This window comes from Phragmites australis, chromosome 8 (assembly GCF_958298935.1).
Source record: "Phragmites australis chromosome 8, lpPhrAust1.1, whole genome shotgun sequence".
NCBI classification, from domain to species: domain Eukaryota; kingdom Viridiplantae; phylum Streptophyta; class Magnoliopsida; order Poales; family Poaceae; genus Phragmites; species Phragmites australis.
The window spans coordinates 13740854-13812727 of record NC_084928.1 but is presented as its reverse complement, the minus strand read 5'-3'; the positions used below and the strand labels follow the sequence as shown (position 1 = coordinate 13812727).

Below are 71874 nucleotides of genomic sequence, written 5' to 3'. Positions count from 1 at the left end.
TAGCGTGGTTTAGCGCTTGGGCACCTTTGTGTACTATGTGTTGCCTTGAGCGTTTTCCTTGTGACCTCTCTTTCCCATGATGACTACTACCCCCTATTTATAGGGTGCTACGTAGCTTAGTGTAGAAGTCATCACAATGTACAAATATCTAGGACCTGACCGAATTACTAGGTCTTATCCTAAATAACTACTTTTTACCCTGCATAGAGGATAAATATCTACTATAGTAACTATTGTGGTGCCTGCACCCTGAGGAGTGAGCCGGTCATCAGATGGGGCCCGGCGCCGCGCTATCAGGGGTGTTAGGATAACCTCCATTGTACTGGGGTGTCAGGGCGGCATCCACTAACCTAGGTATTTAATGTCGATCACTTCCTTGCAGGCAAAGGATAACCAGTGTTCCCCTTCTGATTGATTTTTCTTGAGGCTTGATGACTCACCCGGTAGTCTTTGGAAAGTCTGCCGGAGCCCCAGAGATGGGGGCTCCGAGAGATGGAGGTTTCGGGAGGCATGACTTTGGAAGATGGAGACTTCGGGAGATATGGCTCTAGAAGATGGGGTTTCGTGAGGCATGTCTCCCTAGGTATGGGCTAGCTGAGCTATAGGACCATCGGGGTCCTTAAGACTGAACCTAATGGGTTCCCGTCCCAGGCCTCATTCCCTTCGCAATGGGAAAACGACTGAGATGGGAACGGGAGATGACGCCCAACGGCATCCCTTCCCGACGCGACACGGGACGGGAAAGGAGAGAGGCTCCCTCGATCGTGGGAACCTCTCTCCGTTCCCTTCACGCAGAAGGAGAGAAGGGAAGGATTGGGCTGTTGGCGTCGCACGCTGGTGCGGAAGACGCGGAGAGGAGAAGTGGAGGCGGCGCGAGCAGGGAGGACGGCGGCGCAAGGGTGGGCGTGAGTTGGAGTCGGGGCAGGTGGCCAGTTCGAGCGCGCGGGGAGGGCAGCGTCGACATCGCAGGAAGCGGCCAGCGGGCAAAGAGTGGAATCGACGGAAGGTACAACCGATTTGCCCTCTGCTTCCTCTGCATCCGGGGTTGGGGAGGTCGAAGAATGGATGTGGTGAATGGATAGGGTACGGCGTCGATTAGGTCACAAGGGCCCTTGGTTTCTCCTCCGGGGAGGGAAGGTAGGGGGCCTCGGGGAACCAGCACAGCGGTGGGGAGGCGGTGGTGTCAGTCGATTGACTGCGGTGTAGTCACCAAGGTGCGTCGTCGGACTTGGGGGAAGGGGCGACGGGGTAGCGGGCAAGGGGTGCGATGATGGTGGCGTCGCAGGGGTTGGGGGGTACTGTGCAGCGGCCTACGGCGGAGGACGTGGTGGCAGGGTGCGTGGGGTACGGGCCCGAGGTGACCTTGCGTTGCCGACGAGGATGGGTTCTCATCAGGCTCATAGGATTCCCATGGTGCATGTTGTAGATGGACGCGGCAGCTCTGGTGGCACTAGTCTCCGTGATGCAAGACCATGTCCAGGAGGCGACTAACGCTTTGAAGAAGTTGGCGAACGACAACTTGAGCCCAGAGAGCACACCAGCGGCCGTCGACTTGAACATGGCACTGTTAGAGGTGGATGCCATTACCAGCGATTTGGGTCAGCTCGTCTTCCAGGTGGAGGATGCACTGCGCCGGTCCTCTCTGTCCTTGTCTACTGATGAGGTGGACAGGAGTAGCGTGGGGGAGGAAGAAGACCCATGGCCGTCCATGAACAACGACGGCGATGACATGGAGCATTCGGAATGGAGCATGGATGAGGTGCTTTGTTCCAGTACTGAGGATGGTGGGTCCGTTGAGTCCGATAGATCATGGCGCCTGTAATCTGTTGGCCTGTTAGGTTTGAAAGGTATGAGGGTAGTGTCCTCCATTTGTGTGATATGCGCCTGCTGCTATGAGTTGCTTTGATACCTTTCAAATTAGCTTTGTTGTCGGCTTCAGCTGTGTAATGCCACTGAATTGGAATCATGTATGAATGGTGGTGTCCTGTGTGGCCATTTGAATGATGGAGTTCCTGTCTGGCCATTTCTGTTTGTGCACAATAGTTCAACTGTTTTGGAAGATTGTTGTCCCCATTTGGTGGAAAATGGTATGACTATACTCTTCTATGCATAGTTTGCCGAAGCAGTGGGTGGGGGGGGGGTGGGTTTGTTTATAGTACATGGCCATGTATTTCATTGTAGCTTTGGGGTGTTTGAGATAAGGCAGTACGTATTGGTAAATGGTCCTGAATACAACTACATTTTGTTTCTAAGGGCATGCCATGGGTTTTTTATTGATGCTTAAGGATGGTTGCAATATGGCAGTGCAGATAGGTAAATGGTGCTGAATGCACATACATTAGGTTTGAAAGGGCATGGTATGCCTATATTCTTGTTTCACTAGGTTCCAGATGCTGCTTGGTGGTGTTGTTAGCCAAGGGTCATGGGTTTGAGAGTGTTAGTTCTAAATGGTTCAGATAGGGCATTACATGGTGGGTAATTGGACCTGTATGCACATATGTAAGGTTTGAAAGGGCATGGTATGCCTATATTCTTGTTTGAATTGCTAGCAGGAACCTTTTGTGGTGGTTATAGTGTAGGACAATGTTTTCTGATTGTTGGTTAATGGCTATTTGAGACATGGCAGTACATATAGGGACATGGTTCTCGCACTTCAGTATGCAGTATTGTTATGTTTCAATTTTGTGCAAAATGGTTCATAAACTAATGTGTTGTGCAATGTGGTACTTCAGTATCAGTGGGGCAGTAGATTCGGTTGAATACCTGTAGTCCTCATGCATTTCTTGTGCGCCTATGCTTACACTTACTTCTAAGATTGTGCCCATATTCAGTGTTTGCGTTGTCATAAATTATGTACCTTAACTTATTTGAAGGGGCGGTATGGATCCTTTTTACGAGAATATCCTTTAGGACGGTTTCGACCACATGACTTGGGGGGGTGCGGAGATAGGGACCCAGGGGGGTCCTCTGACGTTCCCGATGTAGACTTCTCGCAGTTCTCACAGGTTGCGAATCCTGGTGGACATTCGGATGTTGGGCAGTTTAGTCTCGGAAGCGATGAGAAGGGTAGGAAGAAGGTTACCTCGAAGAAGAAGAAGAAGAAGAAGGTGGACGCGAAAACTGATAGAACCAAGTGGACTGACGAGGAAGATGAGTTGTTGGTGTCGGCATGGCTTAATGTGAGCCAAGATCCGGTTGTGGGCACAGATTAGTCGAAAGAGACCTATTGGGGCCGTATCGCAAAGTACTTCAACACATATAGGAAGCAAAGCATGATGCCTAGGACCGACAAAGCGCTGATAAACCATATGAAGCTCATCACTAATGCCGTAACGCAATTTACAGTGCATTACAGGAAGGTAGAGCAATTGAATCCGAGTGGTACCAATGAGCGTGACAAGGTAACAATTATTGCGGCAACGTTTTGCAATGGTATTGTCCCATGATTTGGAATCATACCCGACTGACTTCTATGTTTTTTTCAGATGGCTCGAGCTTGCACCGCATATAAGGCACTTGAGGGCAAACCATTCGCGTACACCCACTGTTGGGTGCTGGTTGCCGACCACCCTAAGTGGCACGCACACGAATCGGCAAAGGCGCAGAAGGTCTAGGATGTTGTGGATGCCTAGTGTAGCCAAGCTGCGGGCAACGACGTCCCAAATGATGCAGCTTTGAACGCGTTGATGGACCTTCCCTGTCCTATTGGCCGTGACCAAGCGAAAGCTGCCCGTGCGCGCAAGTCACCGTCCACCTCGTCACTTCCCACCGTTTCCGGAGGTATGTATGAACGACATCTGCAGGACCTCAGCGAAACGAAGAAGGTGATGGTCGAGCTAAAGAAGGAACAGCTCGAGGTGATGCAGCTCCAAGCCACGGTCCGAGTGAATGACCAAGACGAACATATTATGAAGGTTGACTTGGACAGTGTTACCGGCCCCCTACGCGAGTACTATAGGAAGCGCCAGGAAGACATATTGGCGCGGTGGAAGCTCCTAGAGGACCATTCGTAGCTTGGTTGCAGTGCTGCCGGACGTGTAGTTTTAGTTACAGTATCGAAACTATTAATCAACATTTATGTCTTTATTTGGATTGTAATAATTATCTGGGAGAAGTATTTCTTCTGTCTGTGTGGAACCGTGAAACATTAGCACTGCTGCTACTTGCTGGTTTTATGCATACAACTTTCCTTTGTAATATTGATCAGACACAAGTGGTTGTTCGCTGCATATATGCATTGAACTTGGTACATTCAGTTCTGCTTTTATGCATTGAACTTGGTACATTCAGGATGTTGTGTTGCATTGAACTTGGTACATTCAGTTCTTCTTGATGTCACTACCACACATGCCGACCATCTCGGTTTGCACTAGCTAAGCATGATGCACGATGCATGCTAAGGGCACAGAACTGCCCAAACATTAAGTACCATGGGAGATAAAAACCGAACTACATGCAACTACCTAAATTATGGAATACATAGTTGGGATCGGTCTACTGTGCACCATGAATACTCCAGAGGTGCTCAACACGGTCGTCACGCAATTGGTGGTGCATTGCACGGTTCCTGATAGCTTGAGTCGCTTCGACGTAATGCAGCACGCCATCATCAGCATTTCGATGGACTCGAGTTGGTTCCCCCATGTAGTCGAACACCTGCACTGTGGATGCGCTTCCACGCTCGTCCTCAATTATCATGTTGTGCATAATGATACATGCGGTCATTATATTATGCAATGTGGATTGATCCCATACTCTAGCTGGTCCGCGTACAATAGCAAACCTAGATTGCAAGACACCAAATGCACGTTCGACATCCTTGTGCATAGATGCTTGCATGGCGGAGAAATGGATGCTCTTGTTGCCTCTTGGTGCAGGAATTGCCCTCACTATGATCGCCCATTCGAGGTATATGCCGTCGTCGAGGTAGTAGCCCATGTCGTACCTGTTACCATTGATAGTGTATGACACGGTTGGGGCAGTCCCATCGGTAAGCCTGATAAATAAGTTAGACCGGTGCAAAATATTTATATCGTTGAGACTCCTAGGCATCCCAAAGAAAGCATGCCAAATCCATAAGTCATACGACGCAACCGCCTCCAAAACTATTGAAGGCTTGCGAGTATGGCCTGTATATGCGCCATGCCACGCTTTGGAACAGTTCTTCCATACCCAATGCATGCAGTCGATGCTCCCTAGCATCCCGGGGAACTCACACCGCTCACCTTCTGCCAAGAGGCGAGCGGTGTCAGCTTCAGTGGGAGCACGCAGATATTCATCTCCGAACAGCTCCACAATAGCCTGCACAAATTTCCGCAATGCCAGCATCGCCGTGCTCGCCCCTATCCGCACATACTCGTCAACTGCATCGGAACTGACGCCGTATGCTAGTTGCCGGATCGCCGTTGTCATTTTTTGCAACGGGCTAAGGCCGAGCTTCCCCGTTGCATCCCTTCCCTACCGAAACCAGGTGTCATGCTGCTCCACAGCGGCCGCAATACACAAGAACAAACGTCGCGTCATATGAAACCTAGTTCTAAAAACATTTGTTACTCAATGTACACAATGTTGCTTACGTCCTGCATTACGAATAAAAACTTACCTCCGCCGAAACAGGACATCACCGTACACAGGGTTGTCGGCAAAGTAGTCGTTGTAGAGCCTAGCAGCACCTTCGCGGTGATGACGGTCTATGACCGCATGGCCCGACACGGACCCACGCTAACGACTATGACACACCGCTGCTGCTTGTTTCTCCTCGATGGCGAGAAGCAAAAGCAGCTCCTCCTCTTCGTCACTCGAATCCGAGGAGAACATCAGCATTTCCTCCGAATCTGAAGAGTTCATTCTGTATTTGCAATATGTCGAACAAGTGTGAGTCCCCTTTGAAGAGGCCGGCCCTTTTATAGTGCTACGAATCTTCCCTGCGAAGCCAAACGTGAATAGCTTCCTTTGCAAGCCGCTCGAAAAGTCCAAAGTTTCCTTCCACGGGAAGCCTTGTACACATTCAACACTCTCACCCGTACTACATACGCCCATAAATGCACCATATATACGCATAACTCGTGAAAATACGGTTTCAGTTACAAAAGTTATATAATATTGGAAGTTTGTTGAGGAAAGTAACGGGGAAGGGAATATTGTTGGAGTGCAGGATTCTGAAGGGAATGAATATGGTAAGAGAATCCTGCTGAGAAGGGATTTTGAAGTGGGAAGGAAAGGAAACGGTTGGGATTGGTCTAACAACGACCCCCAACAGCTATCGATAGGGATCTTATCGGTAGGTGACAAGCCGACAGAATACTAATTTGATAATTTTTTAAAAACACATACTATTTTTTGCATTTTTTCATTCAATTGGTATTATTAAAAAAATCTGGAGGTTTTCTAGAGGAAGTAGGTAGGATGGAACAGGTGAGAACCAGAAAACCTGAAAGGAAATGCTACTCTTTTTTCTTGAGGGTTTAGAGAGTCAAACAAACATGGTAGATAATGGACCAGATGCAAGGACTTTTTATAGCCGCTGTGTAAATTCTAATTGGTCTCCTCTGATTGATCAACGCCTTAGATTTTTTAGTTATCAAACGGTTTTTCCTCCAAGAAGCTTCAATTTGTTCTACTATTTCGACGAGTAGAACACGCTAGGAATGTCAAAATAAATTGCTATCAGGAGCTGAAAAAGTTTTTACCAGAAACGATACCATTCTAAGCAGTTGATTGTCACCATAACTAGAGCATCAGGAAACCCTAAAATTATATTACAAACAAGAAACCAACAGCAGCATGTGACCAATAAAAAACAGCGGCACTTCGAGCCGACGCAATGCAGCCCGCCTCGTCATCACGGGTGGATGGAAGAGAAACGAACCGCACCAAGCGTCTCCAGTTCCGTCCCCCGCCGCGTTCACTCCACCACCCAACCACCCTTCGACGCGTCTGACCAAAGCGGTCGTGTGCACTGCCCGGTGCCACCCACCGTTTACCCCCGCCTAGGTGCGTGCAGGACAAGCGCCGGGGAATTAATACCGCTACGCACACACACGCGAGTGCACCTCTGCCAGACAACCACCCACCATTACCACTGGTCCACCGCACCGAGGCAGGGGGGCAGACGCCGCGAGAGGCAGAGGCACCGACGCCGCGAGCCCCAAAAATAACTAGGCGTCCCCACAAATCGCCCCACCTTGCACTCCCCGCTTCGCTCCCCCGAGATCCACTCCCACGCATCCCACCCGCACCCTATCGGCCGGCCTTGCTCGTCTCCGCCGGCGACGCTGCCTCGTGATCTCGGCGCGGGCTGGCTGCTCTTGTCCTGGTTTCGCCGTTCGAGGGAGGAGGAGGAAGGGAGATAAGGCGTGCGCGGTGCTTGAGGTGTGGGCGGCGGCTGCCGGATTCGGGGAAGAAGGAGTGCGTTGGGAGCGGCGGCGAGGTGCTTTGTTGGAGCCTGGGAGGGGTGGCTCTCGTCGGAAAAGGTGGCGGTGTCTCGGGAGGTGGTGGAGCAAGAAAGGGGGAGCATTTGCTCGCTGCTGCATTGGGCGGAGGCGAGGCGGGTGCTACGAGGAGGCGGTGGATTTGAGGAGCTCTCGGCTTTGGGCCGGTCGCCGCCGCATAGATTTTTCGTTCTTGCCGCTCGGTTTGTCCATGGTCGATGGGGTGGAAGGTGGCGTCAGGGGGTAAGGCGGCGGCTGGCATCGGCGGCGAGAAGCTCAGGTTCCCTCCGTCGTCAGCCGCCGCGCGGTCGCGGATGAAGCTCTGGGTGGTGCGCGCCACCACCACGGTGCTGCTCTGGACCTGCGTCGTTCAGCTCACCGCCGTCGGGAACACCTGGGGCCCGCGCGTTCTCAAGGGCTGGCCGTCCTGCCTCACGGCGGCGGAGGAGGCGGCCGCCGGCGCCGCGCGACCGCAGCCCGTCGTCGAGAAGGCCGCGCTTCTGCCCAAAAGTGGGTGACTTGACCTGCTCTGGTTGCTTCCTCGCTTTCGTTCGCCCTGTTTCGAATTGTCATGTGCCTGGACAATGCGGTTCCCAGCTGGACATCGACAGTCGGTCTGCATTTCGGTAGATCCTTCCGAAGTTCCCGTGTACATTTCCCTGGGCTTGTGTGAAAATGACTGGTGGTTGGTGAGGATTTCAGTCATTTTCGGATGCTTCAATTGGCAAGCCTGCGTAATTTAGATAGCCTCATGCGGATTTCGTTCTGTGGTAATCTCACCTGTCGTGCTTTGCTCAGAGTTTTATAATGTGGTCATGCTTTTCATCTTTTCGACACTGTTGAATCAGTTCGTTCTGTGGTAATCTCACCTGTCGTACTTTGCGCAGAGTTTGATAATGTCATCATGCCTTTCATCTTTTTGACGCTGTTGAATCAGTATATTACGATCGAGTCTTGCATGCTGATCGCATTGCATTCATGTAGTATTGGGAAATGCAACACCTTCTTTCGGTTGGTAGGTCAACTGTTTTTGCCGGTCATTGTATCCTGACCATGATATTTGCGTTTTTTGGTATTTCCATGTTAGGATCATACTTTTTTGGTGGGTTACATTTGCATATGCTTGGTCTGGTGCCAATCATTCATGAAACTGATATTTTTGTCTTCCACAATTTCTTATTGTTTTTTTTTCGCATGGATGGCAAAGGACATGCCCAACAGCTCTTGGGTGGCTGCAGCAGGTTTCTTTGAATTTACTGTCTTGGGCCTTTTACTAGTAATTGCATTTGGTGAAACAACTCATGTTTTGGTCAATTAGGAGGTAACTTAGCTTTAAGACAGATTTCAACTAGATAAAGGAGAATCATGCTAATTTTCCATGTATACCAAAGACCTTAGTTGTTAAGACATGCTTGCACATTGCATTTGGATTGACAAGAGTATGCCCTTCTCTTCGTGAAAAATGGTATTTAAATGATGAGTGACTGGAAAAGTGTGCTCATGATTTGCCTGCTGCTGCTCTAGTACTCAATGTGCACCACTACTTTAGTTATGGTTTGTTTGTCAATAGTAAAGCTTTGCCTAGAATACGTAACGGGTGTTCTAGTGTTTGCTTTTACTGATGGTTTGTTGTCATTCCCTTCCAGGAATATATAGGAACAATGGCTATTTGATGGTTTCATGCAATGGTGGGCTCAACCAAATGCGAGCTGCAGTAAGCAATCAGAAAACCATTATTCATATTCATTCAACAGTTTACAATTATTGACTCTTAACACTGGCTTCTGCTCCCCTCTACATTTCATCAGATCTGTGACATGGTTGTAATAGCGAGATATTTGAATGTCACCTTGGTTGTGCCAGAGTTGGATAAGACTTCATTTTGGAATGATCCAAGGTGTGGTTTGGTGCTTTAATATTAATTCCCTTTACATTAGTTTTTTTCTTGAACTATTACTGGGGTTCTCTGTTTATGTTTTGGAAGTTGACTTCAGCAATCCATTTTATTTTGCAGTGAGTTTCAAGATATATTTGATGTTGAACACTTCATAACCTCTTTACGAGATGAAGTTCGCATCCTGAGAGAACTACCCCCTAGGGTAAAGAGAAGAGTTGAACTTGGGATGTTTTACTCAATGCCACCAATTAGTTGGTCTGACATCTCTTATTACCATAATCAGGTAAGCTGCATCATGCATATGTTAATACTGCTCTGTGCCGCAGAATTTATTAGGAAATAAGCTAACACTTGATTAAATTTGTATCAGATTCTTCCTTTGATACGGAGGTACAAGGTTCTCCATTTGAATAGAACTGATACCAGACTAGCAAACAATGGTTTGCCAATGGAGATTCAGAAATTGCGATGCCGAGTAAATTATGCCTCTCTCAGATTTACCTCACAAATTGAAGAGTTGGGCAAGCGAGTAATTAGAATACTTCGCCAAAATGGCCCTTTCTTGGTCCTTCATTTACGTTATGAAATGGATATGCTGGCTTTCTCTGGATGTACACAAGGCTGCAGTACTGAAGAGGCAGAAGAGCTCACAAGAATGAGGTGAAAATTTTGGAACTGTAACTTCATCCTGCAGTGACATATCGTATGTTACTTTTTATTTGTTGTTTGTCTCAGACATCTGTTGACTAGGCATGCTCAAACTACTCTTGGCTTCAGGTATGCTTATCCGTGGTGGAAAGAAAAAATCATTGACTCGGACTTGAAAAGAAAAGATGGCCTTTGCCCATTGACGCCAGAGGAGACTGCTCTTGTCCTCAGAGCACTGGACATTGATACAAGTATGCAAATATACATTGCTGCTGGAGAAATATATGGTGGAAAGCGCAGGATGGCTGCTCTCACTTCAGCATATCCAAATGTGGTATGGACACAACAGAATATGTTAGGCATCTATTGTATTGCTCTTGTATTATACAGTACTCTTCCACCTCTTTTCATTGCTGATGTTTTGCATTAATAACTATATGTGTAGGTGAGAAAGGAGACACTTTTGGAACCTTCTGATCTAATGTTCTTCCAGAACCATTCATCACAAATGGCAGCACTGGATTACTTGGTCTCTTTAGAAAGTGATATATTTGTTCCAACATACGATGGCAATATGGCTAAAGTTGTTGAGGGTCATCGGAGGTTTGTACTACTCCACTTGGCCATACAGCTTGTATTCTGTGTATTTAATATTCAACATACCAGGCTGCATGTTAATCTGATTAGCATCATTATTTTTCTTTTAAGTGGTGTTTTAATGCTGTCCTGAAAAGTGAAAAGAAAAGGTTTTAAAGCACATTGATGGTATGACATGCAACCACCCAATACTCCGCTACTAATAGTGTGGCTTCAAGATTTGTGCACTTAAGTTGTTGAGACAGCATAGCATAGTTGTCATGGAGTCGAGATGTCGCCATAATGCCGATATATTGGCATGGAGGAGAATGACGTCTCGCCACGGGGATGCCACGGCTTTGTGCATTGTGGTGGGCGCAATAGAGGGAGAGGGAGAGGAGTACCTGTATAATTGAGGCCGACTTGGTCCGGCATCCGCCTCTCATTTGGATCTTCGTCCGACATTCACCTCTCGTTTGGATCTTCGTTCGATGTTCGCCTCGGCCTCTCTCGCTTGGATCTCTCGAGCTGCCCGCCCCTGTTTGCCGCCCATGCGTGGTGCAGATCCGGTGGGTGGAAGGAAAAGGCGGTGGCACGCTCAGGGAGGCAGATGCGGAGGGAGCAGGGTGGTGTGGGGATGGGATGTGGAGGGAGCAGGCGGTGTGGGGAGGGCGAAGGGAGTAGGTGGATGCGGAGTGCAGGTTAGGGTAAGTAGAAGGGTGGCTGGGCTGGCTTACATGGGTCGAATTAGTGGGCTGGGTTGGCTGGCAACCCATTTTATTTGTATATTCTCCTTTTCTTTCTTTTTTTCTTTCCTTTTTATATATACTTCGAGAGATAATGTGTATTAGGAGAAAGTATGGAAATGTGTGTATTCGCCACGCTGATGTGTGTATGGTGTCGCCACGCCACGCGCCATAAGCGTTGTAAAGTTGTGAATGTGGTGGGTCGTTGCACCTCGCCACACTGCCGTAACAACTAATCAACTATGCAGCATAGAAGGCTCTGCTTTCTTTTCTTTTCCTCTTTTGACCCTGAATTGTGACATTATTATCTTCTTGGAAGTTTATTTATAATTATGAGATTTTATATATTATTTTTGCAATTTTATAAATAATGTGTTCATTGTCGGTAAAGTTGCAGCGAAATTTCATCATATGCTTTCTACTATATGCTGCAAAGCTGTGCACCTTTTGAGATGCAGTAATTACACGTCTTCTGTCTTTTGCTGTATGCAGATTCATTGGTTTCAAGAAGACAATCTTGTTAGATCGAAAACTTATTGTTGAGCTAGTAGACCGATATACCAATGGTTCTCTGCGATGGGATGAGTTCTCTTCGTTGCTCAAGGCTGCCCATGCTAAACGGATGGGATCAGCTTCAAAGAGGACAGTGATTCCTGACAGGCCCAAGGAAGAGGACTACTTCTATGCCAATCCCCAAGAATGCCTCCAGGATCGTGATCTTTTACGGACATCATGATATCCACTCATTCCTATTTTATTCACACTATACAATTCTTTCGCAAATACAATTTAATCTAAAGCTGGATTCATCCTTATTTCGAAATGAAAAAGGTGTCCCGGGTTCAGCATGAGCCATAATCAAGGTGGACTGTAAACTTCAGGAGAAGGGAGAAAGGGGGTGTTGGATGTAATTGGTAAATACACATTATAGAATGGAGGGGGGGATTTGTTCATTCCACCAAATAAAGAGATGATGTTGTATAGATGGTGATACTAGTTTACCACTAAGACGTAAGTAATTTAAGAGAGAACTGAGAGATGGTGGTTGATTCTCATCTCTGTTCCTGAGTTGTGTAACATAGCAATTGTTCTTGATAGCCGCCCCTATCCTCCCCAACAGCCAATTTTTGTCTATCAAGTTGTTGAAAAATATGCACACTGTTTATTGTACCGATACAGCCTGTATTATATGTCACTTGTGCAGAATGTTACTAGCACTTGCAGTTTTTATAGTGCTATTAATACATTGAGCTCCTACATGGCTACATGGAGGCTGTGGAGGGTGTTTGTTAACCTGTGAGTTCGTGATCCATGTACTGATGGATGATTATCATACAGGGAAAAAACACAGTGAAAGTAACTGTCGGTTCGGTTTCCATTTTTACTCCATGTTGACAATAAAAATACAGATTGCAATTTGACATGCTATAGTATTAACATGGTGTGGAGTTCATTTCGTTGATTACTGTTTGAACGTGTTTTATCGTTTTCCTTGTGTCCGTTGAGAGAATGCCTACTTTTAACAGCAGTACTGACGGCAGCTGCACAGGCTGAATGTATTTTTCAGCAATGTAGGATGTGTTTGGTTGTTAATATAGGTTGTTTAGAGATATAGTGTATATTCTAAACGAGTACAAGCAGACTAAATAGATGTAATAATCTTGCACCTAGTTGGTTATAGTATTGTAGCAGATGTATTATATCCACTGAGTCAAACTCAGAAGCTCAATTCGGATATATTCACTGGGTTAGACTTTAATTATATAATTACATATGTGAATACAATAAGAAAAACTATATATAAGACACCCAACTAACTTTTTTTAAAAAATATTCAGACGGACAGAATCATAGTATTCTGATGTAAGCAACCAAACACACTCTTAATATTTAGTTATACTTGTTAGTTATCGCATCCAGTTGCTCTTTTGAATATGTTGCTTGTTGCTTAGGATGGAAATCAAATGCAGGATTAGGAAACTTGGTACTGTACAAGTATTGGCCATTGCTGACTCTATCCATCGTTGCCTTTTTTTTTAAAAGAAGGGAGATTTTATCCGATCAAACGAAGTACCACCATAAGCTTAAAAAATAAGAAGCAATACAAAAACAGGTTCCGATCATCAACACTAAAGCTTCTTCGAATATCGCTGCTAAGCTGGATTGAAAGAGCCAACACCGATATTTTCATAACTGATGATGTAGGCCATTAAAAGCCATTAAATTTTTGAGCCACCATGAGCAACACAAAAGCACGATAATAATCATGAACGAACCGAAAAACCTCATCAAATGGAGTAGGATACAACTTATTTTAGAAATAAAAACAATGACACCATAAAAACCAACATGATAAGATTAGTAGATCAGAGAAAAAAAAACCTTAGGATTCCTCCTCATTAGAGAAACTATAGAGGAACAAACACAATAGTAGATCTAACACTAAATCTACCAGAAAAAATCTAAAATACTAACATAACAACTAAGCTATAGAGAATATACAGTACTAACCACGACTCCCAGGCCACCCTCCAGTACTAACCACGGCTCCCAGGCCACCCTCCTCCTCCTCTGACGCGTGAAGGCCGTAGAAGGCAAGGGGACGGACCAAATCAGCGGCGTGAAACTTTCCGCCCTCGAGTCGTCTCTTTCGCTGCCGCCTCTAGAACTTGCGAGAGCCTCGTAGACTGACTCTTGATTTTTGATGCTTTCCACCGTTGCCTTTCGAGCAGGTTTATCTGGGCATGGGTCGCGCGAACAATCTCGGACCGTGTACTGTTGATTAGCCTTGGCTTTCGTTCTTCCGCTCTCGCCTAAAGACTAGGCCAGATCGTGCTCCAGTGGGCCCGTCCGTCTTCGGACCCTGCCTCGCTGCCTTTCGCTTTCGCTTTGCTGCCATGGTGGGCTTGCGGTTTTGGTTGCACAGAGACTGACTGACACGGGCGCTTTTTCCATTCGTTCGCCTGTACGGGCCTGACCTGACCTGGCATGCAGCAACGGATCTGGTCGGCCCGCCCGCCCTGCTCGGGTCATCATGAACCGTAGATTTAGATAAACTAGAACAATTGATCGATCTGACTAAGAGGATGTTTGAGAGACCTTCAACTTCTAACTCTATATCAGATTTTATATTTATAGATTAAAATAAAATATTTTTAATTTTTAATTTTAAATAAAAATAAAAATAAAGTGACACATCTAAATATTTTTTATATCTATAGTTTTAGCTCATAATTTTCTAAAGCTAAAAATATCTAACTTAAAAAGCTCTGCCAGGTCACACTATGGAATTCTGCGATGAACCAAGCCATGGTCTTTCTATTTAGAGCAGATCAGACAAAAGGGCACTTTCAAATCACACGAGGCCACGCTATGATGAATAGTACCACTCTCTTCTCCTAGAGAGAGCTGAGGTTCAAAAATTCGTTTGAACCTCGAAATATAGAGGTCACTGAATTCCTGATATTCGAAATATTCAAAAATTTGGTGAGAATTTAACTAAATTTACTTGGTCAAATTAGTTTGACCACGGTAAAAATCGACTGAATTGGACATTTAGTAACCGGACGATTTCACCGATTAATCACTCGATTTCATCGATATTTGATTGAATTTTCCGCATTTCGTTTGTACTCGAATTTCATCGAAAAACGTTCGGTTTGTCGAATTTTAGTAAAGTTAAAAAAACTATAAAAATAGCTTAACCTTGTAAAATTGATAACTAATTTATCTGAACGTCAAATCAAGTCAAATAAATTTTGTTGTTTACATGTAACATGATCTACACGGTAAAAGTATTTATAATCATAAAAAATTAAATATTTTCTATGAGAAAATATATTTGCTAAACCTAGTTAAATGCATAGTTAATTTTTTGCTAATCAAAAAACATGAAACTAATTTTGTTTGTCTTCTTACATGATCTTATGTCTTCTCAAAATACATGAACTCATGAAATAGTTATTGTTACATGCAAGATTGTGTAAATATGTTGTAACTAGATTAATTCATAACTAACCCATCACACCTCCAAAATTAGTGAAACCACTTTTATTAGTTTATTTATACTATGATTTATTTAGAAAATACTATGATTTATTTAGAAAAAATAATGATAGACATGAAAATGTTAATTACAATGATGTTTCTTAACATGTTCATTTTATGTTTGTGAATTTTGTAAAAATTATGAAGAAATTAATAAAATTCTAAATAAAGTGAAACTAATTTTATAGATCCTCTTAAGGTACACTCAAAAAAAATAAAAAATGAACATGTTAAGAGAAAAGAGGACATAATGTTTTTTTCACAGAAGGTCTTAGAATTGTCTCTAGTATTTTAAAAAAATTATGATTTTTTTATTTTTTAAATTCAAATTCGAAAACCGGTCGAATTGATCGGTTTCCACGAATATCGACCAGTTTTCAATAAATTTTCAAACCCTGGAGAGAGCAAGTGAGCAACATGATACAACGTGAAAAACTAAAACTTAATCTTGTTGGAAGAATTTAATGGCAACGAAGCCTTTGTGCTAGAAACTTAATTCTGTGGATACTGTGAACCCATAGTAGTTTGAGCTTGGCATCGAAGGCAAATTGAGGTGGATATCACAATATGCAACAGCTCGTGGGATGATCAATATAGACTACCCCAACTATATTCTCTTCATTTCATTCCTTTTTCCGTTCCTATTTCCTTTATTTTCTCTCATCTCCAACAGCTTCCCTTCGAGAGGAATCGCGAAGGGAAAGGAGAGAGAATCCCGTCCTGAAGAGAATGATCTTAAGAATTCCGTCATGAAGAGAATCGTGAAGGGAAACCGTTAAAACGCTGAAAGGAACGAGAATTCTTTCACAACAAGAATCTCTCCTGCGAAAGAACCCGTTAGGTTCAATCTAATAAGGTATATATAACATTCATATCTGAAGCTTATAATAACAACAGCACATGACATGACTGGGTCGGACTACAGAATAGGACTGCCAGCGGCATCAATCACCTTGTTGCCAGCTTGGTATATAGAGGAGCTCAACTACAGTGTGCTTACGCCATAAAAAAGGGAATACAATACTTAGCTGACGTCCATCCACAAACTTTGAACAGTTTACCAACCTGAAAGCGGCAGAAAGCATATATGTAAACACATGAGTTTGATACATTTAACTAAAAATTACTGCAAGGCACTAGTAAAAAAAACTGCAATATAGTAGGTTCAGCAGCACCGATAATACAGTTGATTTTGCTTCATATTATATTAAGTCAGAATACGCGAAAGAAAAGAAAAATAGATGCAACAACCTAAACGTTCATGGAGTCATGAAGACTTCGGCTTAGTTACGCCATGTGCTCTAGGACGTGTGCAGTGTGAATAAGCACATCAACACTGAAGCAAAGAAATTGTGTACATGGAAGATGGTATATGCGGAAAGGAAAGGCTCTTAAGCTTGTTAAACATGGCAAGGTTGCAAACTAAGAAATGGCACTAAATTATTTTGCAGTTACATGGGATAGACAGAATAAGAAAAACTAGGTAGAATGACGCGCTTAGCCATACCCGTCTCGAACAAATGTAATTGGTGTCTAGGTTGGGGAGGAAAAGAAGAGGCAGTGCTCACCTCATCGGTGTGGACCTAGCCCAGGGAGATGAAAGCGATGGCGCGGAAAGGACACGATGGTGACTAAAAACCGATAGTGATAATATCACTACTGGTTTTTGATACAAACTGATAATGAAATATAGATCAGATTAATGAGCTTTTAGCTCACCCTCGTATCCGTTCAATTCGGGTCTGCTGAATTTTTCTTGTGCCCTTATGCTTGAGTTGGTTTTTCTTTATTGCAGGATGTGCTTTTTCTTTGGACTTTGTTGGAGTTTTCTAATTAGTCAAGCAACATGAAGCACAAAGGGGTTAGAGAAAGAAAACAAAACCTTGAAAAAATATTCTCTGAGCATAACCTATTCCTTTTTCCATGGCCTACCTTTTCCTCTCCTGGTCCATTTCTTTCTCCTTTTTGGCCGGCCCACTCTTCCTTCCCACAGCCCACCTTCTTTCCTCTCTCTTCTCTCCTGGAATGGAACCTTTCCGCGCTGGGCTGCCTTCTCCCTCTCTCTTGATCTTATCTCTTCCTCTCCTTTCTCTCCACCTTATTTGTTCCCCTCTCTCTCTCATCTGGCCACACTCCTCCAAGCTGTTGCTCCTCCTCTTTGCGCTCATCTCGGCCGCCACTGGCTTCCTCCTCCTTAGGCTCTGTTCATGTCCTTCCACGCTAAGCAGTGATCGTGGTTGTTGTCTTGTCCCCGCCTACCTCCGCGCTGGCCACGCTTACGTGCATCAAGGTGTGGCAGTTGCTCGCTGCCGGGGTCAAGGCGGACCCAAAGCAGTGGGCGGCGTCGAGGAGGGCGGGTGTGAGGGGGACTGTAGGAGAGCAAGCAGGCGGTGATAGGGAAGCAATGGAGGAGGAGGAGGTGTCGACACACTCGATGTGCCCATGGGAGGCAGATTTGGGCAATTTTGAGGTGGCACGCTCGATGGGGCAAGGAGCTTCTGTGTGTGCTGTGGCCGCGGCCTTCATGCTGTCTGTTTTCTTATGCAGGGCAGAGCAAGCACGGCGGTGGCGGCATAGCGCAACGGTGGTGGCGACCCAGCCAAGCTAGCTGGGTTCCTCCTCCTTAGCCGAACTGACTGTTTTTTTTTTGGAACTTGCGCTCACCTTGGCCGCCGCTGTCTTCCTCCTCTCCTCGGAATAGTAGGCCGATGCCTTGAGTGGCCGTAGAGTCTTGGGCCGGCGACTAGAGTTTGCCGAGAAAGTCGGTGGCTTTCTCTGGACTCGTGGGGTGGGAGTTGGTGCTGGGGCCAAGGCCCGCCTATCATAGATGCTTGCAGGAGCTACAGTACCCAAGTGCTCTAAGAGGCCACTGAGTCCTAAAACTTTAGTATATAAGTTATATTATATAGGTACAACGACTCAGATTACTCCATATTTTCCTGAACAAAGTAAAGAAAGGAAGTTGTGTGACACAGTCTTTGTAGACTACCCAGCAATAATATGTTGTATATCTGCTATTGTAGCCCTGTGGTCCAGCTGAAGGCGATGTTACTTCGATTAGGATAGCTAAATCCGCATAATGGATACTTTGGCATTATAGTCCAAAAAAAAAAACCAATTATTTACTGCACTGCTGGGTAGTCCGAAATATAAACCAAATATACCATAAAACATACTACTAAAATCTGAGCAAACACGATTTTTCGAAGCACTTAAATGGTCTGAGAACGAAGCCTGGGGTATTCCTTATTCATGTGAGAGGACACGGACTGATATTCTGTTTCCACTGTAGTGCAAGTTAGCAGGGGTACGGAATATTATTTCTGGGGAATATTATTTTGTTTCGCCCGCGACAGTTATCATAGCTTGATGCCCCTCCAGTAAAATGAATTAGTATTGTTTTGGACAGGGGCACTAAAAGAAGTGAGATGCATTTTCAGGAAACCAACAACACACAATATAGAGTGAAAGAATGTCCATGGCTTGAGGAATTTGCCGCGGTTTCTTACTTCACGTTTCCTCTTTTCCAGGTGTTCGTCTATGTTTTATTTCAGTAAACATCTTCTTTTCTAGTGAGTTAGCGGTGGGGGGTTTGGAGGTCGCCAGTGTGGTTCTCTGGGCTTAGAAGGAGATCTGGATAGTAGGATTGGCAATGGTGGCAAATAAGAGGGCAGTGTAGCGAGGCGGCGGGGACACCGTCGAATGTTGGTGGTGGAAGACCAATGACTAGGAAAGGTCGGGGTGGATCCACATGGCAGGGGGGCCGGTGGGCTCAAGCCCCATATGGGTTGGAATGCTATTGCAAGAAAGAGGTGGAGGAGAAGGAATGAAGAAGAGGGAGAGAAGGAGGAAAAAGAAGAGGAGAGCTCCACCTAAATTTGATCCTTGCTTTCCTACTGATGACAGTGACATCGAGTTAATGTAGCAGCAGGAAGATGTTGCGCCACTAATGACAACAATGCTAGGTCAGTGCGGTGGTAGGAGGTCGTGGATCCGGCGGGAGCGCCACCGGAGATAGTGGCCGGTAGGCAGGATGGGGGTGTAAGATGGTACAATGGATATCAACGATTTTTAGTCCCTGTGAAGGAGAACGTGCAGAGGTTGAAGATAACCTATGTGCCGTTGGATACCGATCCATCAGTTAATAATGGTCAACGGAAAAATCTCAAAACCCTTCTTACTTTTCGAGCTTCAAGTCCGACGTGCTCTGCGTATCTTTTTAGAGAAAAGACATTTGTGGCTTTATCTGGACGCCACAAACTACTCTAACCACATTATTGCTCTAGCCCTGTGCTACCATGTGGAACTAGAATATTTAACCAATATGAATCTACGCTATATTAAAGAAAAACGACAATATCTCCATTAGTGCCCGCCCACTATTACGTGTACTTATTTGTAATTAAAAATCGAATAAAGTAGCAAGAATCAAGCTAGATTTCATTAATTTCATGCTTGCACTGAGCCACTGACACTCACGTAGCTATCACTCAAATTACTTGGTCGCTAGCTTCCACTTGTATCCGGTCAATCCTCTTGCTTGCTCGAGTTGTTCATCCATTTTTTTTCCCCATGTTCTTATTATTTCGATTTTTCCCCCCAGATTCTTGTTGCAAGTCGTTGACAACTCCTAGAACTGCGTCCTATTTCTTTCGGTCTCTTTCTTCAATTAGCCTAGTTAATCCGATGTCTCAAACAACGGTTTTTGATGCAGGGAGTGGAGATATGCAGAATTTTTTTAAAAATAATATTAGATTAATGGAAAATTGTAAAAATAATATCTTTTTTAAAAGATTGCATAAGTAGTACACTGTCGGCAGGACAAATGTCAACAGGGGACATGTTAGCACGCGAGATGTCGATATGCCTCTTGTTGGCATGTGACATGCTGACGGACAATGTTGTCAGCAGGCAAGTCACTATACCGACAAGACCTATCGGCAAGCCACATACTAACCAGACACCCTGTCGGTGGCCCATATGGCGACAGGAGCTATCGGCAAGCCATACGGAGACATGTCCATTTAATTTCCATTTCCATAAAAAATAATTTTGAGGAGGATTTTTTTCAAGAGTTTTGGATTGTTATATGGAACCTGCATTGCGTGCATAGACAAATGAAGAGAGTAGCGTGCAAATATCAAAACATAGTATGAAGTAGAAGTTCTAAATAGAGTCATAAACTATAGCAATACAAATGTATGGCTAAGTACCAAGGGGCACGTCCTCCTCTGGCCCTCTTGCTTTCCTTTTATCATGGTGATGTATACGGTTCGTCAGATACGTCAAGGGGTCTGGTGCGTGTCTAGGGCGAGGTGCAGCTGCCGGGGTGGATGTGTCCTCCTGAGTAGGCTGCGTAGGTTGCATGGCTTCAGGCATCTGAGAGAAGACCTAGGTGACGAGAGGCTCCACGAACCAGTCATCTGGACTATGACCTTAGGTCCTCGATGATGGAGAAGTAGCAGGTATGAAGGCCCCTGCCTGCCACAGTGAACATGTCATTATGAACAATATTTTTAATAGTTGGAAATGCAAATAGAAGAAAACAAATTTTGTTAAAATGAAATAACATACATGGTAAGGACCCCATCCACCCTAGTGTGGATAGAAAAGTAAACCCATGTGGTGGCACCTGGGATGACGTCCCTCTTGCCTTGGCAAGGGGATCGACGCAATACGTGGTGGTAGAGACCTTCTCCTAGATGTCTCAGCCACGTTGTCACATCTAGGGTGGCAGGAAGCACAACGTATGGCATCAGGGCAACGTCGTGCAAGATGACGTAGACCGCTGACAAGCTCTAGCCAGTCCACTCTCGGTGGATCCCAGTTCACCCGGTCTACAAGGGCAAGGAGGTTGACTCTCACCTCCTCGCAGATATTCGTCTGTGACCAAGTTAAATTTCAAAGTTATAGAATATTTTCATTTGACAAATAGATGTAAGGCGTACTAACCAGCTCATTTTTTGCGGCAAGAGGGCGCATGGTGAATGTGTCATTGATGTTGGTCTGGTGGTGAAGCCCACTCTGCTGCTCCAGGAAACACCTCCACCGAATGGCCCCATGATACCAATGGAGGTAAACTATGTACGTTGAGTGGTCATAAGGCTCTGTAGGCTCGAAGATGTATGTGGTAGCATGCACCCAATCGTCCACCCACTCTTGAGCTTCACGGTGAATGTGGCCTCATGCTGCAGACTGAACCCCTTCCCTCATAGCCTGAAAACAAAAATATTGTTTAGCAATATTTAAGTAAAGGAATACTAATTGAAATGTAGTGCAAAATATAATTTACTTGTGAATGGCCTCTGGCATACGGTGCCCCCTCTGTAGAGGAAACTCCTGGGACACCTTGAACTGCCAGATAACATGGTTCGGGCTGTGTGGCTCAACATGGATGTCAAACATAAGGTTCCTCCTCATCAACCAGAAGCCATTGTCTATGCTACAAAGTGAGATGAGCCCAAATGGGGCATGAGCCCTAACATCGGTGACTGTGTACTGTGTCGAGCGCACGTTGTCTTCCATTAGATGGTCGAGGCACGTGACAAAGTGGGGGTAGACGTCGCATGCTATACCAGTAGTCTACCGCGGCTATAAAAAACAACACATCAGCATAATTAATTAAAAGCAACATAATATTATTGAAAGAAACACACTTGCAATTGCATGTCATACAACTCCATTATGTACACCTCGTATGAGGACATCGTGGCTCGATCAATGTCAAACCCTGGAACAACCACATCACCAGGAGCATTGGGCACCCTGTGATGGAAGCACAATTGTTGTACGTACGCACACATCACAAAGTTCGGGGTACGTCGAAGCTAGAACTGCAAAACCCCAGCACCTCCTCCAAAGGGTTGTCTGCTATCCCTCGCATAGTGGACCAAGTGATTGTCGATGGTGTCTCCGTTGGTACTGGTGAACATCACCCACCCTAAAAGCTAGAGTAAGTAGGCCTCCAGGTGGCTACAAACTCTTCAGTCCTCTGTGTATGAGGTTAAATGCGAGGTGTGGAACTACTTGATTCAAGCCTTACTGGGACCATGCTTCCTAGCAAATGCCACCTGCTCCCTCAAGGTGCTCTGGGTCCTACAGCAAGATCCCCTCAAACCGCTCCATTAAGCCCATCCTCCATCTCGCTTTAGCCACGACTGGTCCAACGGCTACCCCCGATATGGGCAAACAAAAAAGCATCGAGACATCCTGTAGCATCAGGACCATCTCATCAACTGGCAGGTGAAATGTGTGTGTCTCTAGCCTCCAGTGGTTGACCCACAAGCTAAGTAGTGCGGAGTCAAGTGGAAACTGGGGAGAACCATCCCGAGATGGCGCCATCAATCTAGCGAATGGTAGCAACCCAGCAGCCCACAACCCATGTTGCAAGAAATTTAGTAAGTACTACTTACATGAGACACAGACAAGTATTATTTACCTGGGTATCCAGAGTGGGTCTATGGGCCAGTAGTGGTTTGGTGTCTGGAGTCGAAGAGTGGGAAACATGGTGTTGTCTTGAAGATGTGATCGATGCTTAACATCCATCAGTGGATCAAGCAACTCTAGGTCCACCATACCTGCCATGAAAGATTAAGACAATAGTAATATGAAATATTTCAAAATGCAATAATACAAGATGATTCAGAAAGCATACATAGACCAACAAATATCATTACAGTCCCACACATAAAAACATACATAGATCAACAAATATTAATATAGTCTAACACATAACAACATTACAATCTGACATATTAAAACATGCTACATAGTCTAACAAATGTTACTACAGTTCAACACATAAAAACATATATAGTCCAATCTGCACATAAAACATACGTAGTTCGAACATAACAATAAAAACCTAATCCATATTGGACAAGTACAAATCAAGTGTTTGGGCCTGCATCTTTGTTCTTGTCTTGCTTGCACATCGAAACACAAAGCACGGTCTCTCCACCTTCTTGCACCGTGTAAAGCTTGCAATCATTCCTTGAATGCTCTTCGCTGCACAATAGACATTCCTTCTTTCGACCTCTTAACTCTAATTCATCCATGGCATTCCCGATTCCCATAGTCTTACGTTGTCCCTTGCCATCGACCTTGTTGTCCAGGTTCGACGTCGAGACGAGCATTTGCTCCGGAGACTTAGTGAAGTCAACGACTCCCCACTAACCATACATTCCACCTTATCCTGTTGCTGCAACATTCTACTTCATGTAGTAAGGAGAAACAAAGTGGACATGCTCTATCCCTCCTTTTGTGCAAGCTACAAACACATATGAGCATGGTGAATGTAGGAGGAAAGGTATGTTGCATGTGCACTCGCACCATGTCTCTGTCAGCTTGAGCACACATTCCATTGTGATCTCAGACCGACCAGCTCCAAGCCCAATCTTGTCACGCCAAAGCACCTCAAATACGTATTCTTTGTTGCCCGAGTACCATACCTGGTAAAGATGTCCAAATGGGTGGCCCGGCCCGGCACGGCACGGGCCCAGTCAGGCACGGCCCGTTACAGCCCGTTAGCTAAACGGGCCGTGCCGTGTCGGCCCATGTGCCGTGGTTGCAGCCCAGGCACGGCCCGTTTAAGATCGGGCTGTGCCGTGCCGGCCCGTGGCACGATAGGCCCATTAATATTTTTTTGGCCTGGCAGCTCGTTAACACGTGAAAATCCGGAAAAACATCAAAAAAAACCGCCGAATGTAGGGATCGAACTCAAGATCTCATACATGGGAAGCAATGACTCTACCACCCTGTTAAGCATCTCTTTATGTATTAGAGATAAACAAATTATATAAAACCTTAGAAAAGTAGAAAAACTTAAATGGACCGTGCCGTGCCGGCCCGACGTGCCGCGGCTCCGGCCCAGGCACGGCCCGCCTAACCGTGCCGTGCTGGCCCGGCCCATTTACTCTCGTGCCGTGCCGTGCCTGGGCCGGGCCATTTTTCCCGTGCCGCGGGCTGGCCCGTTAGGCCTGGCCCAGTTGACCATCTTTAATACCTGGTGCATCTAACCCTTTGTGCTCTTATCAGTAATGTATTTGTTGATATTTTCCATGTACACCTTCAGCGGGTTCACCACGTATAGTTCGATGCAATGACGTACCATTGTCATAGATACTTCTATGTCCTGCGTGTTATGCCCTCCACGATTGCTACTAATGGCAGTGAGTGGGTTTCCTTCATGACCCAATTATAGACTTTTTAAAGATTGGTCATCATTATACCATAACGCGAGCCATCAGTATCATACAGGAGTGCCCATTTCTTCATTGGCTCATGCTCGATCCAATTTCAGAAACACTTCACCCTCCTGCCACTCTTCCTCCTCTTCATGGTGCTTAACTCGTAAGGAATGGGTTTAAGCCCTTGTGGCTCCTCCTCCCTTGGTAGAAAAGGCTTCTTCAACACTTCTTTCATGTGGTTTCTACTTAGCCATTCAAGCTCCTCCCATTGGACATTAAACTTTCTCCTCTGATTTTGTTTGCAGAGCTTCTTGGATAGGTCCATCAAATGCTTACTTTTGAACTGCTTGTAAAAGTTTGCCCCCAATGCCTCATGCACCAGCAACTATGCAAGTCTGGCCAAAAGAATGGCTTATTCGTGTTGGTCTGCAATGTATTAATGGCTGAAAGCAAGCCTGCATGCCAATTGTGGAGGATGCAAACATTAGGTATGTTCCGAACAACAACTCTCATAATCTCCCTCAGGAACCAAAGCCAACTTTGAGTGTTCTCAGATTAAACGAAGGCAAACGTCACGGGGACCACCTGATTATCTCCATTCACCCCGATCGCAGTGCCCTCTATACTTGCCTGTCAGAAACAGTTCCATACACACACAACACTAACCTGCAGTTCCAGAAAGCCTCTATCATACAACCAAATGACCAGAGAGCCCGCCGAAGAACCCTTGCTCCAGATGGGTGCAAGAAGTCATCAATTGCAATCCAGTATACGGATTCTTTGCTTGCAAAACCTCCAAAAGGGGGAGAGAGGTTATGATACGAGTCTTCATACCTCCCAAATCTTTTCTCCAATGCTTTTTATTTTGCTTTCTGTGCCTTGTCATAGGATATTTCATAGTCAAATACGTTCTCTATTGCATTCATAATAGCGAATGGGGACATATCACTCTTCTTCACAAACTCACGATACAACACCTTCGCCACATATGATGTTGTCATGTTCTTGAGTCTGTTGTAAATTACATGTGTGCCTCTCCACCTTGGAACTAACCCAAATGTTATCAATAGTAGGCTTGTAACCATGCGCACCACATGCACCCTGTATTTCTGCACTTAATATCATATATGCTCCTATTACATATCACAACCTTGAACTCTCGTTTCTCAAAGGAAAGCCCAGCTCTTAGCTGCATCCTGCAATTGGCCCTTATCATGGAACATCTGACCCATCCTAACCTCAAGGGCATCATACTCCCAGGATGAATTATGGACATCATTCACTGTTAGACTCTTCATAGAAAAGTTACACCGTTGATCTGACACATCCTTCTCCTTGTTCCACTCAGCATCATCAACAAATGTGAGGAACTCTTCGTTGTCTAACTCCATCTGCTCCACAACCTCCTCATCGTTCTCACTCTAATCTGTGGCCAACAGGGAGGGAAATTGTTCGATGTCTATGTCTTGTGCCACATCCTCCATCACTGGTTCAGGAGCTACATTTTCTTGTTCAGTTGTTGCAATAATTTCTTTCAACTACATAGGGGCACTTGACTCGGCTTCTCTAGAACATATCATAGTACCTTACATGAGCATGACATGACGAAAACTCCATCCCAACACTAACCTCACAAATTGCCTCCACTGCTTTGTATTTTTAAGCTCCCATAATTCTCACTTCCACCCAGTAGCATGTCAATTAGGAAGCATAACCCTAGCCAATAACCACTGCTCCAATGGACTAATGTGCAACACATCATATAACACACCTATCACTTGACTGCACTACAGTTCACCAAGATTATTCAGACCAACCTCTAGACCCGAGAAATTGCTTAAATCTAACCCACTGTCACATTGCACAACATATCCTTCTCCATAATACACACTAAATATCACGTCTCCTAACATCCCTACTCAAAAATCATTTTGTTGTCTGTTATTCATAAAATTATTTCTAAACTTCCTAAAATTAGAAAGCCTTCTTGATGCAACTTTTATGTTCATGCGTACATGCCGAAGCATTGTACCCATTGGGTAGCATCTAGAGTGGCTCATCACAGTTGTACGCTGTAAAACATAGCTTGAGAGCACTACAACACTACTGCACTAGTTACAAATGAATTGTTTATTGAGACTATTTAGAAGCGGGACATGTAATGCACATTCATCCAACTAACAATATTATAATAGTTCAAATATGAGTTACTTGTCAAAAGGCTTGGTGCGCAAAGCAGAATGCCTTAGAGAAGCGGTGGGGTATCTACGAGACTTCTTATTGCAACATACCTCGTGTGTTTGATATTCATAAGGAAAGAAACCCTAGCACATATACAGTTTTCAAGGAGACTAAGATTGATGAAAACCAGCCTAGGATTTTCCGACGTGTTTTCTTTTCTTTGAGGCAGTGTATTCAGTCCTTCTAGCATTGTTGTCCTTTGCTTTGTGTTGATAGCACATTCTTGACCAGGAAGTACAAATGTCATATTCTCATTGCAATTGGAGCTGATGGGAATAAGCAGATATTTCATTTGGCATTTGCGTTTGTTGAGGGTGAGAGCAGGTTGAGCTGGATCTAGTTTTTTAGGCATCTTAAGGTTGGGGTTGTTTGTGATCGACCTAACATTTGCATCATACATGACCAGCATGTTAGGCTATTATCTACTATAAAGACACTGCAAGAGTATTCAGTTAAGCCATTCCCATGGCTTGACCTACGGAACAGGTGGTGCATGCATCACATGGGATCAAATTTCTATAAGCAATTCAAGAGCAAGGTACTGATGGATATGTTCAAGAGGCTATGTAGTCAGAATCAAAGTCAGAAATTTGATGCTTTGTGCAAGGAATTGGATAAAAGCACACGGATGCACGTGAAGGAGAGAAGTAAGAAGCCGCATAATGTTGATGACACTGTACCGGAGGCGTTGCCACCTCTTGGGGGAGGCATTGACCCTCCTAATGTGAGAAGAAGGGGGGAAAGAAACATCAAATGTTTCTCGCACTGGATTGCGGCGGAACCAAAGGAGAAGTGGTCCTTGCTCTACAACACTAGAGGTGCTAGGTTCGTCTACTGGGCCACCTCTTTATCATAAATGTGTTTAACGAACAAATATGTCTGATAGTTTATAACTATGTTATTTGTTGCTATAATTTGGTAGGTATGGCGTCATAGGGGCTACATGGACTTCGTCTTATTGCAATAGTTGAGGGCATATTGTACGGTATTATTGAGTACTACCAAAAGAGGTATGCTCTTGTTGTTATTCACTATACAACAATGAATACACGGTATGCCGTCAGAATGATGGAACACTTGCAGAAGAAGAATGAGAAGTCAATATAACACATGGTTCACAGTATGGGTGTCAATGAGCACTGCTTTGAGATAAGCCTAAGATCAAAATGAATAGTGGGGAGTGATACCAGAATTGTCACTTATGAGGTGAACCTAGAACAAGTTTTGAATGGATGGTGCGAATGTACCTACAACAAACTGAAGCTTTTACATGTCCCATATTTTTATATTCTGACTATATTATCATAAATAGGTGTGGGAACCTCCCTATATATGTCACTATTTTACCTCAAGGAAAATGTGGTGCCTGCTTGGACAGGGGAGTTTCATGGATTCAATGTGCAAGGTGACTTCACAGTTTATGACAGACATACGCCGATATGTCTGCCCTTATAGCGTTGATTAGACATGCCCATGGGAAAGGTGGTAGGCCACAGACTAGGCGTATTCGTAATGATATGGATGAAGCTGAAGTTGGCAGACCTATGAGGAAGTGTAGTGAGTGTGATGAGTTTGGTCACAAGGCAAAGGATTTCCCACAGTCTAACACCAGTGATGCTAGAGCAAGCCCATCCACCAATACTCGACGTGGGAGAGATGTTCATGGAGGACAAGTAGTGCATGGGATTGGGGTAGACTGGGAGGGATATGCTACATAGGAATTATGTGTTTCTATATTTATTTGTGTATGATTTATGTTTTTGGTGTAAGAACTATGTGGTACTATTTTTATATTATTCATGTTCCTGATGCAAGAACTATATGGCATGACATGTGTAATAGTTGTGTTTGATATTTGCAGTTTGTAAATGTGTTATCCTCATTTTATATTATTTGTGTAACCTCCTCCGTGTAACATATGTGCTACCTCTTTTTCAGAGATGGAGCCATCGTACGAGCTTCTGGACCATGATTTTGACCAGCATCACCATGACTTGTTACAAGCAACACACGGGACTATGAACATTCATGTGTTGCAGATTCGTGCACCTATGAGGGTATGGCAACTTCACCCCAAGTGGTTTAGCAAGTTTTACAAATAGTTCAATTTGCCATCAACTCATTTAATTTTTTTATCTTAACAAATCATCATCTCATGTATTTCAGGTTGGCCCGCGCATAACTTCTTCCTCTTGCACGATGATTGAGGCCACAGATGAGGCCGCTGGCGTGCATCAGGTGGATGATGGGGACATGGATGAGGGTGGCAATGACGACGACCAGGTGGGGCGATCATGACGGTTCCCCTTTGACTGTTCCCTTGTTTTTGGCTTTGTTGGACTGATGGAGGCCGGATACACACATGTTCCACATGCCATTTAAGGAGATGACAATCACGCAATAGGACGTCTCCAAGCTCACTGGGTTACCGATTTCTAGTGAAGCGATCAGTCCCTCGGTCACTCCACCTGGTTGGTAGTAGGACTTGTTCAAGAGGTTCCAAGGAGTTCTACCTGACCTATTCGATGGGGACATCTTGCCCATTTCGGTGGATCAGAAGCATGGCTCCAAGAAGTAGCGTTTGCAACTGTTCAAGGTTAGTAATACTTTTTGTTGCTTCGTTAATTTCATATTGCAAGTGGTTTATCTATTTATTATCAATAAAGTCACTTTTGTAGGTGGACAGGATGGCCGAGGATCCCACGGAGTTCCAGGTAGTCCGACACCTGAGGCTTCCCTGATGTGGTTATTCGGTTGGGGGATGCTCATATCCACCCATGGGAACATCGTGGACGCACATTGAATAGCCTATGCCCGGGCTATTGCAGGCGCCCACGTCGACAACGTTTCTCAGGTGTCCTAGGGTTCAGTCGTTCTTGGCACCACGTACCGCGCCATGTGCGAGGCCTGCGTGAGGACTCACAAATCATCCAATTTCGTGGGTATGCCTCTAGTACTTCAGTTGTGGTCCTTCGAGTGCTTTCAGGTTGGACGACCCCTAGTGCAGCCTATGTACTAGACCTCAAAGATGTACGTTAGCGACGACATCAACAAGCCAGTGATGGGATCACTTTGGACATGCCAATGGGTATTCCCTTTAAATAAATAGCAAATTTGAAATGTGTAATAGTGACTCTCTAACTTCTATGGACTATAATTTTGCTGCCATAGTGGGCAGGAGTGTAGGTACATGCTGATTACGAGGCATTTACAAAGCAGTTCAACCACTTGAGACTTGATATGGTCATTTGGGAGCCGTACACCCCCAACTTGGTTCTCCAATGATCCGCAGGCTGTGGGATCTCTGCACTGTGCTACAGCGACTCGCTGTTTTGGATGACAAAGAAGAAGCTAGTTTTTTACATCATCATTGAGGACTACGCTGCCCACCACGTGATACGCTAGTTCGGCCGGCACTAGGAGTTCCCAGTCCCAATGGGATACCGTGTTCCTGCTTCCGTGCACTCGTGAGTTAAAATGTCAGCTACCTCATTGTATTTTGTGTTTTTCATTTCTCTAATTCAAACTCCATTTTAGGTTGTCGACGAAGGGTGCACCAAAGAGGCTACGTGACTTGACTAATAGGATGCAACCCTAGGTGCAGCAGTGGGGCCAGATTCTTATGGATGTGATTGAGTATGTTGTGCCTTATGATGACTATAATTACCAGCAGTACCTGCAGTGGTACATTGAGCAGACTCGCACATATCACCTTCATGGTGAGGATCCACCACATTGACCCTTACTAGCATTGATGCCCTTTACCCAAGACATTTTACCCAAGACACGTTAGAGCATCGCTGCACCTTGTGGTAATTGAATTGTTCAAATTTTTATCGATTCTTATATTCACATACCAACTAGGGCTAACGATTTGTCATATATGGCAGTCTGACTTGGGGAGCGAGATTCACGCGGAGGCAATGACTACAGCTACTAGGCTACATGAGCAAGGTACTTGTGCAATGGTGTTCGACGACATCATCGGAGTGTTGTCTTGTTTGGCCGTCAAGGGCCGATATATTGTGAAGTGCACATCGTGCCAATAGCCTGACGCTTTTATACGTGACTTGTTGGCCGCACATACCATGCAGAAGCCCCCACGACCTACCTACACCTCGGGCCCAGAGCCGTTCTACGCTACTCCTTAGCCTTCACGATATGACCAGGCAGGAGTCTCTGGTTGGACCGTACCAGTTTACTCTACTCCTTAGCTTTCGCTCCCTGGCCATGCATGAGGCTCTGGTTGGACCGCACCTGTGTATGCTAGTTCTCAGCCGATGCGCCCTGATCAAGCAGGAGGCTCTGCTTGGGGTGCGCCTATGTTCGTTCCGACGCCAGGTATGTCATGACTCTTTATTCCACAATCTCTAACTTAGTACGCATTATATGGCAATATCACTTGTTTGTACACGATCTAATGCAGGTGTGTTCCGCATAGAGTGCACTGCATAGGTTTTCGAGAGTTCACCATACTTCAGCGAGAATATGTGGCTTCACTATGGAGGGACCTCCAAAGTGATCGGCCAGTCCTAGTTGTACGGTGCACCTCCACCCACTCAGGCTACACAGCATGAGGCAGAAGACACCTACGGTCTCCAGTTGCCTAAACCCGAGCGCTGCGAGCCTGATTGGTACATATTGTCTGCACATGGCCATCCTCAGGAGGAGGAGGAGGCAGGCGTCCTAGTGTCAGCATGCATGCCAAAGCGTGCCAGAGGTAGGGCCCAGGATAGGGTCAGGGTAGGGCCAGGGTAGGGGTTAGGCGTAGTATGTTTTACTTGTATGCTTAGACAATGTATTTTGTTCAGACTGTTGCATGACTATTTATTTTGTTTAGCTTTCTATTTCATTAGTTCAGTTTGATAGGTATATAGTTAGTATCTTATATTAACGTACTATGTTAGGAACTATTTGTGAACTTTATGTGTAATCAATGTGATAATTAGTATCTTATATTAACGTACTATGTTGGTTTTTCTTCCTGGTGCACGATCAAAATAGGTATAATTCTTTCCAACATGTGAAAAGCATCACCCCTATGATACATATGGGAAGCATTACGTGATAGGCAAATCCCAGCTACTGCTAGGTAAATATTAGGATTCTCACATTTAGGGAATGATAACACTGTAAAAGTCAAATGCAAAATTAAATCCTCGACCAACCGCTAGAACACATCCATATTACTTCCAGTTGTTCCTCCAACCTGCTATGCAAGATGAGATATAGCATTTTCTGATGTTGATGGCTCTCTCTTGGCACAATTGTTTCTAGAGTTCCTCGATAACAATATGCAGGTGATGGATGTATTCTTGAATGTGTGGTTCTATTCGCGGGTCAATCCAGTACTGGAAACCACACTCATCCATCTAGGAGAAGTGATATATGAGATAAGAAAATGGTGTTGAGAAAATCGAAAAGAAAGCAAGTATTATTTATTCGTACTCTGAAATATGGATAACAGAAGAATCGAAGGCCTGCGTCACCGAAACGCTCGTAAACTTGGACTACAACGTCATCTCCATGTCGACATGGCGGCCAAAATGAGCATGGAAGATCATTATGGTTTCTGTAGAAATCTCTACCATGGACGAAGAGCGAAGGAGAAATGAAGACCCAGAGCAGAAGAAGAGGAAGATAGAGCTGCAGATAGAAGCGCATGAGGCACGCATGCCACGGTGCGACTATAGTAAAATAGCACGCTAGAAACCGTTCCTACTTGCCATAGTTGCTTGATACCGATGTGGGGTAAGTGTACACGGCATCCTACCGTGCTACGAATTTCATTTAATTCACCTGCTTCTCTCCAAAAGTACGACAAGCCTAGGTGCAAGTACGAATGTTACACGAATAAAGAAGAGTACGTGAACATCAACTACAGCTACGAGAAGGATGAGGCAATGAGACGTATGGATGTTGAACGGCCGAAGATGAGGCTATAGAAGCTCAATGAAGAGTGGTGAGAAAAGTATCTCACTATATGCAGTAACATACATGTTCCTCCACAATGCGTGTACGGCCTGCCGATTGTGCCGGGGCATGTGGCACATGGACTGGCACAATACTATGTGTGCAGCAAGCCCTACCCTCATGGATGCAACTTTCAAGAGATCCGTTGGGAATATATGGATGAGAAGCTTCCATCTTTTCCACGAACCCATTAGAAGTTTTCTTGCACCTGACAATCTATCTTTCCATAAGGCATGCTTCATTTAGCGACGGGGTACTACATGCTATTGTAATTTATCGTGGATTGTCTAGGGAAGGGTACGATTCGATGCATGTTGTTATGTATTGTAGTCATATATAGACAATGAATGCTTACGATGAGCTTTATATGTGATGTACTTTATTTTCATCAATGAAATAACTAGGATTTATGCCAATACGTCTTTTCTATGCCTAATGTTTTCATAGGATTCCCTATCTTCCATGCAGATGCAATAATAACTGCTTGGTGAACTTTTACAGAATGACATGACCACACCAAGCAATAACTTTCACAAGGAATCTCTGCTAAGCATCAATAGCATAACTTCCAGCTTTCACAGCAAATCCCAGGTCATTTGTCCTTGTGCACAATACTCTTATGCTCTAGCCTCTAGCCATGCCCGTACACTCAATCCATGCACTGGCCCCCGGCCACCATAAATAACCTCAGCATGAACCATAGATACACCACTCCTTCCTCACCTCTCTCAACTGCAATGTCTTCCTCAACTCCACCAAACCCACCCAAGAAATATTGGGTGACTTCCATCCCCTAGGGGGTTGAACCACTGATATGCTTTTGTGGTAAGCCTTGTAGGCTTCGCGAGTCCCAGGACATCTCCTACACCTATGGCAGACACTTATTCATGTGTGCCAACTACCAGTACGACCCGTCTTGATATGGACCATATGACTACCCACCAGTATAGCGATATAGATTACTCTTGTGGTAGTTTTCATACGATTGCATGCACTTTCTTACTAATATTCCCTCTTGTTTCATTTATCCAGTCTCCTGTATCTATCTGTGACTTCATGGGATGGCCGGACATGGAGCAAACTGAGGACCAAAAGTGATGGGTCAATATGAGCATGCGGTGGAGGAGGCAAGCTTATGAACGCTGGGAGTACGAGCATCAACAGGAGGAATTATAGCTGAAACGTTAGGAGGAGGAGCGCACGAGGAAGGCAACGAAGGAGCACATCACGACTGAAGCATGCGAAGCTGACAGGGAAATGAAGCGGGAGAGAGCCCACCGCTCTAAGGCAACAGGCCTCGATGCCCTCATAAGGCATTTATTGTAACCCAGCCTATTTTATTCCTTAAGGCATGTTCGGTTTAGCACCGTCATGCTTTTGGGTTAGTCCTTAGCCGCATCGTATATGCTAATATTTGTTGTCGTCATCTCTTTATAATTAGGATGCATTCATGCTATGACGAAAAACCCTACGTCCCTGTAATGTTCATTAGCATATATAACCTTCGTACCGAGTTTTATGATAATTATGCTTCACAACTATTATTGTTCCAAAATAATATTATAGCCTCCCAAGGTTACATCACTTAAAAAATTACTCACACAATTTTACATCAAATAATTAAAGAAATATCGACAAAAATACATCAAACCAAAAATTAAGAAAAAAATTAAGCACTTCGTGTTGTCGTTTCGACAAACTATTTGCAAAACAAACATTTTTGTGCTGAACCAGTCACTAAAGATAATTTTTGCATGCATAAAAAAATTAAAATATTTTTTGTATTTTTGGTACTATAAGAGAAAAATCAAAAAAATAGCTTTTCGTATAACCAATCAGCGAATTTTTTTTTCTATTTTCATTGTGGGAAAACATTTTCGTAGATCCAAAGTGTGGAAACTTCATTTTTTGCACTTTGAATCATGGAATATATTTTCTATATTTCAATCAGCAAAATTTCAAGTTTTTGCGTATTGAATTAGCGAAAATCTAGTTTGTGCAATATTTTTGAAATTCCCGCGAGTTCGTTGTGCGAAAACTAGATTGCTCACAAGGAACTCGCGACAATAGGTAATTTTGTAATTTTTCGAATTTGTGCAATATTTTTGAAATTTCTGTAAAAATAATATTTAAAAAGTGACTTTTTGACTCAAAATTGGGCGCCTGAACCATACATATTTGCTCAAATATGTGTCTCCCACGGTAAATCATATTAAGATATATGGACAAAATGAGGTGTACTACTATGTAGGCTATCTAAGGGATCTATTCACAAAATGACAATCATCTTAGGATCAATTTTTGCACAAGCGCATGATAATGTGAAGCATTTCTTCGAATTCTCTTTTCTTCTTCGAGTGGAGAAGTAGATAGATAGGTGGTGACGCTCAGCCGCTGCTCTTTTACTGTGGACATGGTCACACACTGGTGCAATCAAGTGGCACGTGCTTGCGAACCAAACACAGGAGCTAGCCGCCTTGTCCGTGCACTTTTTGCTGAGCTAGAAGGGATAATACCGCCAGCGAACACTGACACTTCAGCCGTCGTCCCCATCACCCCAACCTGACAGCTCCTAATCAGCCAACCAGGGGAGTCCCTGTCGGAGGAGCCCATAGGATTTCACCAAACACCCACAGAAATTAAAACTACCCTTGCATGACAAATGGAATCCATGTTATAAACAAACAGCCATCGATCACAATCATCTAGACTGCGATAACTTAATCGAAGATCAAGATCCCTGCAAAAGTGCCGCAACCGAACCGGAGATATTGTAGATATAGGCTGGCTGGTCTAAGATTCTCAGCTCAATGACATGTTTGGAACGAAGGATTTCGAAACGAGTTTCAAATTATTTATATTGACTTGTACGGAATTTCTTCGTATTACTTTTTATATAAAACACCCATGCATTCTAAACAGACACTAACTCGTCGGTTTTGATCCACCAGATTAATTACAATTATCTCAAATCGTTTGTGCGCGTAGCATCGCTCTACATTGCAGCATATTATCACCTAGTTATCGCAAACGGCAGGTTACCGATCGATCGTTCTCAGTCTGAGCTGGAAAAGGGAGACTCCGGCCAGCCGGAGGTTCCATACTCCTTCCGACAGCTCGCGCACGTCGCCGTCGATCGATCCCCCGCCGGAACTCCGCCGTGTGACCCGTCGTTTTCTCTCGTGCGCTTTTGCATCTTTAATTTCTCGGCTCCATATCTGTCGTCGCTTTTGCAGATTCGTGTGCAGGGCACCGCGGAGTGCTCTTGACAGCTTTGGGATGGGATCAGAGAAAGAAACAGATATAAAGAAAACCAAGACCGATCACGTCGGGATGATAGATACTTTGATCCATGTACTTTAATTTATGCATGCGTGTTCTGATCAAGTACAGGAAGTGTGATGATACTAGGCTTTGCTCGATTGGGTCGTGCGGACCAAAAAAATGCGGATGAGTAGATTTCATCTTGGAGAAATGTTCATAATATTGTAGCTTGTTAATTTCTGTAATTTTTTATCATCATTCCGTTTTACGAACGCTCTTGTCATATTCTAAGGTCGCCCTTATGTGGTTTGAGGGGGAAACATGGAGTGCCGATGATATCCTACCAAAGCGTCGAGGTTGATCTAAATACATGGTTTGTGCTAGGCAACCCCCAGAAATTATAAGTTGTCTTCTCTTACGATTCAAAATCCGTCTTTAATGGGGTTTCGGTCTCAAATGAGGTTTCAATTCAAAGCATCGATAATGTTGGTTTGAAGTGGATCTCAAGGCCTATGCAACATACTTGATGTCAGCTCAACACGTGTGTGAGTAGTGGGGTGGGGGAAGCTAATAAGAGAAAAAAAAATTACAATAGTCGCCACCCCTAAACTTATGCGTGAATTTAGAAAAAAAATACAAATAACACATTTTATATTAGGAATATAGATGGGTCCGAGAGTGAGGACTGAACATGTGAAAGAGAAGGGGTGTGTTGGCCCACCTCAGCAACTCCTCAAGATATACTCGTCCTAGCAATATGTTTTTTCTAAACCACCTCAGCACATGTGAGTCTCACCTTGAAACTATACCTTACACCAAACATTGCCGTAGATCCCACCTTAAAACCACCTTTTGCAAACAGATGATCCGAATAAGACGTCAGAAACAAAAAGATGTGACAAAAAGGCCAAAACGCTTGAACGACATTGCGGAAGACATAAACTGAAGCTAACTTATTTTGTTGCCATATATAATTCACAAGAACCGCACACCAAGATCGTTGTACATTTGCAGTGGCAAGCATGCACCTGCAGACCTGCTACCGTGAAAAGAAAAGAAAAGGAAACAAGAAACCCGGCCTACACTACGCACATCATGAGCCTTATCTCTTATCGCTTTGACAGGAAAACCGGCATGGGTTTAGACGCTTGCCGTCGTGGAGCACCAGATGCCGAGACGCCACCGCCGTACGGTTGGTTCCTGGGTGCACGGCCAGGGAGCCTGCTTCGCTTGGACGGACTGCAGTGAAGAGCAAGGGGCCAACGCAACGCGACGGCCCTACTGCATGCCTGTCTGCATGCGACGACGCATCCACGCCGGCCAGAAAGAGCAGCGTCGAGCATGCATGGGTGTGGAGCTTCGTTCTGCATGCCAGTGTCACGAGTACGAGCTGTGCTTCCGTGTTGCGCCAGATAAAAGTTGGTGTAACTGAGCTGGTGCGTATCCGGTGACAATACACGTACATTCAGGCGAACGGATTATGGCAGTACTAAAATAGAGACAAACTAAACTAGACGTGTACATGTCGATTGAGACTTTTCCTCCCCTGGTTGATGCAAAGCTTCAAAACACCAAAACAACCTTTGCATAAAGCCAAACGTAGAAGGAAGTGCACCTTTTTATTTGAAGAAGCTTGTGCCATAATTATTTTAGATCCATTCATAAATAAAAATGGCAAATTAGTACTGTACATGGATACTGCTTTTCATGAAGACCTTAGAAAATTATTGGCTTACAATAAGGTCCTTGGAACTTTCTCAAACATTAACACAAGGATGCAGGAGCGTAGCAATTTGTGTTGACAGCATGCACAATCCAAGAATTCACTACTACATGACTATAAATTAGTGTCGGTTGAAAAACAGCTTCACTATTGGTTTTTCAACCAGCACCCTTTACTCGGTACTGATAGTTATTGACTATTAGTGTGGTGTCTTGAACCGGCACTAAAAGTTCTTTTCAATGCTGGTTCATATCTCCAACCAGCACTGATATGTGTTCTCAAGCCAAAAAAAAATAAACGAGCTGGCTCATGAGAGCCGGCTCGGCTACCGCTCCGTCGCCACTATTGTCCTCCTGCAGCTGCCACCGTCATCGTGCTCAAATCAACTCATCTCATCCATACACATATATCTCACAATCAAATCAAATCATCTCACGTAGTCTTCAGAACTCAACCTCTAATATAATCAAGCACCTTACTTCTACAAGACGAACGCTAATCGGTAAGAACTCAACAACCTCTAACGAATCTGCAAGAACATCAACCAAGTCATAACCCCTCCGGCCGGTCGTGCGGCACACCCAACGGTGGCACCATCCTCTAGACGACGACTGGCCACGCGGCTCCCCCCCTGACCGCACCGCCCAAATCTAGTGGTTTCGCCGGCAGTGGGCGACAACAAGCCACGCAGACATGTAGATCCAGCCATTGGCCAGCGGCGGCGCTGCAGACCATCCTTCGGCGGCACCCGCCAGCCGGTGACGCCCTTACAAGATAGAGCTTCTCTCGGTGTCACCTCCGCCGGCCGGTCTTGTAAGGAGGCTGGAGGAGTGGAGGCCGGAGGTGAGGCCGGTGGGGGAGGAGGTCGGACGAGAGACCGGATGAGAGAGAAATGGGGGGTGAGGACTCAAGGAGTGAGGTCGCGAGGTTGAGATACCGAGAGGATAAGGACGCACTTGAGTTGTGACTGAGCCGAGCGGACACCAGCGTGAGCCAAAAATCCATTGCATAAAAATTTCGGGTCCGATCGTAGTATCAGTGTCGGTTCATAATACGAACCGGCACTGATACTAGTTATCAATGCCGGTTTTTATCTGAATGGACGAGTTGATGCTTGGCATTACTACCAATCGGTACTGATACCCTATCAGTACCGGTTTTGACTAAACTGGCACTGATGAGGTGACACTTATGACTAGTTCTGTAGTAGTGATTGTATTGTGATAGCATCGGTAATTAGCATTCGCAAAATAATGGCCTAGCTTAATTGGTTGAGGTGAAATGTACGTCTAGACCACTCAAGTTCAAGTCATCTTTATGCAAATTTGAGTGAGTACCTATTTCTTTTAAATAACTTTGTGCATCCTAGATGTCTTGACGTCTTGTTGGTGTAAAGGTCGGAAGTTGTATTTCTATTATCTAAAAAATCTATCAATAGGGCTACATGTTGAATATGAGGATGATCCTAGGTCTACATGTGAACAACAATGTCACATCAGAGATCGAAATGGGAATCTACTCGTTGACAATGAACACCACCTGATTTGGGTATCTCAATCTTCCGCCTATAGTCTTCTTTGGATGCATGCACACGAAGAATGCCAAAACATTATTTTGCTCACACTATATTTCCTGTTCGAATTAGAAGCAACAAATGAGAATAGCACAACTACATGTTAGAATGTTATTCTTCTCGTTGCTCCATGGACGAAAGAGGGAGAAGAAACAGAAGAGAAGGGAGGAGAAGGTGACTGACGCATCAAGTTCCCTTTTACCTACCGGCAACTGGGGTCACGCGAGCCATCTCCATCGTTTTGTGAAACTGGCACAATCTCGACCACACCACCTTCCTTGTGACCTCCCCTTCCCTCCAAGAGATCGTGTGGTGACTAGACCTCGAATAGGGCACAAGTAATGGCATGAGCTCAATCCATGAGGCGGTGGCAGGAGTATGAGAAATGGACCTTCTTGGTGTCGTCGAGGTCCTAGGCACCGATGAAGATCTGAGGGAGGGCATGCCAGAGGAGGGGATGTGAAGGAGGAGATGGAGAGGAGGGGAGCAGTAACTAGATCTGGAGGACGGGAGGAGCAAAGGAGAGGAGGAGATTGCAAGCGATGGAGTACTAGAACGGTTGAGGGGGGAGAGAAAGTTGCTTTTTTCCGATTTAACATTTGGAGCCACCAAAACTTCGGCCACATAACTTCTTCCTATTTGGTTCAAACATACACTAGGTGTGGTCTTAGTGAAAGAGTATTTCATGTCAAGATGAACATAGGTAGACAAGTTTCTTAATTTGCGCCTGCAGCGATATTTGCTCCATGTGGGAAAGGTACAATGGAAATTTAATTCATGATCCATTGGATGGCTACCATTTTGTTGGCCAAAAAGGAAAGCTTTAGTCGACCTTCTGCCATTCTCTTTATAAATTAAATTATTATCTTAAGAAGTGTGGAGATATTTGAAACTGAGGCATCCTAAGGAATAAGGATTTGAAGCTTGTTCTTGCACAACCTATATATAAGTTTTCATATTTCTTATAGGGATTGTAATAGATACAATATTTGAAACTGTGGGATCCTAAGGAATAAGCGATTGAAGCTTGTTCTTGCACAACCTATACATAAGTTTGCATATTTCTTATAGGGATTGTAATAGATACTTCCTCCCTTCTTGCATGACTGGATTGATCCGTGAAATGTTTCATTTGTATATGTTGTTGTTCGAAAGAGACTATATGGCAACATATAGGTATTCAACTCATTCAGGAATAAAGTGTCCCTCTTGTGCTCATCAATCATCACATGGCCATGCAATGGTAGTAGGAAGAGAGGAGGCCAACATGGAAGTTGAGGGGAAACTCAACTCGAGGTAGTAAATGTTGCACTGAGCCTAAAGATTCATCAGCAATATGATTGGAGGAGGCGGAAGGACCTTACAGTAGATTGAAGTGAAGGACGAAGTTCCAATAGTGGAGAGTATGAGATGTTCCAATAATGGGGAAGCTCCTCTGGAAGTAAACTTGTATATGGTAGATTTTTAAAATTTCCCTCCATTTATGTCAAGTTGTAATTTGTGCAACCGTGTACTATGTTTTTTGGTGGATCTTGATGCATAGGAAAATAAAGCATGCGTAACATTTTTTCTGAATTCTTCCACACATTCCATGTTCGAGTTTTCTTTCATGAATCTTTTGAAATAAATGTAAAACATAATATCATAATATGTATGGATATCATATATATTTCTGAACAAGAACATATAATGAACATGTGTAGTGGTTTCCCCAAACTGCATAGTGAAATACACTATGCCTTACCCATGTGAAAACATGGCTCATCCTCACCTGGTGATAACGATAGTAGTGACTAGGTAATAGAGTCAATGGCAGCAAGTTAGAGCTAGGTTTTATGGCCCCCGTGTCCCCTCAACCTTAGCTCCACGCACAGTAGGCCGGCCCAGTAGTAGATGATGGTTGTTGGAGGGGGGGGGGGTTTGACGTCTAGCAGACCTATTCAAAACCTTAGGTAGGCCAGGTTTTAGGATGGGCCTTTACTATCTAAATTCGATCTCTATGTAAAATCTATGAGAATAAGCCCTACCTAAAGCCTGATATGTATTTATTAGCAACCTTACCTCTGAGTAGTAAGCTGGACTGACAGTAGATGAGGGGGGTAGAGAGTCTCGACCAGTAGGCATATTCGAAACCTTGGGTTTTGGAATAGGCTTTGGCCTACTCCAATCTTGATCTAAAACCTTTGAACCTAGAATCATCCAAAGGCTAGCACATGTCTATACATACGAAAACCAAAGCTTGGCCGGTCAACAAAAGCAAGGCCTAAAACAAACACTAGTGAGATTCACAACCTACCAGGTTGCAGTGGAGACAACACATGAATGGAAATAACAACCAAATAGCATTTTAAGAAATTAAGCCATGAACTCAAATATAAGGTAAAACATAACTGCAATACCATCCATTTACAAAAAATTGGGGGAAATAGAAAAATATTCTCAAGGAGATGAAACATCTAAACTAAAGAGAGAAACAAATTGATTTTGGTACCCTATCTCTTACACTACACTGCAAGTTACACAAGATCTGTTGAACATAATCATAATATTAGAGATATGGACACTTTCATAGAGCTAGCAACCTTGATGTGCACTTCCAAGAGGTAAGGGTTGGCATTGAACCATATCTAGGGATGAGAGCAAGGATATGAGGGGGACAATGACCTTAACAACCTACCATGGAGGCAAGGTAGAGAGTGAGCAGGTGAAGGAGATGCAATAGGGTGCATGGAGATAATGACCATGAAACCTGAATAAAGGAGGCATAGTCGATCTAAGAGAGCACATGTGCACAAACAAGTGGATATAGTAGGGTCTCTTTGCGTCTTCGGAATAAGGAAAAATACATATATATATATATATATATATATATATATATATATATATATATCCTGTAGGTACGCGCAACGTACCTGCAGAATGTGCACAAGTCGCGCGCGCATCTGACAAAGTAGCCAATCAGACTCTGACACTCAAGCCAGCCCCACCGACTGGGCACGCTGCCACCCACCTACCCCGCAGGACCACTGGATGACCAAGCGCGTTTCCACCTCATGAGCAGCGATTGTAACCAATTGCAACTATGTATATAGAGATGTTACAACTATAAGTAGAGTGATTACAACTATATGCATAGTGAAATTGCAATTTACCTGTCCAGACTGACTGATTGTAACTAATTACGATAATATTACAATCGGCAATGTTGTAACTATATTATTCAGCATGTTGTAACTAGAGTATCTATTATATTGTAACTAGTTCACACTCGACAATGCATATCATAACTAGATTGTCTCCTATGTTGTAATTAGAGTGTTCACCATATTATAACTAGTACTCACTCGATAATGTATTATCGTAACTAGAGTGTCTACCATGTTATAACTATGTTATCATAACTAGAATGTCAACCATGTTATAACTATATTGTTCAACATATTATAACTCGGTTGTTCCTGAATCACAACTGAAACCCAAGTTATAACTGCAGTATAGCACAAAGCTTAACTGGGTGACTTATATGGATGTAACTCTGTTATGATCCTAAAACTTCATCAAAATATAGCCTTCATAGATCCCATTTTATTAAGCATATTTTTTTTCCAATAATATGATTCAAACGGATTAAAAATTGAATCTGTGTTTCTAGAGATATTGTATTTTAATGATTGTAATCAACGGAAGATTCTCTACATAAAATCTTGTCTAGTGGGTAGGATGATAAGTAACGTGACATAAGTTGGTTGGCTGACTCCTTTATTTTGTGCATGTTGGAGGTGGAAAAGGAGCGCATATGCATGCACCCTGGTTATGCACTGTTTGAGTGTGTTCTATGCATACGCATATTTATATACAGAGTGAACTGCACAAAACTACAAGTATTATGTCTAGTAACATAAAACTATAAATATTGTGCACTAATTTCATACAAAACCCAATTTTAATTGAATTGACCCAAAAAAGTGATCTTATATTTCTCCAAAAATCCTAGAACTTTTTATATGTGTTCTATAATTCATGTACAACCCATTTTAATTGAATTTAGCCAAAATGACTATGTAGAATTTAAACTAAAATTCTCTGAAAAAGACTACTTTTATAACTCCTAATAATTGTTACGGCCTCAAATAAAATCCCAAAAATCTGGAACAAATCATTAGTATTCTTCTTATATGATGAACTAATTTATAAAATTATTTTCAAGCCTAGTCTATATGGTAAAAAAGTGAGTTCCTTTATAAGTACAAAGGAACTTACTTTTTCACCATACAACTTAGGTTTGAAAATAATTTTAGAAATTAGTCCATCATATAAGAAGCATATTCATAATTTGTTCCAGATTTATGAGATTTTACTTGAGGCACTAACAATTGTTAGGGGTTATAAAAGTAGCCTTTTTCGAGAATTTAGTTTTTAAATTCTACATAGACTTTTTGGGTGAATCCAATTAAAATGGATTGCACATTGATTATGGAAACATACAAAAAGTTATAGGATTTTTGGAGAAATATAAGACCATTTTTGAATGAATTTAATTAAAATCGGATTTTGTGTGAAATTAGTGCACTATATCTATAGTTTTATGTTACTAGACATAATACTTGTAGTTTTATGTTATAAATAATACAATATTTATAGTTTTGTACAATTCACTCTTATATATATGGTGATAATTGTACATAGTAGAACTCATGTATGGCGAACTAGGGTTAAGCTACTACCAGGAGCTTGCCTAGTTAGGGTGGTAGAGCAAGAGCGATAATATAAAAGAGACAATGAAAATGTCGTTGATTGTAGGAGGCGATGCCACAAAAGGCAGCATAGCAACAGGCAATGGCTCGCCAAGTAGGAGTGGGGGATGTGGGCTCTACAAACAAGAGCATGGGGAGCAATATCACATCATAGACATCAACGAATGCTTACAACACACCGATGTCTCTTTAACCCATGTTTAACTAATGCTTATGGAGCTAAGAGCTAAAACAGCTTCATATGCATATCATTTGTTCCCAACCATTTCCATGCCAAGATGGTGAAGAACAAAAGTTCCTCTAAGCAAACCAAGTATATGTTCCTCCTAGGTGGTATAACTTTATTTTCAAATAAATAGACTATTCTTTGAGGGGCACCAGTTCCCAAGGTAAATGCAATTAGAGCAAAATAGAGGGTGGCAAGAGCAAATAGGAGGAGGACGCAATCCCTCCCACACCCTCCTCACCTCTACTGAACCATGGTTATTTGTTAACCCGCCTCCTTAACCCCTCTCTAACCCATCCCGCTCCGCCTACTTGAGGCGCACCACCCCTCACGAACACAAAACAGACAGCACGGAAGCCGAGAGTGCTGAAGAGGAGTGGGAGGTGGGAGGTAGGAGGCAGAGCCGCTCAGTGGGCTGCCGGGAGGTGGGGGCGTGGTGCCAGCGACCGAGAGGTGGTGGTACCGCGTCGGCCGCCAGAGGGGAAGGTGGTGTCTTCTCTGGGCGCAGCGCCAGATCTGCGGCTCCGCCGGTGGCGGGCCGCCATTCCCGACGCTCCGCATTGGATCAGGTACGGGTAGGGGCTCCTTCTCCCCGAGTTTCTTGTGGTTCTCCGTTCGCTTGGTGCTCGTTTCACTAATTCTGCCGTCTCTAGTTATTTTTGTTTCTATTTTAGCCTCCTTTTTCTGAGCTCGGAGAGCAAAGGTGGCATTTTTAGCAGGAAAAAACTGTGCTTTCTTTCTCAGAGAAGCAGCACAGCTCCATTTCTAGTACCTTCTAGAGCAATAATTTCCGATTGCTCTATGCTCTCAGAGCTAGGCTGCTTGATTCCTCAGCCTGGTGAATTAATGGCAGTGGATTCATGTTTGTGGTTATTTTTTCATCTTCGCTTTATATCATTAAGCATTCTTTTCGTCATCCATTTGTGCCACCAGCTGATCTATCATCTATGTCGATCGAGCTGTGGAGCAACATTTGTGCCTGTGCAGCTACTGCAGTAGTGTAGATTCAGCTCAAGAAGTACACTATTCCTGTAGTTAAAGGGCCATCTTTGACAACTGCGTCAGAATTTTTCCTAACCCTGATGAGATGAGGTGGCTGATGCGTGCAGCTACCTGAAAAATTGAGGTGTGGGTTTTGAGGTTTATTGTTCTGGTTGCAGCGGCGTGCCTGGATCTCATCAGTTGACGGAGATTCGGGGGAAGCAAACACAGATACTATTGATGAGAGAGTGAATAGGGGACAGCCGAATCCTAATGATAAAACTGCAAAAGATGCTCCTATGTTCAACGAAAATATCATAGCTTCAACATGTACCTTAAAAAACTGCCTAGTAGTCAACAATTATATGGAAAGTGGTAGTCCACTCCTTATGTACGCCAACTTTTCCTTCACAAATATGAATGCTCACTTTAGCCATGTGAAGTGCTGCGGTTTCTTAATTACTTGACTGTCTGAGTGTGTCTCAAAGAAACTTCCTTATCTTACATTTCATACTTCATGTAGAATAAGGATGAAGCAAGAGTGGTTTGGAAGTTGTGAGGAAAATTATTCTTGTCTTGTTTTCATGCTTGTTACTGATTGGTTTTTGACTTGGGAAAACGATAATGACCCCTTATTCTGTCTCTTCTTGCAGGATCTAGTGATCTACAAGAGCTTGTCGGGTTTCATAACAGCTCCCAGCTGTAGGGGGGTTGCTGCTGTCTTCACCTTCCTTATGTATTATCACTTTCTGGTGCCGTTTAGCTAGTGTGCAAGATTTCCTTCATTGCCTGATGATCACTGCCGTGACATCTCTCTCGCACTCGTCTGCTGAATTTGACGAGCGCAGAAGAAAACAAGAGAGGAGCAAGAAAGGCCTCATTGTGGCACCTGCCTCTAGTGCATTGACCTCAATTCCTTTGTTGCTGTCCGCCATGTCTCGCAACTTGGAGAGCCCAGTGCAGACCCAGATGGCAGTTTCAGCCTTGGACCGAGCTTTTAGCATTGAGTACCCAACCAAAAGTAGAAGCGAGACAAGGGCTAGCGGATGGAAACGTCTTTTTGTTCAGACTGACACTGGTTGTGTCTTGGCTGTTCAACTAGATCGTGGTGACAATGCACACACAGTCAAAAGAAAGCTGCAGGTGGCACTCAATTTTCCCACCGAGGAGAGTTCTCTGACATTAGGTGATCGTGTCATAAAAAATGACCTCAACACCATCAGAAATGATTCCCCGTTACTTCTCACCAAGTCTTTCATGCATCGGAGTTCTTCCACACCGTGCATGTCATCTCCTACTGGCAAGGATCTCCAGCAGCAAAGAGATAGGAGCAGTCCAATTGAACTGTTAGTATGCCCAAGCCGCTGCTCTCGAACAAGGCAGCTCGTGAAGGATGTTGCTAGGGCTATAAGAAATGGTGTGGATCCAATACCTGTTAATAGTGGGCTTGGTGGGGCCTACTATTTCAGGAACAGCAAAGGTGAGAATGCTGCCATTGTGAAGCCAAATGATGAGGAGCCATTTGCACCCAACAATCCAAAAGGTTTTACAGGGAAAGCCCTTGGGCAGCCAGGCCTTAAGAGATCAGTTCGAGTCGGCGAGACTGGTTTCAGAGAGGTTGCTGCCTACCTTCTGGATTATGATAACTCTGCTAATGTCCCTCCGACTGTTCTTGTTAAGATTTCTCATCCTATATTTCATATGAACGAAAGCGTCAATTGTGCTAACAAGAATGCTGCTGAGGGTGGTACACAAGCTGTTAGCAAGATTGCGTCATTTCAGCAGTTTATTCCTCATGATTTTGATGCCAGTGACTATGGCAGTTCAAGCTTTCCTGTCTCTGCTGTTCATAGGATTGGTATTCTTGATATCAGGATCTTCAACACTGATAGACATGCTGGAAACCTTCTGGTAAGGAAGCAGACTGGAGCAGAAAAAATTGGGAATCAGACTGAACTTATTCCTATTGATCATGGTCTCTGCCTCCCAGAGTGCCTGGAGGATCCTTATTTTGAATGGATCCACTGGCCCCAGGCATCAATCCCGTTCTCCGAGGATGAGCTTGAGTACATAGCAAATCTTGATCCAATGAAAGATGCTGACATGCTTCTTATGGAGTTGCCTATGATCCGTGAAGCATGCCTCAGAGTACTAATACTCTCAACCATATTTTTGAAAGAAGCCACAGCATTTGGTCTCTGCCTTGCAGAGATTGGGGAGATGATGAGCAGGGAGTTTACTGGGATGGAAGATCAGCCAAGTGATCTAGAGTTTGTCTGCATGGAGGCAAGGAGGCTTGCAACAGAACGAGAAGACTATTCCACAGAACATGACTCTGGCAATGAGGACTTAACTCAATTTGAACTTGATAGTGAAGATCATGAAATGCCTAAAGAACCATCAGCCTACCGTTCTGAATTTAAGGTGCGAAGCTCTAGAAACCCATTGTCTAAATTGGATGAGGCCGATGATGATGAAGATGATGATGATGACATTGAGGAGGTAGAAAGCAATGCAGGAAAGTTACCTTACCCTAAACCTGTCAATAAGTGGCTTGCTAACATTTCGAAGCTGTCAACCTCACTGAAGGGTGTCACTCTAACTGACAAAAGCCAGCGTCGGCTGTCTGCTGTTCCAAAGGATGTGAATTCTGTGAAAACTTCTGAAAGCAACAGCAACCAAACTGGCTTACAAGTTGGTAACTCGGGGAGTGCAAACGATATGCTCCCAACAAGTGTGAGTTTCGTCAAGCTGGCTGACATGGGGCCAGAGACATGGGTGTTGTTCCTTGAGAAGTTCCAGGAGCTGCTGCCTGGGGCATTCCGCTCGCGCAAGTGCCACGCCACAGCGCAAAGGGCAAAGCAGAGGCTGGGCACTTCTTGCCAGTTTTGAGTTAGTGCAAGAGTAGGGAGGTGAGCACCTGTTCAGCTGCTGCTGTTTGCTGTGGCTTTCTTGCAGGTGTTAAGCTATGCAGATCTAGAATAAAGCCATCCTTTACAGGATTGCAGTAGTATTTGAGTAATTAAGCGCCTGTACCAGAGGTCCATGCCTAGATGATGGCCTTGCTCTGTACATAGTTTTTTCTCTTTTCTTTTTCTAGCTAGACTGCTAGACATGAGTTGCCTGAAGGAAATTGGGATGTGATGTCTGCCCAGTTCTTGGCCACCCAGTTCCTCCACTCATGATATGCATTCAAAAGTTCCATTCAAATAAACATTCAACAGAAGCTTCTGATGTGGTGATTAAACATTGTTCAGACCTCAGATTAATGTCAAAGCTCAACTTACAGTGATTTTGTTGTGTTGTCAGTTGTCTTGCTGTGTATCAGTGGCGTATGTTGTTCTTTATTTATGGCAGTAAAACTCTTCAGTCTGCTACTGTGCTGTTGATGCTGCTGGGGAGTTGATTTTCTTGTTCAAATGGCAATGTACTTAGCTACTTATGGAGTTAAAGCAATGCTGCAGTTTTTAGGTATGAAATCAATTCTCAGAAATTCTAGGTCCAGAATAAATGCTGCAGAAGTGCAGAAAATTGTTCAGGAACGTGGCATGTACTGATATATGCATGTCTCATTTATTTCCAGTTCTAAGTGTTTGTATTGCCAGGGTGCATTAGGTATTTTATTGTGATTGTGAGAAAAAAATTGGGGGAAAGAATACTGGCGCTAATGCAATGGTAGAAAAGTTCACAGCTGATTATTTCGGTGGTGTTTCCTGAACACATGAACTTTCGATGGTTCATCCTTGCCAATTTACTGTCATGTATCCATGGACTTCATTATCTTGTCAAATGCTACACCACTACAGTTGATTATTTACAAGACAACTATTTCAATCCCCAGGTCAGTACGCAAATCCAACTAACATGAATTCTCATGGCAGCCAAGACATCTTCAAGGACCAAAACCACCTGGTGCTTCATCAAACAGCTAGAACTTTCTCAAACCAGGTTCGATTCTCTTTACATTTTGATTACTCGACCAAGTTAAAAACTAACTATGTAAGCAACTAATATACTGGAACAAGCTCATGCCCTTATCGGCATCAGTTCTTTCATGCTGGTAAGGTCACTCAGCTCCACATGCTGGTACTCTATCCTCCTCAGAACGGTCCTGGTCTCGCTCCTCGGCAAAGTTGGTGTGTCGTGCTTCGTCAGCTGGCGCTGCCTGAGTCTTGATATGGTCTGCGTGACCTCTGATATCCAGGGGCGCTTTCTTGGGATCTTGTTAATGCACCGGTAGGCGACATCGGCGAGCATCCTCATCTCTTCAGGGATGTTCCCTACTTGGAGGTCCTTGTCGAGTATCTCATCCCAATCAACCCGTCCCTCCCCTCCAATTGCTGCCTGAAAGAAGAGATGCATCATGTAAGTACTTCCCAGCATGGACGATACTTGTGCGCAGACAGACTTTACAAGGTACCTTCATCTTACTGATTTGTTACCCAAAAAAATTGTGGCCTAATATCACAGGGCATTAGGTGGACTCTACAGAACGCATGCTAAACTGATATCCTAGCTAGTAGTCAAATGTACTTATGTACAGTAAGTGACCAACCTGTAAATCTTAAGTTATGATACCCATTGGGTGTCACCCTTAAGAAAGATGGCTTAATAATTTCAACCGGACATTCAATAGCGTCAAAATGACTTACCAGATTAATGTACTCCATTAAACCTTGTTGTGGATTTATGCCTGTTATTAGTTCAAAAAGTATTATGCCGAAACTATATACGTCACTCTTCTTTGTGAACTTATTTGTGGACATGTAGTCAGGGTCCATATATCCATAGGTGCCCTTGAGGCCCGACTTCCTTCCATCATATACTTCCTCCTTTGATAGACCGAAGTCTGCAACCTGCACCCACCAAGTAAAAAATGAATTACAAGATATTAACATAGTTTTAGGCTAATATTTTGTCTCATGAATAAAATCATGCTTTTAGTTGCATGTATCCAGGTTCAGTTGATCACTGAACTTTAGACCAAGGTTCAAAAATTCATTTGAAGCCTGAAATGCGGAGGTCACCGAATTCCCAATATTCGTGATATTTGGAAAATTTGGTTAAAATTTAGCGAGAATTTGGCCGGATTCACTTGGTCAAACTGGTTTGATCACAACAAAAACTGACCGAATTGGGCATTTAGTAACTAGATGATTTCACCGATTAATCGCTCAATTTCGTCTGTATTCAATCGTATTTTCCACATTTCATTTGTGGTTAAAAAACTGCTCGATTTACTTCGAAAACCGCTCAAATTTCATCGAAAACCGTTCGATTTTATCAAATTTCAGTAAAGTTCAAGAAAAACAAAAAAATAGTTCAACTTTGTAAAATCAATAACTAATTCATCTTAGCTTCAAATCAAATGAAACAACTTTTGTTGGTTTCCTTGTAACATGATCTACATGATAAAAGTATTAATAATCATAAAAAATTGAAGATTTTCTGTGAGAAAATGTATTTGCTAAACCTAGTTAAATGCATAGTTAATTCTTTGCTAATCCAAAAATCATGAAACTAATTTTGTTAGTCTTCTTATATGATCCTATGTCTTTTAAAAATACATGAACTTATGAAATAGTTATTGTAACATGCAGGATTATGTAAATAGGTTGCAAATAGATTAATTCATAACCAACTCATCATACCTCCAAAACTAGTGAAATCACTTTTATTAGTTTGCTTATACTATGAATTTATGTAGGAAAAATAATGGTAGACATGAAAATATTAATTACAGTGTTGTTTCTTAATATGTTCACTTTATATTTGTGACTATGTAAAAATCATAGAGAAATTAATAAAACTCAAAATGAAGTGAAACTAATTTTATAGATCCTCGTAAGGTACACCCTACACACACAAAATATGTGTTTGCATGTTAATATTTTCCTTAACGTGAACCCTACTAAATGAGCTGCAAGCTTTTTAAAACATGTTTTTTCTTTTTTTCCCAAACTTCATCTCCATGAAATATGATGCAAAGGACATTATTTTTGAAAAAAAAAATCACAGAAAGCCTTAGAATTGTCTCTAGTATTTTTAGAATTTTTTGTGATTTTTTTGAAATTTTTGAATTTAAATTCGAAACCGATCGAATTCAGAATTCGGTGTGGACCGAATTGACCGGTTTTTGTGAATATCGACTGGTTTTCGATGAAATTTCGAACCCTGCTTTAGACTCATCATGAGCCAGAATTAGTTTAGTTAAAACAACTGACAGGATAATATTTAAAAGTGCACATGAAGCAGAAATGCATTACATCTTAAATTGTCTAACCTTGGCCCTCATTGAATGGTCCAAAAGTATATTATCAGATTTTAGGTCCCTGTGAATGACAGGTGGAACAGCCTGCACACATTACACATAGCCATAGCTTTGATCAATTGCCAAGATCAGGTTATGTAATGCGAAGGCACACTTCAATAGTCGTCAACTGTAAGCGTACCCCTTCATGCAGATACTCAATCCCATGAGAGACATCGTGAGAAATTTGTAGCCTTTCTTGCCAGCTCAAACTCCGTTTATTGTTGCCTAACAGGACACAATATGAACATAATAAGGGAGAAGTCTTTTGAATGACGGAACAATTAGTCTATTCCATTTTCTGTGCACACACGTATTAAATGCTGTGTGCAACTAATATGCAAATCATTCTGTAATGTTTCTCTGTTTCGTGTTTCATCTTCCAAAGTAGAGAATTGTCTTCCTTACCATACAAAAGGCTTGCCAAACTCCCATTGCTCATGTACTCGTAAATCAGGATGCGCTGGCCTTTTTCCACGCAATACCCAACCAAATTAACAAGATTCCTATGATGCAGCCTACTAAGCAATGCTACCTGCAAACAAGACGTAAGCATGATTGCACTTTGATCAGTTCTTTATCAGAGTCAAATGTCCATAGCCAACTACTTCACACAGATTAAAGGTATTGCAAGTTGAGCTTGCTTTACCCACATGTTCCTTTTTTGTTCTTTCTTGTTTCTTTTGAGGCAACGGATGTTTCAACTTTGGCAAAGCGTGTTCCATCATGCAAGAACATAATTACTATCTGACTACCTGTGGATGTATCTAAGAAAAAGTATCCCTCAAATTAGCTAATCATACGGATGAACTGAAAACGAATAAGAGCTACAATTCTTCAACCTAGGTTGCCCTTCTTTTTCAATGGATTTGCGCTTCTCTCTAGACACAAATTTCTTTGTTTTAGGTGAGTGTGCCCATTTCCCATCTGTTATTTCCCTGCATACTTATGTGACTAGTGCGCAGTGGCAGCAATATGCAGATAGGAGCATAATTGAGGACACAGCATGCCAACAAGCAAGCCTATTTCCAGGGAAGTTGTTCCCCAAGTTACAAATAATACATAAGATTAGCTAAATAAAGTGCATCCGTCTTAGCAGATCCATCACCGCAACGAAAATAGATAACTTTTCTAGAACAAAAACCAAGAAAACGCACACCCGAAAAAGATTACCATACCTCAGTCTGGAACTCTCTTTCCCCTTGCCTTGAATCACTCGCGAGCACCTTTACAGCTACCACATCACCGGTAGCCATTACAGCCTTGTACACAGGACCGAACGATCCTTGCCCCAGAATTGTGGTAAAGTTGGTGGTAGCCTTCTGCAAATCCCTGAACAGCAACCACCAGCAACATCATGAAACAATAAGAAAATGCTAACTCTTTGGAATTGATCATAGATGAGTGGCTACTCCACTCAGTCACAACTACCGATCCATTTGGAATGCAGTAATTTCACAAGGATTTCTTAGCAATTTCATAGGAAACAGTTCAATTCACGTAAGATGGTGGAAAAAATTTTGTGTTCCAAACGGGGCATAAAACGGCATAAGAGCATGAGTACGAAGAACAAAGAGTAACAATAATCATCATACTTGTAACGGTATTTTGGGATGCCGGAGACGGACAGCGGCGGCTCTCTGCCGTTGTGGCCGGCGCCTCTCCACGCCCAGAACGCGGCGCGCTTCTCCGGCGGCGGGTGGCCCCAGTCCGCCACGCTCTCGGGGACCACCGAGACGGACACGCTGGACTCGAGGCTAGCGGAGCCGGCCCGCAGCGTCGTGGTGGTCGACTCCATGGACCGCGTCCGGGCGGCGACGCTGGTCCGCCGCCGGTGCAGCCAGATGGCCAGCAGCACGCACGCCGCCGCGAGCGCCGCGGCGGCGACGCCGGCGGTGACCCCGATGACCACGGCCTTCGCCCTATCGACCATCCCCGCGCGCCTCCCGGTGCCTTCCCGGCGAGGCAACGACCATGCCGTGCGAGGTCACGCCCGGGAGCCGGAGCCGCGGCGAGCCCTCCTCCTGCCATAGAGCAGCAGCACGCATCAAGAAGCAATCGTTCACCGAAACGTCTCACCAGAACGCGCCAAGATTGAAGCGATCCTGCGCGGCGTAACGCGGCAAGAAGCAAATCTTGCGCCGTAATTTGGTGGTGGCAAACCCGCGGAATTGAGCCTGCAAAAAGCCATCTAAGACTATGCAGCAAGTGTGTACCATACCTCGCACCGGGAATTCTGCTCGATGGCGTTGATCCCCAATTCCTTCCAAGAACGAGGAACAGATAATGGATCGAGGAGACGACTGAGAGGAAATTCTCTCTCCTCCTTCGTTGCTTTCTTCTCTGCGCGGGGAGGATGGGTTCAGAGCAGAGCAGACGGGCGCGTGGAAAAAAGCAGCCAATATCTGCCTTCAAAACCCCGTAAAAAAATATTTTCCTTAAAAAATATAAATAAAATCTAGTACTAGCACCCGTAGCATCTTCACAGGACCGGGAGCCTTCTCTGTTCCTCGTTGTCTTGTATATCTTTTCTGGCTTTGTTTCGCTTCTGACGAAGCTGCTACGACATGCTCTTTCTTGTTTATGAGACCGGAGCAGTTGGTGCTCGGCCAGCTTATTTTTGAGATCTTGAGACCCTGTCAACTGTCATGTGCAAATCACTAGTACATAACTTTTAGTCACCTGGTGTCCTCTCAGCGGCCAATTTCTGATATTCTGGTGCTGATAAATGCACTACATGTGTGATATGCTATTGATGTTTAGTTGACAGGTAGGGTCAAGATAGATCTACATGTCACTTGCCTTGAGCGGCATATTCTAGAATAAATACTGTACTATGAATTCATAAAAAAGAAGTCGTATTTACATGCCATCTTCACCATCAAACTTTTGGAAGGAGGCTAAACCTAAGTGACAGAATGAATCCAGGTAGAAACTTCACACTTTCACGGTACATGCAACAATTGTGTAGGTTGTGTATGGAGATGCTATGTTTTTTTCCTCTGTACACTAGTTCTTTTTTTATAATAAGGTGATGAGCACATATCATACTTGCATATCCGTAAATACACTCATATCACATGCTAATACTATTAAAACACTTTTATGTGTAAATAGTAAGTATCAAGATTTAAACCTTGATACATGAAATTAACCCTAAGGCCTCCACCACCACACCGAGAGGTTATCAGATCTAGGACTAGTAGTAAAGGCATCACGCCTCCGCTGGTGCTACCGCCAAAACATTAATTTAGACGCGTCTCATTCGCGCGTAGGATATTATTACCGGGGACCTGCAAATTGATAAAAAAAACCCGGCATAAATAGTCTCAAGCAGTGACGATCCGGACAGACGGCAGCCTTGCATGTATTGAACGTACCAGATCGCATTGATAGAATCTGGCCTTTTTATGCATCTTTTTTATTCCATTCGTTTCTTTTGTTTCAACTGCTGCCAAAACATGCCAACAACTTTCTACTAAAACAAAGCACGGAGTCCATGCCGGAGTGTCGATTCCAAGATTCACGGAGGTGACACTAAGTAGGGGAGGGGTTGAAGCCGGCTGCAGTAAGAATATATCCGATCTAAAATTTGAATAAAAAAATCTAATCTATTTATAAAACACCTAACAGGTGAAAAATCACATCCGGCTCTGGACATGGGTGGGAACTGGGAGTAGTGAGCAGTGGCCTTTGGCAGGAACAGTGGTGGACGCAGGCAGCAACGTGACGCTGAGCTTAGGTGGGTGGCGCGGGAGCAAAGGAGGCTGGCGCCTGCAATCCTGCGAAGGGCTGGTCGGTGGACTGGGCTCGATTGCCGATTGTGCAACTCTTTTCAAGCGCTTGTAGGCACCCACAAGCGAATATATGCCCCCCGCTAGGTGTAAAACCCACGGGGACCCGGCCTGACCCATCCCGTTGCCAGCCCTATTTCCAAGGGTAGCTCTGTTTCTTTCGTCGAATCTCTCGCAGCCCCAGCCTGGACGCCCACAGCCAACGCGACAGGTCATCATGGCAGTGCGCACTCCTCGCTCTCGCCTGCTTCCAACAATGTCACGAAGGGACTACTCCTGATCCGACAATACAGCTGGATCACGCTTCTGAGCAGGAGGGGCCCTGATGGTCGGTAGGACACCGACCCCAGCTTGTCGGCCGGAGGCGACCCAGGTCATGCGCTCTCCATCAACACAGGAATTCCTTCAAGCTGCTCGCATGGCTTGCTTCTCATATGATGATATCTTGCGGCCAAAGTCAATGCCAAAGCTGACGATGAATCATCGTTGGCCAAGCGAATAGTTGTGGCGGTGGCAAATCAACTCAGCATCCTCAACACCATCGGGCCTGCTCCTCCATTGGTGTCTCCACATAATTCAATAGCCATGAGGCTTATTCCAAGCCGACTGTCTCGCTCCTTGCCCCCAACGGCGACCCAGATCATGCGGAGGAGAAGTCATGGATGGCTTATGCGGCCATGGAAAGGCCTTCTCCCCAAAAGCCCAACATTCACCGATGGTGGCGCTGGTCGACTACCTGTTGATTGCCATCTCTTTAGCGGGGACTGTTCAAACGCAATAGGGGGCCAAGATAGGGCAGAAAATTTAGGAACTTCAAATCTCGGATCCTTTGACCATGGCTAACTCTGCGGCAGGCAGTCTAGGTCACACACGTGGACGAAATTGGAAACAAATTGTCAACAGTATTTGGGAAAGGAATGCAATCAATCGGCCACATAATATTTCCTTATGCGGCGTTGAGATCACATCCTCTTCCCACATCTAGCAGAATCCGCCCCTTCCACAATTCCACTCCACTTTCACGCAGGTGGTAATGACTGGACATGGTCAAAGCTTCCCCCCCCCCTCCAACACCGATGGTGGTGTCTCCTTCGGTGGTGGTTCCGTGGCTACCACCAGCAGAGGAAGCCCCGACATGGCAAACCCCCATGCGACACAGAATCACACTGCAGCGTGCTCTGGATGAGCCTCATCTTTGCCACCATAGGTGCCTATCTTCCAAGCTGGAGTACCGTGTGCCTTTTGTGGTTTTGTTAGGAAAGCTAGTCCTAGATCTTTCCAGGGTTGTTCCTTCACATTCAGAACTTCTCAATCTGCGCGGCGGGGGCATGGTGGGGGTAATGAACTCGGCTTGTGGCATGCCTCTAGCTATGCACATGCCGTTAGCTACAGGCAATGCAAGCTGGTAGGCCGAAGCAATAACTCCAACTAAAGCTAACGATGGCAATCTGAAGGACAAGAAGCCTTGGCTATTGTTCTACTTCAGGTGAAAGACCAATGGCCATTCTATGGAGAATTGTGTCGCAGTGTTGTATTGTGTGATATGTGACAAACACAATAATCATTTAACGGCCAAGTGTCTTGTGCTCAAGGCCTCCAAACCGAATGTGGCACTTTTCGAGTTCGGCAGCGATAGGCAAGGTTTTTTTTTTTTCCAAATCCCTAAATCGGGCATAGTAAGGACTTGAACCTCAGGCAGCACCACGTGCCATAATCACAGTCACGGGCAGACAACAGTCAGCTGAGGTTATGTAGAATGAGCTACAATGATTGATTCGTTCTGACTGGAACTAGGAAGCAGTTATGCAGGGAGAAAATGGCTTTGTTGTGGCTTTCCCCAATAGGGAGGAGCTTAGCAAAATGGTTGACGTCGACTTTTTCCTTAAGGCACATGAGGTAACACTTTGTATTGGAGAATGAATGCCATCTGATGCACCAACTCCCCATTACCACCTTGAAATGGTTTGGGTGCACATCTTGGGGATCCCTCCAACCTACCGGCACTACTTAGCCATCTGGGCTATCAGTATTGTGCTTGGCACACCACAAGATATTGATATGATTCGCATGAGGTAACACGATATAGTTCGCCTGAAGGTGGCCCTGATCGACTCCAAATTATTACTGATTAAAGCGGACATTATATTTGATCTAGCATGTTGTGAAATTACCATTACCCTTGATGACTCAAGCCTCATCATCAATGACGACCTGAGCCACCATGTGATGTCTAGGGTTCACAATGGTGATGACGATGACCTACATGATGATAAATAAAATGGGCCAAACGATCAGTCAAAAAAGAAGGAAAGAAATGTCTCTTCTTCGTCTAATGTCAAAACATAAGTTGTTGAGTCGATGCAGGTGGACATGACTTCCTTGGAGCATCCGTCATCCCTACCGTGTGCTCCAAGATTAATTGCGATGACACCTTCCAACAATCAGTAGAAGGCTTCAATTGTAGCTCCAATAGGTGTGTCTATAGATCTGGCACTGCCCAAACAAGCCTCTTCTTCCTCTGCACCACCCAAAGTGAAGCCAACACCGACAGGCTTGACGAACATGACTTCCTCATTGCCGGCCAAAGCAACGACATCGTCCACATCAGCACGCTCCTCATCCTCACCGGCTGGTCCTACATCTCATGGGTAATGCAATCGGCCAAGATGAACAACCCCAAGCTATCTGCAGCGCCCTCCAGATCCATGACACTGACCATGATGCCCTCTAGGTTGCCAGGACATGATGGCCCAGCTACGGTCATGGTAAAGCCGCCATCAACCTCCAGTCAGTGTCCATAACCTTAACAAAGGAGCTGCCCAGGCTATTGTGACCACATGGGGTGGGCTAGCCCATAACTGTACCCCACATCACCCATGACACAGATGTCCAGACTAGTGTTGCACACGTTCTCAAAGACATTACTCAGCCCGATCGGTCCAACTTCACCTTTCACGCAGACCTTGCCTGTAATGACTAGCCTGGCACTAAACCCCGTTATGGCTAAGCAGACACCATATATGCTTGGACTTCAGTCTTTGCCAGTTCAGTGCATCACCCCATTGGTCGGCCATGTGACTATTGGCACCACAAGGCCGACCATTCCAAGGAGCATGAATACAATGACAACAATTTCAACGGTGGGGGATGCAGGGCTTGGAGGCCTTGCGGTTGCTGCAGCGTGCAATCGTGCCACTGGTTAGGTGAACGTGGCTACCTAATCAACACAATAGTATAGGGCATCAGAATCACAATTTGATGGCCGACGCCAAAGTGGCCTCCTCCAGGAGCAAGTTCTTGAAGATGGATCACTAGCGACTGATGTGGATGCCACGGAGAAAGAAATGTGACAGGCTATGACCAAGAATTTGGATGTGCTGATGGTGGCATCTGAGATCGCCAACAACAAATTGCCCCTCAATTCTACAATACCAATCATATATTCACTAGGTACGCCCAACACTTCAAGCCCTCTCTATTCAAATAGTACTTATAATTGCATTATGTCAAATATTAGACAACTAGGTGTCTTTATGGGTAGTAATAAGAAAGATATAGAGGTTTCAATCAATGCTATCAAACACGTGGTAGCTGATAAAGGTGAAAGGTCAACCAAAGGTAACAAAAAATAGTATCAAAGATAGCAAAATTGAATCATTTGTAGATGATACAGTTGACACTAGTGAGGAGGCAATGGAAGATGCTTGGGATGATCTTCTCCTTTTCCCACCTTGCTAATGAGATCACAGAAAATGATGTGGATGAGGTAGAGCTTGGAAGCTAAGTTTGTGACCTTAAAGTTACACCTCAAAAATCCAAGTCGCATTCCTAAAAAAGGCCACCAAAGTCGATCTTTGCAAAAGGGCAAGAAATATAAAAAATCAACTTGTTTCTCATGAAAAGTGTCTTCTAGAATAGCAAAGATCTTAGTGACTTGGCTAAACATAAGTACATAACGAATGTGTTCATGAACATAGATTGGATTTTATTGGTCTGCTTGAAACCAGGAAAAGCGAGGTGGATGTCAGGCTCCTTAACCAACTATATGGTAGTTTGGAACTCTCGTGGCATTACTTACCTCCCCGTGGTAGATATAGCGATATCCTCCTTGGGGTAAATAGGGATACCTTAGAGATTGTTGATATTTTGGATGGAGATTTTTTGGTGAAATGCCATCTTTGAAATTTGGTGGATTCTTTTGTGTGGACCCTCATAGCAGTGTATGGACCAACCCAAATGGATCTCAAATCCTATTTCCTTCAAGAACTTGCCAACATTTGTCGTGATAACCCACATCACATGCTGATAGACGGGGACTTTAATATATTAAGATATCGACATGAGAAAAATAATGACAAGTTCTCGAACCAGTGGCCTTTCTTGTTCAATACAGTCATTGATAACTTGAACCTAAGGGAGATTAAACTATCAGGTTGACAATATACTTTGTTAAACAACCACAAAAATCCCAATATTGAAAAACTTAATTGAGTTTTAATGACCAATCACTACTACAAAACTAGCATTTTATGTCGACCCATCATTGCTGGCTTCTAATGGACTGACAGTGATGGGGCATCACTGCCGGTTCATAAGCCGCGCGGGAAGAATCAGCCATCATAGCTTATAAACTGATAGCGATAAGGGTCATCATTGTCGGCCGATGGCTTGAGCCGACAGTGATGCCCAGCTCCCTCATCAATGCCGGTTTAAGCCACTGTCCGACAGTGGTAGTAGGGCATCACTGCCGGCTGGTTATATGAGCCAGCAGTGATCTCTCGAGAGCCTAAACTGCTCTACTCCCGCAGGCGCAAGGTGCCCATGACGGGACCGGGCCAAGACCGTCAGCCGTGGCAATACATTTGCCGAGGGGGAAAAGAGCAAGAGGTCCCGCCCAAGGAGCGTCGCTGACCAGAGCCACGCTCGGCCTGGCCTCCGCCGACGAAGCAGCAACACCTAGAGTCCCGGAAGAAGCCGCCTCAATGAGCGCACCGACCCGATCTGAACTCAAAACTCGAGGGAAATTGAAGGGGAGGGAAGGATTTTGCTGGATCTGGCCGGGAAGGGGTAGATTCGAAGGAACATGTTGGATTTCATGGTGAGATTTGGGTTTTGGGGGCGAGCCACCCCGCCAATCGCCAGAGACCTGCAACAATCGCATTTCTACTCCTAAGGCGCCCCAAATTCTGTTAGACATTTGAATCGTTTAGTACCATTCATAAATCTGCATATATGTGCAGTACTTTACACTTATACTGACACTTTTATGAAGACTTGATCTTGGTTCAGTTGGTCACTGCTGAGGAAACCAATAGTTTTTTAATTATAACCCGATCTAAACCTGTTTGCCTCACCTATTAATGATTCCTGAAAAGATAAAATTGTAAATTGCACTACAACTTGTATAAACATTTAAGGTAATGTTTGTATTTAGCTGGGTTCCAATATTTCAACAATAACTTTCTGCTTTCCTCAGTGGAAGGCTTCAGTCCAACCATTCAAAGCCAGTAAATACATCAATACATTTGTGATCAGCAATTATGCCAAGCTTCAACAAGTTTTTCTTCATTGGGAGACTTTTGTCCAACCTTTAGTAGCCAGCATTTACAAACCCAACCATGTGAGACCGATTCCGTACTCCAGGTGCACCAACCACACCTTATGAGCCAGAAAATGTTTGGCTCCAGTACTACAATCATGTTCATGCCAAATTAAAGAGAATGCTAGTTGTTATGGATTAGACCTAGCAACTTCACTGTAGGATAATATGAAAATGCTATGAAATGTACAAGTTGTCTCCTACTTGTGCTGTTGGATATTCACTATAACCAGACAAGAAAGAATCTCTCAGACTACATGTCTACACTCTAACAGGAGGCACTAGTTTGATCCATCTGCCTGCCAGACAACACTACACTGATGACTTCTTTCACAAAACTACGCAAGCATTCTGTGCAAGAGTTGGTTGTCACTGATGGTTTGGCTTCGGAGCTGTGCTTGCAAAACGGTCTTGAGAGTGCATCTCGAATCCATATGCAGACAACACAGTATGGGTTGTTGTCCGAGCAACTTCCTTGAATCTGTCAGAACTTGGATCACAAGCAATGTTTTATGGGATTAAATCATTAAATATGTAGCAACAAAACAAAGTTATGTTGCTGAATAGAGAATTGAAAGCTGAATTAAGGAGAATGTGTACCGTATGTTTTGTCTATCTTGAGTAGTTTCAACTCGCGTATGGCCAAGGAAGAAATCTCACTTTTGGCAATTTTACAGGCTGACCGAGACCTTTTGGATCCTTGATCATGGCATTTTTCAGAACTGAGTTTTCTCTTGCTCTCATGCCGTTCAGGTACAGAACTTTTCCTAACTTCAGTGGTTGCAGCACTACCAATTTCATTGGTTGCTGCAGCACAAACAGCTGAAGGTTCGTTGGGGTTTACCATCATAGTAGATTGGCTCCCAACAACAGGTCCTAATTGTAGCGATGAAGTCACAGTGGACTGATTGAATGATAAATTGCACCTAACTGGATGCAGCATATCTGATTTGAATTTCTCTGATTTGCCTGTACTACATAAAGATTCTAATGTTTGATCAACATGCTGACTGTGGATTGATGAGGCAACTTTACCATTTAGAGTTTCCTGATTTATTTGATTCTGAAAACAAATCATCCTTTCATGAAATGATACATGACTAATCTCAGGCAACCTACCTCCTCTCCGGAGGGTTTTGTGGGTGGTGTAATTTCTATTTTGGTACTATGACCACATGATGCATTATTTTTCTGAGTTACCTTATTAGGAAGGTTCTGCTTCTTCTGCCCTAAGATTGTATCAATCGGACTGTAAGAAGTTGATCTGTTCCCCCCATGGAAAATGGAGGACTGCAGTGAAGGGAAGAAGGCTTGTTAGATGTCTCCCTTCCAACAGAAGAGTTTGCCATCTCCAACATTTTCCATGCCTTACGGGCAATGCGGATGTCCTTCGTTGAGATTTTGTTACCATGACCCTGCGAGTTATTGGTTTCCTCAGAGAAAGGCGTTGATGACAGCTGAACAAAAGTAGCAGCAGTAGCACTTTAGCTACAGATAACTATGGGTGTTGCACAATGCTGCTGCTCAGTAACAACAGAGATGGTTCCAGTTCCATATTTCCTTCTTCTGCCGGGTGCATGCGCAGCAAACCCCACAGAACCGTCACGCAGAGCATCCCAGTTCTCACGCAGCACCCTGATGCGCTTATCAAGATTGCGAGAATTACGTAATATTCTAGCTCTCTCAACTTCAAAGCGAATGCGATCATGGTATGCTGCGAGACCATTATCCCGTCCCCGAGTAGATTCGGGACAATGAGATCCAGCTGAAGAAGTGCCCTGTGATGGCAAATCCTCAGCATTCCTTCCAGACCTACTGCTCCTTGCAGTGGTAGTGTAATCCTCACCCACAATGTCATAAATGGAAGGAACCGGATCATCCATCGAAAGCCTACTGCTCCGTAAATTTGTCCCATCCCAACTTGGATCATACGGGGCTGCAACCGGCTCGGTTCTCGGAACATCAACGCTGATCTCAAATTCACCCTGATTATCCCACCCCTCATTCTCTACCTGCCACCTCAAATGCTCCTCCCTGGTCGCCGCACAGTCCTCACAGAACCAGTCCCCCTCCGGCACGACGGTGCCCAGCCCAACGCAGTAGGCGTGCGCGGCTGACTCGCAGAGCAGCAGCAGCTCGTCGTCCCAGGAGCAGCTGCACGCGCTGCAGCTGGTGTCCACGTAAGGATCGGCGCCGTCCACCTGCACAAGCAACACAAAACACTATCAGTCTTGTCCTGCGGAGAATTTATGGCGTCCTGACAGTTCTCGCTCTCAATCAGTACAAAGACAAGAGAAATAATCTGATTATTTACATCTTTTGACAACGTTGTTATAAGGGTATTATGGTACTTATCGTTTAGAAATGTAGCATCCACGCATAGAATCGATCTGCAATGTCTGAAAATTTCGATGCATTATCCAAAAAACCAAAATAATCTAATAAGGTATCGGTCACTGGTGTTATATGACCCATTCTCTAGCTTGATTGGCTCATCCATCATCGCCTATTGAGTCCCTGGATTTGTTATGATAATCTTCTGTAGTGACCTTAGAGCATAGTTGTAAGACTCCTCGAAACTTCCAGATAGCATCTTCAACGCCTTCTGCTTCGCGCGCCACGCGGTGTGGTAATTCATCAGCATACCCGTCTTAGTTGCACCTCCTCCGCAAGGGATTTTAGCGACAAACAAATATTCGTGCCAACAAGGGTGATGAGGAGTTGGGCTATGGACCTCGCATTAATATCGTGGCTCACATTCCTAATAGTCTCTTCGCTGCATGTACGTAGGGTGTGTCTACTGATCACAAAATAGTTCTCATATTTAGGCTTATATACTCGTACGAAGTAAGGACAAATTGGGTGTTTGAAATACCTGACCTCATACTCTATAGGGTTCGATCGGGCGCATTTGTGGTCCCTTCTTGTTATTACAGCATAGTTGCTAACAAAATGGATAACCTTCCCCCTGTTACGAAATTGTTACAGAACCTGGATATCCCTATTCTGGTATCTCCAGTTAGATAATGTGTTATACTCAACGATGACACAATCCAACAAACCAGCACCACGAAAGTATTGGATCACCGGCACCAGGTCGTCATTGTCAGCATCTTCTTCATCCCTGCTACCATCAATTTCATCATCCATGTATCCTACATCTATATCAGAATAGTCCATTCTAGCTCCATCTCTACCGAAACTGTCCTCCCCAACATGCCATCCATCCTCTTCATGCATCACATGCTGGCCTGATCCTTCCATAGTACTCACTGCAACACCATGCACCAGTCGTGATACTATGTTTACGTACACCCCTAAGTTTTCCTCCAATGCTTTGCATTAGTACAAAACCCATGAGTTGTTTCTTCTCATCTAGAACAACGTATGGACAACGACCGAGCTGTTTGGAACAACCCGTGACCGCACACCCTTTAAGACAACAATATGGGATTGCTCGTTTACACGCAAAAGGCTCATAACATGTGATTTCAGGTCATCTAGATCATTAGGTACCTCAACCGAACTCTCTATATGCTGGTAGTTCTAAATTGTTATGAGACTCCTATGCAAAACTGCAGGACGTTCTCCATAATAAATATGAAAAATCGTATCGTATCTAGTAAACAAAGATATATCTAATAAAATTACTACTTATATGTTTGAACGATACACATGCTAAATATATAAGTAATTAACAATGCTAATTAAATCATCATTATTACATAAAAATGAAATAATTAATATTCATATTGAATTAAAATATTATTTAAATTAACATGAATGGTACATTGAGCAAATATTCAATCTCCTTATAAATTGAAAGTGCACTATTAACCCGTTCATAGATTTTTTTTTCGCACTAAGTGAGCTAAGCTGAGGTGCCCTTAGTTTTTTTGACTAATCAATTTTGCGCTAATTACTATTATACAATCTACTAATCTAAGCAAATAATTACTATTACACAGCAACATACTAATTACTATTATACAAATTCACCCTAATTACTATTACACTACCTAAGCAAATAATCAGATTCATATAATCAAACTAAGCAAATAATTAAACAAATATAATTATCGGGTTTAACACTCTAATTACTATTATTGCTCCAAGTACTAATTAAAATATAATTTAAGTACTTATTTTTTCTTGCGTTGTTGCCCCTCCTTGCCTCGGGCTGATTCTCCTCTCCTCGCGCTGCTTCTCCTCTCCTCTCCACGCGTTGCGCTACTGCTTCTCCTCTCCTCTCCTCCTTTGCGCTTCTGCTCTCCTCTCGTGCTTCTGCTCTTCTCTCGCGTTGCAGCTGCTCTCATTTTATAGCGCAAAGTGGAGAGAACATGATATGGCAGACCGATTTGATAGGGCACCAAAAGCACAAACAAGATGATGGGCATGGCGCCGAAAGCAACCGGTCGTATGAGGTGCCGAATATGGCACTGTTACATATATTTGGCAACTCAAGTACCAAATACGGGTGAGTAGTGCCGTATTCGGTGCCTCAGATGCTGAATACGATCGGGCTTATTTTTTTTTCAATTTTTGAGATTTCAAAATCGGATTTTCGGTATTTGAGCTGTCGAATATAGGTACTAAATTTGTAAATATGTCGGCTTATTGTCTATTTTGATAAATACGTGGGTATATGTTATTCATTTTTGCATTTTTGCCGGAATAGAGTAGTGGGAAATTTTGAGCGAGTCAGTATGGGCAATGTAACGCTGATGCCTCACACCTCTTGTACCTCGACAATGTTGATCACTATTATGGAGTGAGCCTCTTCCTTCAGCCGGGTAACACTTGATGTGACCTTGTCTCTTTATTTACTTCAAGCAATTGTTGGCTATTTAATTTACCTATTGGTTTCATGGCTTAGCTTTGCTCCGCCTACCTTTGTTACTTTGCTTGTCAAGGTTATAGAGTTAAATTATACGTGGTGTCTGGGTTATAGAGTTAGTTTGGAATGCTAGTAACTCCACAGGAGATCGTAGTACATGCAACAACTGTCCTAGATCAGCTACGTTCGGGTTACTCGGTAGCTTTTTGATGAGGTAGCACCTTGCCTGAAGTAGATAGATTACCTAGCCAGTTTGCTAATAAATAAAAGAGACAAGTAATCGACGAAGTGAAGCCTACACTGAAGGAAATAATCAACTCGATCTTCGTTCTCTCTCCAAATACAAAACTTCCTCAGTCCCTTCTCCATAGAACATAAATCGGCCAGGTGTTCCGAAACACTACTTGTTTCTCGTGGATCCAATACCTCTGAATACTCAAGGTTGAAGGCTACAACGGTATCCGTGTTCTTGCAGATCAATTAGGTGTAAGGATCACCAACAAGTTTTTTGGTGCTGTTGCCAGGGACGGATAGTTGTTTCTAACTAAATCTGATTTTTGTTCTAACGTCGCCTTCTCTCCTTTTCTTTTTTTCCCTACCATGACTTCAAAAACCATCTTAACTTGTCTTATCTTGTCAGATACGATTATGTACCAGATAGTTTTTCGCATATCTTATTTACCCACAGCGGTTACGAATCACATCAAAACGGGTAAATGACATGCGCACAGTGGACACCCAATATAGATATACCATATTTATAGCAGTTATCTAATAAATAATTATATATACTCATCACCGTCCATCCTGCACACGGAGTCGTGCCGCCCATCTCCCTCCTCCAGTGGAGCGACCATAGCGAGGTGGATGGGCAGCTGCGGAGGAGAGGTGAATGGGCGTCTACGGCACCTCCAGTGGTAATCGGGTGTTCGAGACGTGAAGGGAGGTGGGAGAAAGAAGAAAGAAGATGGAAAGGAGAAGCAGGAAGAAGGCTCGGCCCTGTACGCCGCCACACACACCAATAAGGCTCCTTTGATCAAAGCCAAACTGAGAGGAAATAAGGTAAGCACGCTATTGGTGCGTTTGGATCAAAACAGGAGACCCAAAAAGAATTTAAACATCTAAGAATCCCAAAACAAACCATACATATGGTCACAAACTATCACATTAAATCAAGTATGGTGCATAAGTACTTTAAAAGGCAAATGAAAGTATCAAAATACATATGATCGTAGTATGATGTAATTTTTTGAAATCGACAATCATATCTTTGTAATTGTAGTGTGCTCGAGTTTTACCTCCGGTGGAGTAGTAGCAAGCTATATTTTCAAGAATTTTACCTTCATCTTGTTACATAACCTTGTGTTAACGATCCTTAAAACAAAATAAAAACCTGCTCAACCCTTGCCCGAAAAATCGAGAAAGCAACAAGCGAGGAAATGGCCTAGTTTCAACTTAGCTGCTTAAAATATGTATCGAGGTACTAACATTTTTTTTTGTTGGGAGTTGCTAATTTTTAATCGAATAAAAATAAAAGTATGTTTCACTCGACAACAATAACTGTTGAATGAAGATCTAACGGTTGATAAAAAAAATTGATTCATAAGTAAATAATATTTTCTTATAGTAAAGATATATACAACTTTTTTATATGATAAATAAAAATATCTGATTGATTGCAGATCATGTCGAATGAAACAAAATCCTGATTTCAGTTGATTGAAACCTAGTAAATCCGTTTTTTGTTTGGAAGGGGGCCTCCGATCCGCTTCACCGTCGTCACCACGTCCGCAACCGCTGCTGGCGCCTGCGCGCTTGTCCTCCCATTCCCCTCCCACCCCGCCTTCCTGCGCGATCGCCGTTCTCTCCGAATTCTTCTGTTGGTGAACGCAACCGCTCGCGGTCGAGCTAGGCATCCCACGGATCGCGTTCTCGCCGTCCGTGGTGGACATCACCGCCGTGCTACACTCGTTGTTTCTCCAGATGCCCAGGCGCGAGGACGAGAGCCCGGTCGCGTTCCCGGATATCCCCCGGCGCCCCGGCGTACGCATAGCGGCAGATGTCGCTGCTTTACCGGACGTCCAAGGAGGGAGACGAAGTCTGCGAGGGCTCAGGAGCAACTTCCTCTGGAACCTGGAGAGCACGTCGTTCGTGTCGAACACATTCCGGCGGCTCGCGGATAGGTCCCTCGACTCGCCGCTCCCGGAACTGGGCCTCAGGCGCGTGCGAGCATGGCGGTACTGCATTCGTGTCAAAAACGTTCCGGCGGCTCGCAGAGACATACCCCAACGCGCCGCTCACGGACCTGGGCTTCAGGCGTGGCGCTGGCTACGGCGTTGGAGCGGACCGGGCTGGCGTTCGTGTGGGCAGCCAGGACGACGGCAATGCTGTCGGATGGGTTTGAGGAGTGCTCGCGCGGCGGGCATATGGGCCATGGTGATCCGCGGGTGGGCGCCGCAGGTGGCCGCGCTGCGGCACCGCGCGGTGGGGTGGTTCGTGACACACTGCGGGTGGAACTCGGCGCTGGAGGCCTCGGCGGCAGGGGTGGCCAGGAGGCCTCGGCGGCAGGGGTGGCCATGCTGGCGTGGCCAATGACGGCGGACCAATTCGTGAACACGCGGCTGCTTGGGGACAAGCTGGGCGCCGCCGTGCCGGTGATCTGGGGCGGGCTCAAGGTCGTCCCGGACCCTTTTCCCCCATGACCTACACCCATCGAGATGTTTATTGTCTGACAATCTCTGAAGTACCACGCAATGCCCATGCAAATCACTACGTCGGTCGATTGATATGCACAGAAGGAGAGGCTCATCCATAACGGAGTCGGTTGATCCATTAAACTTATTGTGTATAGGGGCAGCCAGTATTGGTGATGAGCACCCGGCTACTATACCTGGATTTTCCCTCTCTTTTACAGTACCAACAGCCAACAAAAATTTCTTCTCTGAATTTTACTCAACTAATTTAAGTATGGGAAACAGTAACATGCATCAACTTATTTAGGCTCGGCGAAAATTCAGTAACCAGAAATATATGGAATTTTTTTTATATTTTTTTAATATTTGCAAAATTACATGCCCGTTTTAAGATTTTGCAAGACTAGCTACCATCGTCTGTTCAATGAGTGAGAGCAATGTGTCACCCGCAGTCGACACCTTGATGTAGCAGGCCAGCGCGACAAGTCAATGTGGCAGCCTGCTGAGCTGGTGTAGAAGGTGCCGTCCATCCAACGAGCGACATTTTGCTCTCGCCCAATGAAGGGATGGCAGCAAGATATCGCCTATTGGATGAACACCTTGCTGTCGCTCAAACAACGGGTGACATCTTGTTGAATTTGCAATCCCTTTGGTTTTTTTTTTTTTTGAAGTGTTCGTGCGCCGCCATTCGTTATTGTCAAAGTATTTTAGTCCATTGACATTCAATGTTTTGGAGATATTTTTATACACGGAATTCATGGAAAAGGAAGCTTGAACACACTGATTTTAATTGGTGTTGCGACTTACACTGTGATATGTACGTGTCGAATATCTAAATATGAGGTATATACCCATAATGATCCCACTATATATGGACAGGGTAAACCATGCACATGTATAACAACTCCAGATACTATATGATCGAACCTGCGGTATCTGATACATTCGAAAATCTAGAAGACGTATTATAGAAAGGTCTCGATTGGTTGCCCAACTCGAGAACGACTAGTATCCAAGTCGGTTTCTTCTGCTTTATCTTGGCGGACAAGATAGAGGATTCCCTATCGACTACGGCTGGATAGGAGGCGATATATCAAACCTATATAAAGCGGGGACCCAGATCCCTAGGAAAAAAAAGGGAAGGAGAAAACTCACACATCTGCAACTTGACACAAGCACTAAAATCATAGGAAATACTCGGTGACTTCAGCTCTAGATTAGCTTAGATCCAATCTGCTCCTTATAATAGGTCTAGCCATATTATTTATACTTGAGAGAATACATATACATCATCATCATCATCCATATAGGACGTAGGGTATTACTCTAACTGGGGGTCTGAACCTATCTACATCGTGTGTCTCGCTTCATGTTCAATCCTAGATCTCGAAGGCACCCCAGCCAATTACGTATATTATCAGGAATTAATCTTCGATAGTTAGCATGCAGGTAGAGGACTCTTCTACCTTTCAGGATTGATCATATCTCAAGTTCACATATGCGCTGGTTTCTCTGATGACGGTTTCTATGATCACTTCGAGTCGGCGGAAGCCATCTACTCATCGCTGGGACAATCAAGGTGGACTGATCCACACTGGTATTCCCGAGTCCAGCCCATTTGATGCATACCATGAGGTGAGACATCTCGACTGAGATCCCAAGGAGCCTAATGTTCTCCAACGCATAGACATCGACAACGAGGACAAAGATCAGGAGAGTGCCAACGACAACTCAGTCAGCTACCAAAGCATCTAAACGAACCGATTCGTGCTTGTGGCTCGAGGAGTCAGAACCCCACCCAACGACCCTATGACAGTAGATCAAAATGCCACAGAGAACAATGGCGCTAGGATTCCCGTGAACCCAGCAGTGGCAATCACTGCCCATGATACCGGCATCGCTGGAGAGATACTGCCAGGAACATCTATGGCTGGTGCTTAGTTAGTTCCTGATACTACTGATCATTGACAAACCTCAGGAGGTCAAGTGCCCTCTGGTCTTCAACGATGACTTCCGGTGGGTACCCCTCCACCACCACTGGTCTCGAGATCGAGGAATAGATACTCTCAGGACAATTGTCACGAGGCTTCATCGACTCAGCCGCAGCCAAGCCTTGGTAGTGGTGTCTTTAGTACTCCAGAGGCTAGCGTCTAGGACGCTCATCTAATTATAAGATCCTACCCCAAGTTGGATCCGACGAATCCTTTAACCCTGATGCACAATCAAGTGAAGATTTTACTCGATGCGGCTCAGATCCAGGCTACTCGAGTAAACAACCCTGGCAGTTCTAGGCCCCCAAGTCAGCAAGGCACTAGTTTGAGGAGCCATAGACGCGGACATCCCCGAATCGAAGAATCGCACATGGGAAGCTCGGGTGGTCGGGGTCTAGCATAGTCCAACGGGCTAGGTTGTAACTGCCCTATTCATAGGAGTAGGAACCAAGAAGAACTGAGAAACCGCATCCCTCATGATCAGCATGATCTAAGAAGAGTGATAGACAACCATCACGAGCAATGTTGTGAAGATGGTCGACATTATAATGAGCGTAGATCTCTAAGATAGGATGGTCAATGTGACTCCCCTATTTGAAGGAACATGCGTGAAAATCCTCATCCTCCACCTTTTGAAGAGTTTGATGGGGGTTGCGAAGCCTTCGTACCTAAGCTCTGGTCGATATGGTGACCAGAGAAGTTCAAAAGTAGGCCCGATCCAAAAATGTGACGGAAAGCATAATCCCAATGAGTGGTTGCACATCTATACCACTGTTATTCGAGCGGTGGACGGTGACAACAAGGTGATGGCTAACTATCTGTTAACTGCGTTGAATGGGCCAGCATGGTCCTAATTGTTGAATTTGCCTCCCAACTCAATACGATCATGAGCAGAGCTGATGGCTCAGTTCATCGCCAACTTCTAGGGCACGTTTGAGCGCCTAGGAATGGAGAACGATCTTCATCAGTTGAACCAAGGCAAAGATGAATCTCTTCGAGACTTTATCTGGAGGTTCAACGATAGGCGCAACATGATCCTGGATATCTTTGACAAGTTAGTCATCATCGCCTTTAAGGGAGGTGTCAAGGACACAGATCTAGATTGCAAGTTAGCTACTAGAAAGATCCAAATGGTCAAAGAGCTCTTCGAGTTGGGTGTCAAGTCTGCAAAGCATGCTGAAGCTCAGGCACATGCCAAAAATCCTCAGTCTGGCAAGGAGAATCTCAAGTCATCGAAGAATGGGGGGAAGAAGAATAAACTTGGTGACAAGCGTAAAGGTCCTAGCACGACTATAGCTGTGGTCCATAGGAGCAACACCGGGGATAACAAATGCCTGAGCTGAGGTGGTGGATAATGGTGTCCCGTCCATCGGACCAACCAAC

General features: G+C 44.2%; 4 protein-coding genes and 2 pseudogenes across 6 annotated transcripts; 3 read left to right on the top strand and 3 right to left on the bottom strand.

The window, feature by feature from the left end:
* Positions 1–4494: 4494 nt before the first annotated feature.
* Positions 4495–5412, bottom strand: LOC133927612 (uncharacterized). The gene has a single exon (XM_062374064.1). It carries the CDS (start codon positions 5410–5412, stop codon positions 4495–4497), a length of 918 nt encoding a protein of 305 aa, XP_062230048.1.
* A 1634-nt stretch (positions 5413–7046) lies between these two features.
* On the top strand, positions 7047–12590 carry LOC133926673 (rhamnogalacturonan I rhamnosyltransferase 1-like). The gene is made up of 8 exons (XM_062372697.1): positions 7047–7940; positions 9077–9144; positions 9239–9327; positions 9445–9610; positions 9698–9987; positions 10105–10309; positions 10421–10578; positions 11790–12590. The coding sequence occupies exons 1-8, from the start codon at positions 7649–7651 to the stop codon at positions 12031–12033; spliced, it is 1512 nt and encodes a 503-aa protein (XP_062228681.1). The 5' UTR covers positions 7047–7648; the 3' UTR covers positions 12034–12590.
* A 32028-nt stretch (positions 12591–44618) lies between these two features.
* Positions 44619–48559, top strand: LOC133926670 (phosphatidylinositol 4-kinase gamma 5-like). 2 transcript variants are annotated; one of them, XM_062372693.1, is made up of 2 exons: positions 44619–44855; positions 45921–48559. In XM_062372693.1, exon 2 carries the CDS (start codon positions 46060–46062, stop codon positions 48157–48159), a length of 2100 nt encoding a protein of 699 aa, XP_062228677.1. In that variant the 5' UTR covers positions 44619–44855; positions 45921–46059; the 3' UTR covers positions 48160–48559. The 2 variants fall into 2 exon arrangements, with proteins under 2 accessions (XP_062228677.1, XP_062228678.1); XM_062372694.1 differs by having other exon boundaries at positions 44619–44861.
* Positions 48560–48976: 417 nt separating this feature from the next.
* LOC133926671 (calcium/calmodulin-regulated receptor-like kinase 2) lies at positions 48977–54244 on the bottom strand. Of its 2 annotated transcripts, XM_062372696.1 has the most exons (9): positions 54049–54244; positions 53799–53920; positions 53173–53601; positions 52756–52909; positions 51986–52112; positions 51720–51805; positions 51551–51622; positions 49920–50123; positions 48977–49611 (listed from the first exon to the last, which is right to left on the bottom strand). In XM_062372696.1, the coding sequence occupies exons 3-9, from the start codon at positions 53508–53510 to the stop codon at positions 49294–49296; spliced, it is 1299 nt and encodes a 432-aa protein (XP_062228680.1). In that variant the 5' UTR covers positions 53511–53601; positions 53799–53920; positions 54049–54244; the 3' UTR covers positions 48977–49293. The 2 variants fall into 2 exon arrangements, with proteins under 2 accessions (XP_062228680.1, XP_062228679.1); XM_062372695.1 differs by having other exon boundaries at positions 53799–54244.
* Positions 54245–61238: 6994 nt separating this feature from the next.
* On the bottom strand, positions 61239–64234 carry LOC133927610 (uncharacterized; annotated as a pseudogene).
* A 2465-nt stretch (positions 64235–66699) lies between these two features.
* Positions 66700–68509, top strand: LOC133927609 (flavonol 3-O-glucosyltransferase UGT89B1-like; annotated as a pseudogene).
* Positions 68510–71874: the final 3365 nt, after the last annotated feature.

What these genes read in the sequence shown, in the direction of transcription:
- LOC133926670 (XM_062372693.1), top strand. Translation starts at nt 46,060, where the DNA reads ATGATCACTGCCGTGACATCTCTCTCGCACTCGTCTGCTGAATTTGAC.
- LOC133926673 (XM_062372697.1), top strand. Translation starts at nt 7,649, where the DNA reads ATGGGGTGGAAGGTGGCGTCAGGGGGTAAGGCGGCGGCTGGCATCGGC. An exon ending in GGCCGCGCTTCTGCCCAAAA is followed by an intron (nt 7,941 to 9,076) that starts GTGGGTGACTTG and finishes ATTCCCTTCCAG; the next exon opens with GAATATATAGGAACAATGGC. An exon ending in GAAGAGCTCACAAGAATGAG is followed by an intron (nt 9,988 to 10,104) that starts GTGAAAATTTTG and finishes TCTTGGCTTCAG; the next exon opens with GTATGCTTATCCGTGGTGGA.
- LOC133926671 (XM_062372695.1), bottom strand. Translation starts at nt 53,510, where the DNA reads ATGGTCGATAGGGCGAAGGCCGTGGTCATCGGGGTCACCGCCGGCGTC. An exon ending in ATCCCAAAATACCGTTACAA is followed by an intron (nt 52,910 to 53,172) that starts GTATGATGATTA and finishes GTTGCTGTTCAG; the next exon opens with GGATTTGCAGAAGGCTACCA. An exon ending in AAAGAGAGTTCCAGACTGAG is followed by an intron (nt 52,113 to 52,755) that starts GTATGGTAATCT and finishes TCTTGTTTGCAG; the next exon opens with GTAGCATTGCTTAGTAGGCT.
- LOC133927612 (XM_062374064.1), bottom strand. Translation starts at nt 5,412, where the DNA reads ATGACAACGGCGATCCGGCAACTAGCATACGGCGTCAGTTCCGATGCA.